This window comes from Meleagris gallopavo, chromosome 6 (genome assembly GCF_905368555.1).
Source record: "Meleagris gallopavo chromosome 6, MGAL_WU_HG_1.1, whole genome shotgun sequence".
NCBI lineage: Eukaryota > Metazoa > Chordata > Aves > Galliformes > Phasianidae > Meleagris > Meleagris gallopavo.
In genome coordinates, this window is record NC_139409.1 from 30,089,126 (window position 1) to 30,161,214 (window position 72,089).

General features: G+C 38.4%; 1 protein-coding gene and 1 long non-coding RNA gene across 3 annotated transcripts; both read left to right on the plus strand.

Annotated features, from left to right (window-relative positions):
* Positions 1–15,131: 15,131 nt before the first annotated feature.
* On the plus strand, positions 15,132–21,971 carry LOC104911481 (uncharacterized). Its single transcript, XR_793936.4, has 3 exons — positions 15,132–15,232; positions 16,366–16,502; positions 17,523–21,971. It is a non-coding gene; the product is annotated as an uncharacterized LOC104911481 (long non-coding RNA).
* Positions 21,972–25,903: 3,932 nt separating this feature from the next.
* On the plus strand, positions 25,904–50,752 carry SP4 (Sp4 transcription factor). Of its 2 annotated transcripts, XM_085226171.1 has the most exons (6): positions 25,904–26,047; positions 26,656–26,756; positions 27,227–28,784; positions 45,740–45,968; positions 46,170–46,369; positions 47,180–50,752. In XM_085226171.1, exons 1-6 carry the CDS (start codon positions 26,041–26,043, stop codon positions 47,425–47,427), a joined length of 2,343 nt encoding a protein of 780 aa, XP_085082297.1. In that variant the 5' UTR covers positions 25,904–26,040; the 3' UTR covers positions 47,428–50,752. The 2 variants fall into 2 exon arrangements, with proteins under 2 accessions (XP_085082297.1, XP_085082298.1); XM_085226172.1 differs by lacking the exons at positions 45,740–45,968; positions 46,170–46,369; positions 47,180–50,752 and adding an exon at positions 32,200–33,152.
* Positions 50,753–72,089: the final 21,337 nt, after the last annotated feature.

Genomic DNA, 72,089 nt, shown 5'->3' on the forward strand with positions numbered 1-72,089 from the left:
TTCTGGTGTAAGAGAATGTTTTGTGTGTAGAGGAAAACAGTAAGTATGCTATGTGGAAAGATCAAGTTTAATTCTTGTGGTTTTTGTCACATTTGAAAAAATCATATTTAGAAAATGCAGAATCAGCATTTCCTGATCAAACAGTGGCCATACTTCAAAATTTCCTCATTTTTCTCCAGAGTAGTTGTTCAGCTGTACTTTTGGAGAAGGCTCTGCATTACTCAGGGCTGTGGTCCTACAGCCAGATATTGTATTGCTGAAAAGAATTTTTTTCTAATCACCTTTCTAATGCAGGGCATGGAATATAATTTGTATATATAATATAATTGTGCCCGGTAATCTGTATGTTATTTTGAAAGGAGACCAAACAAGAGCCAAAAGCTGAAATTTTATGATATAAGACTTGAGAAGAGGAAGCTACTTGGCAATGAGCTCCATGGAAAGACAAAAAGCATTTATAAAAGTGTGTCATGTTCATGCGGAGTACTGAGTGCTTCTACCTCACCAGTTTATTATAGCATTTGACAGTAGTTCCCCAGTAATGGATCATAGCTGCTAATGATCATTTTAAGGTACAATTGGAATGAAAGCAAGACTTCTGTTTAATCTGGCATGTGTGACAGATTATGGTAGATGTGAACTACTAATCATGTTGTGAAACACCATGATTGGCTAGAGGTGTAGTACATGATGTGAAAGATGCACAGAAATGAATTATTTCATACCTTCCTTTCTAGCTTTCCAAGTGTGCTGACAAGTAACTTTAAATGTAATTAGTCTTTTTTCAAATACTGATTTCTTAATTTTTATTTCCTAAGCAATTAATGGCATCAAATAAATTAAATTCAAAAGTCAACATAAGATATGTTAGTACTTACAATTTATGACAGTTTAGGTCTTAAGAATTGTTACTGTGCATTCTCTTCTGGTTATGAAATCCTTCATATAGACAGAAATTGTAAATAAATCTTTCATAATGATTAGTAATTGTCATTTGAGCCATCTATCTGGTGAAGTTCATGATTTCTTGGGGATTTTGAGGCTCACATAATCAAGGGCCCCACTGGTTGTCAGTCAGTGAGTTTAAGTAATGTGTGATAATCTGCTGAAGGTCAGGGATCACACTTAGCAATGTGGAAATAAGGGTCAATTTGTGCTATAACTTCTAAACTTCCCTCTGCAAGGCTTGCGGAAACATTGAGGTGGGAATACCAAAGAACAGCTACTGGGAGAGAGGAGATTGTCTTTGAAAAATTGATTCAGAGTTCAGTGTTAATAGGAATAGCAGATTTTTGCATGTCCAAAGTTAGAAAGGGCTTTCAGGTATTTCATCTTGTCTTTGTATCTCTGCTTACACAAATGCTACCCTGGAATAAGCTGTAAAATATACTAAAAAAGTAGTAAATTCATATCAGAATTATATATGTAATTACTAATCCCAAATATCAGTCTAGCCTTGTACCTTTCATCATGAGCCTGTAGCAATCTTCCTTTCCAAATTTTCTATTTCCTTACCATGAGAAGAAAGGTCAACACAGGCAGCAAAAGATAATGGACATAGAATTTATGTTCAGAAAATGAACAGCTTGCCTTTAGAGAACTAACATGACTCAGCCAAGTTGCTTAAGGAAGAAATTATTTTGTCCGTTCACCTTTTCTCCTCGTATCATTTTGTTAGATATTTTCCAAAAAGGACCCATCTTCTTTAAAAATTTCAGCTCATTCTCAAAGCAGCAGCCAAGGATTACTCTACATGGTCAGCACTGATGCAACTCAATTTTGCATGCACAGCTGCCAGTCATGTGAGAAAGCATCTATTTTAGGATATGCCAAGTATCAGAACTTCTAGGTATCTTGTTCCATGATTTTAAAAATGAACATGGTAATCATCACCAATAAGGGATTGAGAAGGAGGGGGGAAAATTATTACTTCCAAATCTGTTCCTACATCAGCAGAAGAGAGTAACTGTTTTCTTTGTTAAATTTTCCAATTATACTTTAGGCTCTCACTTCATACGCTGGCAGAAAGATCCACATCTTCTGTTTTCATTTGCTACTGTCTCTGGTTAGTTTTCCTTACATGCAATTCATATCCTTTGAAGCATTTCCCAAGAGGTAGAAACTGTTAACAGCACAGCGTATGTACAATCTATAAAAAATGAGGCAAATGTTTCCCTAAATTAATAATTCTGCTTATTAATTAGAAAATTAGAAATCATTTTGAAGACTTTCTTCAGATGAAAGCAAATTCTTTTCTCCTTTAGTTTACTCGAAGTCAAAGAACTGGTCTTTTCCTGTAATCTCAGCTCTGTCATTACTGTGACAGTGGATTTCTTTCCAGGACCATGGAGAGTACTTCCATTAGCCCTGAGGGGCATCCCTCCAGTTCCTGTGTGTGGAGGAATGTATTTTAAGTAAATTAGTATTTACAAGGAATCAGATTGGATGTGCGGACGTATGTGTATGTTCACTCATCTTGTTAAGTTGAAGACAAGACAGGTGAGTGTGCTAGTGATTTATGAGTGAAATTTTCCTTGGGGAAATGTTTTATTTTTTCCTGCGTTCTGCATACACTTCATCCGTATTATTCAGCAATGAAGAAATGGTTTACTTAAGAACAGACACACCAGTTTTTATGGATTTTTTGAAATAATATCCAGAAATAGGAATTTAAAATCTTTTGATTACAGAAAAATGTATCCGAGCTATTCTTTCCTCACACTGATGACTGCATAGTGACACCTTGCTCGCTGCTTACCTTTGTTTGTATTGCTTACATCTCTCAAGTGTGGTTATGCAACTTTCTCATAGCAACAGTAGCAGTTGAACACATGGACAAAATTTTACAGGAAGTATTTTTTATTTTACTTCACTATACTGGACAGGCCTCTTTTAGGATCACTAAAAATGCTGTAGATCCCAGCATGAAAAATTTTGTTTAAAAACTTTGAGTAAAATAAAAATGGACTCTGGAATCTGTTACATTTTGGGGGATAGTTTTCCCAAATGATTTTCCTAATGGTGTTTAAGTAGTTTTAAATACTGTACTGCAATGTTATTATAGCCCTAAAAACAGGAAAATGTGTTAGCAAGTGTGTTCAGCAAAGTACAATGAGTTTTAAGTCAGGTATAATTCAGATCACTTTTCTTCTCACTGTTCCATTGTGATGATCAGCTTTGAAAACTGAAGTCTCCCCTGCTTTTCAATGTTTTACAAAAAAATAGTTAAAGCCAATCCACAATGAAACTCCTTTCAATACCTAATCAGAAGACAAATCCAGACAATATCTTATGAGAACTGTTAGTCCTCGCTGTCATACAGTGTTGAAATTTCTTTTGGCATTCTCATAAGTGTGATTATACTCAAAGAGAAATACGAGGTGAGCAGAGAAATGTTCAAATGCGTATTTCAATTTAACTGCCAAACTTCCTTAATTCTTAGATGTTGCTTTTATCTCATGTGTTCCAGATAATGTATATTTCAGCAGATATTATTCCTTAAGAATAAGCACTCTAAGCAGGATATAATTGATTTAGTAATTAGGTGTCAAATGGCTGATTATTGAGAAATGCACAAAAAAATAGTAATTCTGAAAAAAAAAAAAAAGTACCACTGTCAAAAGCAAAGCAGGAAAAAATACCAGGTCTGAAAAAATATTTATTGTGTGTAACATAGAAAAATGCAGTGCATTTGAAAACATATAAATTGATTGGTATGTGTATGAAGGTTGAATGAGAGAACCACTTTACAACTGTTCCAGTGTTCTTCCTCTGTATGTATGAGTGGATGCATCCATGTGTAAAATATTCTTTTCAAATAAAGATAGAACATGACAGATATTAATTGCAGGTTATTAGTGATTTGAAGGGGGAGGTGTAACACTGGACTCTAATGGCAGCTGCAGAAAACATTTTTGAGGGGAAAAAAAAAACAAACACTTTTTAGCACTAACAGACAGCAGATCTGAAAAAGCTCCAAAAGAATACTGGAAATTCCAGATCCTTTTCTAAAATCTTGAGCAAAAAAAAAAACACTTTAGTTGCTGGCATTAAAGAAATGCTATAGAGCTTGAGCAAACATAATACTTCTATTAAAGACTGTCTCAAAAGGATGAAACTTGCTAAAATATTAGATGTAATCTGTGTTTTAGAACAGAAATCCATTTGTAACAAGATTCCCTTTTATAGTATACACTATTTAATACTATTGATTTGGGCGTTACAGTGCCCAAAAGCATGTCACCTACTTGAAGAGCTCTGTAATTCCTTTAGTAAGATGACTGTGAAGAAGCCCTTTCCCTCTGTGATAACTGACCCAGAGGATGTTACCAACTTCAAAGAGAAGGCACAGATATAATTTTTCCCCTATAAAGGCAGTTTACATAGAGAGAACACAAAGAACCTCACTTTATCCCATCATATAGGGAATATATTGATTTAATATATATATTTGAATAAGATTTCTTCTTCTGAGCTCTTGATTTGAGTTTCCTTAAGGTGTTTGTTATTCCTGCATTTTTTTAATCAGTGAAAGGATACATAATTCTGGTTATCCTTGTAATTATTCTGCTATTTTGATGATTTCAAGAATTCTTATCTTCTAGAAGTAGTGTCTTGATAGTAATATCTTAACTCTTTTTTTAATCTGTCTTTTATTTTTTTAATAAAAATTCTCTTATTCATTCCTGTTAGGTTTTAGCCTGTTTTTCAGTCCTGGCATTTGCTAATTTGCCATTCTCATATATTTCCATCCTGAAAACAGTTACTTTTTTTTATTCTTTGCCACCAGTCATATCTCATGATCTTGCCCAAAAGTGATGCTCCCTGACTACCCTGCCACTGCCCATGCCTTCATTTCATCTTCAGATCCACTTGCTCAGTTCCCTGCTATCTCACATATCCACTTATTTTTAGTTCTTTCTTTGAGAAGTTTATCTTCAAAAATGCAGCAAAAAGAAACTCTTTGCATTTATAGATCTAAAAAATGTTTCTTCTGTTCAGTTCTGACTAACCAGTGACCCTTAAATACCTCATACAGGCAGCACCTGTGGCACTTAGACTCCTTAGGAGCAGATGATGACACAGGTGATGTTATCACAGGTCCCCCATCTAGCTATACTTTCTTATGTTTCTGTATTAGAAAAATTATAGGATATTTATAAAATCTATTTATCAAGTAGTATTTCTTCATGAGACCATGTGTTAACAGTGGCCTGCATTCTTCACCATTATAGGACACTGCTTGCCAGGACAGCACAGATCCAGATAAGGAAACAAGGACTCTGGTATCTCCCTCTAATTTGGGGGGAGTTTGAAGCTTTCATCTGTCAGCTTGCCACACATGAAGGTTGAATTACATGAAATAGCAATCAAAGGTACTCCTCTATTAATACTTAAAAAAGGAAACTTTGACAGGCTTTCTCAGTGAAGACCAATCTCTATCACACTGTAAAACAACTTCCCATCTACAGAAAATTAACTAAGGCCTATTTTCAGCTGGCCAAGTCAATTTCAAAGCTAATATCATTAGGAATGGCAAAATAAATATTACTAAAAATAGCAAAGTATAAACTAAATAGAAAACAACAACAACAAAAAAAAGCAATCAGCAGCAGAAAAAAGCAATGCAACAATACAGACACACACACAAAAAAATCAAGAACAAAAAAAAACCAAACCCAAAACTGAATGGCCCAAGTGCTATAAAAATACATCCAGGGGAAATTCAAATCAAGTAATCATACTCTAATTGTAGAGATAAAAAAAACTTATGTCCAATTCTGTGCCAGTTATAACAGAGTGACATATATAAAGTATTTGATTAGGTTTTCGGAGGTGAATTTTTTTTTTGTTTGACCAGTCAGAAGTCTGCACACTGCATACAATTCAAATTTATCTTTTGTCTGGGAGTAAGCATCGTGAGGCAGTAAAAGGTACTATCGCCACTTTTTTTGCCCATGCATGGTTGCAAGTCTCTTCTACTTAACGTTTTATTCCCATTTCATGTCTACTTAGGTGAGATTATGAACAATGTGCCAAAGGCATCCTGGCCATTTCACTTAACTCTTCACAATCAATATTGATATCTGCCAAAGCAGTTAGTTTCAGAGTAATATTGAGAGTGTATGGGCACCATATGAAGAAATTCGAGGGTTGTTTTATTTCAGAAGTTAAAATAGAGCATCAGAATGACCGCTTCTGGCTGACACAATAAATATAGCAGAAAGACGCTTCAGAAAGAATGCCAGACTGGAACAATGACTGAATGCATGAAACTCAGGAGTTTCTAAGTAGCCATCTACCCAACAACACTTTACTAAAAGAGGGAAGCATATTCTCTTCCCTCTTTGTGCTGTGAAGACAGGTTGAGTGTCACAAACTGATATCCTGCCTTGGATGACTAAATATCCTTTTATAGCCCTGTCTCTTGTTCTTTTTCTATTAATCAATACTACATATCTGTATAGATTTATTATAATGGCAATAATAGCACATGGAGCATAAATCACGTCTTCTTTCAGCACTGATGACAATTCGAGTTGTAACATTTTGAAGTACCAGTACAAGCATGTTTGTGCTTCCTCGTCATTGATAATTTTTTAGTCATCGAATGATAGTCAACTGGCACAAGAAATATTTCTCTTCTTGCTTCTTACAGCTGTCTTCACTATCCAATGCTTTTGTTATTCAGAAAGTGAATAATAAAATATAGCCAAGGATGTGAATCAATTAGTGGAAATTTAAAGTAGAGATTAAATTTTTAAAAACGATTACAGTGAAAGTGAAAAGTTTTAGGATGATTTCTTTTTAAAGAAAATTCTCAAATTTAGTCATTAGTTAGTATCCTTCTATGCCTGAGGTTGTTGCAACAAGATTAGCACTGTCTGTAAAGATCCGCAATATCAGTTATTCCATTACTTATTGATACTGTATTCCATCACAGTCATCTCTTGTGTATACTGAAATTGAATGAAATTAATTACAATTGAGAACACAAGATTTCTACTTCAGTTCAAGAGCACTACACGATTTCAGGTTATTAATCTTACATTCCAGATTTTTATGTTGAAATTTCTAGGGACTTCATTCCAGATTTATGCCAGAGAATAATTGCGAAAACACAGCATAAGTAATTTTCATCTACATACCAATACATCCTGGTTCTAAATCTCATCATAAATGCTATATTCAATATATGTTATTCACAAAACTACACAGCAAGTAAATTTTTCAATGGCAAAATGCATTAAAATGCTTTCTGTAAAACTTTCTTTTAAAGGCACATTAATAAGACATTTTGCTACTCTCAAATAATGCTTCTAGGACTATAGCCATCTCAGGAAAGAAGGCAATATTATTTCAAAAGGCCATATTTTTGGTTTTAATGAGTATTAAAGATTATGTTAATATTATGCTACAAACTTGTTTGTTGACTTTAAGGAACACAATCCTCAACTAAGTGTTGAAATATCACTACTACCATTGTTGTGATAGCAACTTTGATGGAATCTGGTGATTCTGGGATTGAAGTGAACAAAACTCCTCACTTCATCATAAGCTCTGTAACCTGGCTTGGTTTTTGATCCTCTCCTCAGTGAAGCAGAAAATCTTCTATTTCCTTTAGAAAAAGGACGCACAAGAAAAAGCCCTGTTTCACAGCAGCCTCAGTTGTTAAAATGAGTTGGTCTATGCTTCAGCACCTCCTGAAGTTTATCAGTATTTTTGTATTCAAGTTGAATTTTGTGGGTTACAAAATCCCCAGATAGAGTTGTCAAATTACTCTGTATGAGTCTATGGCTGTATTTTTTCCTAATACAAACACCAAACAACAGTACTGAAGACCAGACAGCTGTACAGGTAACATAAGTGCTTGCAGATATTCCTATCCATAGGACATAGATCTTCTAGGACCTGTATGAATTTCATGCTGCAGCTTGGCTTCAGAAAAGCTGAAGTAACATGTTGTTCTTTGCTCCATGGGAATGACAAATGAGGTAATACTGACTAACTTCTTTTTTCTTCACAGAATTCATCTCATAGTTTGTTTAAAAAAAGTTCCAGTGCTCAAACATCCTATTTCTCATCCACCCCACGAGTTTTCTGATCAGAATAAAATGACAGGTTTGTATCATATCCACTTCACATCTTCAATTTTGTAAGGACTTGTTAGAGTTTTCTCATCACACATTTTCCTTCCTCTTTTCTGTTGCCCTGTTTGGTCCCAGGCTCATCAGTCACATTGGAAATAGTTTATACTTATTCAGCAAGATGCTGACACACTGATATAACAATCTAAAGCTTCGATAACATTAAATTAGGTGTTAAAGTAAAATTTAAGATATACACCAAGGACCAAGAATAATTCAGATGGCTAAAGCTAATACACATGGGCTTGACAAAAGCTAACACATAGGCGTTAATCAATACTGTGAATTTTAAAACTATGAGGTTTGGTTATAGGAAAGAGTTTTCATTTCTTCCTGCTAAAAACTGGAAGAAACTGGCTCCTTCATCTGCCATCAGTACTTGATAATGAATGGTAAGTTGCAGAAAAAGGAAAGAGTGTGTGAATCCATTACAAAACCAATAGTTTCTTTTTACTCCCTACAATATGTAGCACTTGATTCAATACCATATATTAACATTCCAAGATTACCAGCTCTTTTTCACACACAGTTGAACTGCTTCATGACCTTGCTACATCAATCCTGATCCAGAATTGGCTAATTCCTAATTCAGTCTCTGTAAAAGCCAAACAACAATTTTTAAGAAAATAAAAGGTTAAAAGTATTCAAATTTTTCACTACAGGTATGTCATAATAACTGCACATACTTTTACTTTTGTGACTAGAATAGTAGCATGGGGAACCAGACAGTGAATGAAAGTAAATGCATTTAATAGACAAGTGGGGGATTCTGCCCCAAAGGCTATGGTGTTTTCTTCTTGGTATTTTGTTGACAAGGTGATGGGCTGTGTCTGTCTTCAGTAGGTGGCATGGCTGTAGGTGGGTATGTGTTAGAGTGAGTGTAATCTATTTCTAGAGCTACGATTCAGAGAAAAGTCCAGAAGCTGTAAGTGATGGTTACCACTTATTCTCTTCCACTGTGACACTGCCACAGATGCTCAAGAAAATGATTTTTGGACATAGCAACGTAATCTTTTTGCAGAACTGCCTTCCTTTTTCCCTGTCTAAATTTCCCTTTCCAGACTGACTCACTCTTTCTACTTGGCATCTGTACACAGAGGATATTTTCACTCTTGCTTTAGGCTGGTCTTCATTTTTGCGATTTTATTGCCAAGAGATATTTTTTGCTAGAAGTCACGTGTATATGGGATTTTGCTCCATTCTCAACCTATTTAAAACCACCAGTAACAATAATAAAGGATGATATAAAATGGGAAGGAGAACTGTGTGTATCAAAAAATGTTTTATTTTGATAATGTATTAACGTATCTATTTTAAAGTAGATTATCTTCCAAACGTAATTCAGTTTCTCATCAAAACTGAGTAGAGTATTTTTAAGCAAAAAAAAAAAAAATAAAAAAGGGATACACACGTGACTTCTGGTGACTGTCTGCCAAAATTTTACAGTGAAGTGTAGAATACTGAATCTAGAAAACAATATATCTTTGAAGATAACATAATAAATTTGTAAAGTATTTCACACGACAGATTACATTTATGCAACAACTTCATTTCTTTGCATTCCTACATAAATGAATCCAATTGCTACTAAAAGTTTTAAAAGTATGTTTGTAATTTAAATCTGTCTCAGCCGTATAGCCAACCTCTTTGTATATCAACTTCCCACACATTACTTAGGATCTCATACTAATTATTTATCACATATTAAATAATAGTAATAAAAGGTTTAAGTATCTAAATTTACTGGATTTATATATTTGTTGTGCTGTGTAAAGAATAGGTACGAGACCTGAGGCTGATAGAAAGCATTATCTTTATATCTTTTGTTAATTGTGTTATAGCTCTGCTCAGATAGAAACAGTGACAACTGCCCCACTCCTTAAAAAAAGAAAAACTATCTTTTTCTTACCTAAGTAAATGGGAAAAAAGATATAAGACACAGTGAAGGTTATGCAGAGGTAAATGTATGAGTTGTATGTGATAAACTGTCAAATGTAAAATAGCATACAAAGGGACATGTTTAAGGACACTGATTATCATTAAGTTTTGGAACAAACTCTTACAATGTTTACACTGCTGACAATCATGAAAAATACAGAAAAAGATAAGATGGCTTCTGGAAAAGAACAAATATTTGCAGTGAAATTATCCATCATCTTTCATATATACATCATCTGCTTGTGACATAGTTTTCCACAATGCACTCATGCTAAAATCATGTATTTATATAGACTAAATGATTCATGTTTTATCATCAGCTTATTACTCCTTCAGCAGTTGAGACAATGTTGTTACAAAATCTGGTTGGAAATAAGTTATTCTCATCTGTGATCACGTGGTTCCTGTAACCATGGAAATACCAAATAGTTTTGTATGTGTTTATGTGTTACAAACCTGGTTATAGGAGAATAATCGCTCCTTCATCTCATTGCCTTCAGTTTCTTTTTCTCATCTGCCTTGGGAGTTCCAGAACTGCAAGAGATAAACATTCTCACTTGGAAATAGGCAGAAATGTTAGAGCATGTCCTCTCAAGATGTCTGTTCTGCATCTGGGTACTTCAAGTGGCAGGTATAGGTTTCCTTTCCTTGCAGCTGTAACCAATACAGAACTGTGACTATGAAAACTGGAAAGATCACCTTGCTGAGGAAAAGACGGAGAGCAGAAGGGTAAATTGTGGTTATTAAAGAAACCTCTGCCAAGTTTGCACCAGAGGGAGTTTCCCAGGGCAAGATCACCACAGTTCTGTGCCTCTTTCCCCCCTGAGCACTTCCTCATCTTTCACCTCCCATCAGCCCCGAATTCCCAACTCAAGCCAATTACTGTAAATGGCTATGACTTTGGTTATTGCGTTTTGCCTAACCGGTATGGACTGGTTGCAATTGGAAGCCACAAGAAAGCTGTACGCTCCTTTTGACTCTGAACAAAATTTTTACTTCTGAGGCAAATCAGAACCTGTGTCAGTAACTGTGCTGGCATCACAGCTTGAGACAACAATGTCTATTACCTCTCATTAATCACACCTCTTCGTTATTCTAAGCCTGGGCTACTTTGGAGAGTATGTTTGAGCTTGAGTAAAGCAAAGAAGCACTTGACAAAAATGTAATGTTAAGAATTACTTTAAAATAATTGATAAGTCTTCACATATAACTTCTGCAAACAATGCAATGTGAAACTGAATGGAGCTCAAGGAATTATGGCAACTATATTTCTAGGAAACATTGTTGAGTTGGCTTTGCTATCTCTTATAAGAGAAATCATCTTTTGTATTGTTTGCAATATCGTATACTTTCAACTTTCCGCTTCTTCACAATTGTTCTCCACCTCACTAAGCTAACAGAAGCTCATCGTTCTCATTCAGTCTTCCTTTCAACCAGGCACACAGAAAAATAACTCCTCTTAAATGCAAAAGTACTTGATTCTCTTTTCATTGCTGAAAAGACGGGGTTTTTTTATTCAAAAAGCACTGTTTGTTATTCTTCCCCTTCAGCTCTTATTACACACACTTACGGCATCTGACAGCCAGAAGTGACATTACTTACAGTCTCTTGAAGCTTGCACTTCTTGATGTTTTTTTTATCCTTTTAACTAACTGTTCTTAAAAAAGAAAGCTGCCCATTTGTTAACAGGACTTCATTTCTACTAAATGAACATTTTTGGATCTGCAAGTGTTGTCTCTCTATAAACCTAGCTCCTCCTTGCAACCCTTTTGGAGTCTGGAGACAGAGGAGCCAGTTGGGTTGATCTCAACTACTTGTGCAAGGGTGTTGCCAGGGATGACTAACCACTCCAAACCAATGCTTTATCTCTGCTTTGTTTTCATGCCTTTGCTGGCCTATGCCCAATCTTCAGCCCTGCCTATAGTCATAAGAGGCCTTCAGACCAAGAGAAGATGACTGGCTGTCTCAGGAGGATCAGTAGGAACCACAGCTCCTAGAAGCAAGAGAAACTGAAAAATAGCTCTGCTTCGTGGCGTTCTTGTGATTTCTCTTCCCTGGTTGCTCTGAGCAGCAGTACTAGAGCAAGAGGGAGGACAGAGCTATGTGGTCACAGAAGTGCTTGCAGAAAAGATACTTGCAAGGAGGTTCTTGGAGCACAGGAAAAGCAAGAGCCGGACTCCTTGGGTGGCAGTGAGCTGCTAGAAAAGCCCAGGGGCTTATGGAAACACACTCTGAAAAAATTCATCCTCTTTTTTTTTTTTTTTTTTTTTTTTATTGTGTCAATGTTTATTTGTGTGAATCTTGCCAGGAGTAATACTAATGAAAAGGAAGAAAAAATACAGTGAAAGTAGATATGTAACGTTGCTAGAACATTATTAAACTAGACATATTGAAGAACAAAATAAACACTGTATATGTTCAGCATGAATTTTCCTTTTTTTTTTTTAAAGTGTATGGCTTCTTTCATGCCTCATGTGTTCAGATTTCTTTTGTTGCTGTTTCAAGGCTACCTAATAGCATCTGTCTTACATTCTTGCATTTAAATCCAATTTTCACTTATTAAATCAAATACTGTTGATGTCCTGAAGAGAAGGACATCAAGAATAGAAAATACATTGTCCATATTATAACTAAAATGACATTTATATACTAATTTTCAATACAGTCTGCATTTCATAAAAATGGTTTTATTAATAATAGAAGAAAACAAAAATCTGATGAAAATAGAAAGCTAATAATTATGTTATGACAACATAAGCAGGTGTATTGAGCTAAAACTTATTCTGTAGACTGCGTGTGCTGTCTAATTTGTCTGATTAATACTTTCACAGTGAGATAAAAATAGCAACAAATAATTACACAATTATGAAGAGCCACAGGGCAAACACCTACCTAGAAGTTTGAAAATGGCTTCCAGCAGCCATGAATTTGGCATCCTTCACCTTCTGCTACCTTTTCATGGATGGAGCTGGTACAGATGAAACTTGATAACATCCATCAGCAGCTCTGAGCACCCTGAGTAGACAAACCTTAGGTAACCTAGGAACAACTTTTAAGGGGCAAAATAGATGTATCTATGCATATATCTACACATCACATCTATGCTGGAGAAGGTCATAAGCTGCTCCAAAGTCCTGTTCTGTTCTCAGTGATAATTTAAACTCACATAATGAGGCATGTCAGAATAATGTATATTCCAGTTTTTAAAGGTCACTAGTTAGAATTTCAACTTTTTTGTTCCTGGTGTCCTACAGCCAACACAGCAAATGAGAGGTGCCACCAAGAATTCCTTTCATATCAGAGAAAATTCCATTGGAAAATACTTGTTCAATGCTTCATGCACTTCCATTTTAAAATTCCTTCCTTGAATATAAGTAAAACCCCTCTAAATATCTCAACAAAATGAATTTATATAAAAGAAAGCTTCAAAATCTAGACTCATGATTATATTATATTTACGATGTAGACTTAATCTTAAAACTGTTTCTTTTTCTTTTACATGTTGTGTTTTCCAAGCAGGTGCACAGAATGTCACCAGACCAGCTTTCTTAGTAACACCAAAGTAATGCTAAGTCTTGGTTTTATTCTTCAGAGGTATTCCTTCACTTCTCTGACTTCAACTCCTCAGGGTATCAACAGGACCCAGTAATCCTTATTTTAAGCTTGTTTTTGATGTCATGGACATGAAAACTCTATGCATCAGCAGCAGTTTTATATCCTTCCCTCCAACCAGGATCAACATTCAAAACTCCTAGAGTAGACTAAATCCAGTTTTAAATGAACTATTTGTTGCAAGCACAATAAGACAACAAAGACAAGTTCAATAGTAAGGGAAGTACTCCTGGATTTGAGGGTTTAGGTACAGTGCCTGTTCCACAGAGGCTTTGCCAAATGCCTCAGGCAAGTCATCTAATGATATCTAGTGCAACTAAGTATGTTCTGTGAATATGGATGTTAGCATCTCTGCTCTTTGATATCCCAAATCTACTGGAGCTGGTAAAACTTCCTGATTTTACTAGAGTGCTGTTAGCATGCAAATGCTAAAAATTAGATGTGCAATAATGTTTCAGAGGTAAGATCCCCTTTCGGAGTCTCATGGTGTTCTGATAGTTGAGATCATTATAGTCTCAAGCAGAAGTTCAGAAAGTGTTTATGTACATATGCACACTTTTATGAACAACAGAAAGATCCTCACTAAATTCTGATCCAAAAAGGGAACTATCTCCCCTATGAAGAAGGCTAAGTGAACTGGGTCTGTTTAGCCTTGAGAAAAGACGACTGAGAGGGGACCTGATCCAGGTCTATAAATATCTAAGGTGTGGGGAGCAGAGTGGTGAGGCCACTCTTTTCAGCAGTGTGTGGAGACAGGACGAGGGGAAACGGCCAGAAACTGCAGCATTGGAAGTTCCACAAAAACGTGTGCAAGAACTTCTTTATGGTGAGGGTGACGGAGCACTGGAACAGGCTGCCCAGGGGGGTTGTGGAGTCTCCTTCTCTGGAGATATTCAAGACCCACCTGGACTCCTACTTGTGCGACCTGGTGTAGGGAACCTGCTTTGGCAGGGGGGTTGGACTCGATGATCTCTGGAGGTCCCTTCCAACCCCTATGATTCTGTGATTCTATGCAAAATGTGCTATATATTAATTGCATTAATATGAGTAATAATTTGAGTAAACTGGAAATTGTATACCACAAGCAGTGCACTTTTTACTCTTAAATTCATTATTCAGTGCTACAAATTACTTAAGGTATCTTCACTATTCCACTTATGCTTTGACTGTCATTATTCTATTATCAGTGCTGTATTTGCAGCTAATGAAAACCTGGGGCATGGATAACATTCCACTTCTAGCTTCTGCCCACATTAGCTGCTATAGCAATGTTTAACCACAGCTTACAGAACCTTCTTGGCAGGTATTCTCATCGCCTTTGCTTGCAAGACAAGCTGTTGAGCCCCAAGTGATGGTTTCACACCTCTGATGAGGTGAATTAACAGCCTATCACAGCTGAAACCCACACTGTTCCCCCCTTCCTGCCCCAGCACTAGCCATTCACTCCTGCCTACAGCACAGAGCTAACAAGATGTTTCTGTGAGCCAGTTTCTTCCATTAAGCAACAAAAAATGGATCTTTTTTTCTGTTGCTGGGTGAGTTATATAAATTAATAGAAAAGCCTGTTGATAATCAGAGCTGGAACAAAAAAGGAAGGGGACTTGAGATAACAGGAACATATAGATGAGGAAAAGCAGGAGAAAGAAGCTGGGAAGTAAGACTTTCTTCACTGTCATTCACTGTTACTCTTGCCTTCTGTGTGTTACTTCTTTAACATAAGTACAAGCTAAAAAGATCAGAGGGCAGTACAGGCATGTTCCATTTAGTGGCTTTTCTCTGAAATGTGCTTGGTATCTGTCGATGACTCACATCTCAGCCAGAGTCTTCGATTTCAGGGTCTTCTCTTAGTGCAGCCTATGACCAGATATTTGGGCTAACAGCAGTCTTGACAGGTTGTCCTCCAACTGCAAGCATAGCTGAAGGCACAAGTATTCTGCACCCAGGAGCCAACCACCAGCATCTAGCAGTGATTGTCCTTAACTGTGTGTGGCTGGGAAGTATTGGGATGGACAGGAATTGCTTTTCTTTGAAAAGAAGTAACAAAATGTCTGTAATAATAAAAAATAAGTAAGTAAATAAATAGAAGCTGTCAGATTTCATATTTAAAAATCATAAATAATAGGAAATGTTCAGTCAAGCAGGTTCTGTAAATAATAGCATACTTTGAGAACTGTAAAACCAACGGAATATCTGGTTCACTCTGCTTAGCTTCTGGCATAAAAAGAGGAGCTGGGAGCACGGTCAAGGAGCTACTGGACCAGCCGTGCTCACATGCTATGGTAGATCTCCAGAGAATGTTGCTGTTCTATTAGTTACAGCAGCACTGACCTCTCCTTGTAAACATCTGTATCAGTGATGGTAAACAGGTGAAAAACTTTCCAAAATGCTTTCAGAAGTAGCAGTAGTTTTTTCCTATTGCTTGTTTTCAGGCTAATCCTGTGGTATGAAATTATATATATCCTTTAAAACCCATGTGAAGCCATCTCATGACCTGACACTTCTGGTATTCCACATCTCGAATTCTGGGCTTAATTCCCCATTATGCATAACTTAGGCCAGCTCTGCCCCATGCGGCTTGTGAAGAAACAGCACAGTCAGATGTAAAAGCTGAAAAAGCTGAGAATAACACATTATTATTATTATTATTTTTGTGACTGTTTTTTTCCAGGTGTTACTTGAGGTTTTCTGAGTCACTGAGCAGCCATACAAGTCAGTGGCCACAAGCACTGAAGAGGGAGACCTACCCATCCTGAAGTACTTGGAGATGGCTGCAAAACTACACAGCTGCATGGCAGCCCATCACAGGTAGTTATGTGGCTGTAGGTGAATCAGCACAAAGTGAAGTGATTAACTCTCAAGATGCTAATTAGAGTGTCGTTAAGTAGTGCTGCAGCTGCTAATGACCTGCAGTGCAATGACTGATGAGACCAGCATACACAGCACTGTGATGAGCAAGATGAGGGTTTTTCTGACTGAGTGCTCTCAAGTACAAACTACCTGAGAGAAAGCATGATGTTACAAGTTTCTGGAATCTTTGTTACTCTATATAACAATTATAAACTCTGGCAGAACGTGAATAATTTTTAAATAATAACTGAAACTAAGAAATCGTAACATTTCCCTTCCCCACCTTTTTGAAGCAAGAGTAGTAGGGATGGGAATTCTAACTGTGGTATTATTCGCTGTCAAGCTGACAAAGTTGCTTAGCCACTTGGTGCCAGATCTTTCATCTGCACCCCTGTGTGATTGCAGCAGCTGCTGCCCAGCTGTTTGCTGGCCTTACCTCTGCCTACTGATTAAAAACGTGCATTCCCACAGAGAGAGATTTGGTGGTACCCAAAAGAGCTTGGATCTCCCTGAAAGCTTGTCAGTTATGTCAGCTATGCAGCAGAGCAGCGCTTCCCCAGAGCTGTGAGGTGCCCTTATTGAAGCCTTGGGCAGACCTCACCCCAGTGAGAACCTCTTCCATTTTTTAATATCTAAAATATATACGTTAAAATAGAGGGCTTATATCTCTTTCTCTTAATCATCTATAAATTATTATGCTCCAGATTATGCTATCAGGTAAAGAGAGAAATAATTTCCATGTTATATTCTCTTAGTCACTTTCTAGCAAGTTTAATGTTCCACCTTAGAAAAAAAATGTCAGAATATAAAGGATATCTTTAGCTGTCTGGTAAGTGAATTTTGCAGTGCTCATACATTTTTCACTGCAAATGCGTATTTCAGCAGGAAACCACATAAGACAAATTAGATTTCCTGTTCTGCTCATGAAGAAGCAGAAGGCTCCTGATGTGTCTAGCTAGTTCTTATCTACCCTTACAGGAGAAACAACTCCAACATTAAATTCTTCAACAGTTCTCCATCTGAAGACTGACATGAATGGGTTGAATGACGTCAAATGAGTGCTATCCACTTCTGGAAAATGCTTGTTGCAAAACATAGCTACCAAGACTAACAAAGTGCCATAAATTTGCAGCCTTGCAAGCTGAGTTTAATGTCAGGCAACTTTATCTGAACTCTAAAATAAAAATTTAAACATACAACTATAAATTAAGGTGCTTTTTTAAGTCAGACAGAGAGCTGCTCGTGGCCACATTCTTTTGCCAAGCAGAAGAGTTGAACTCTCTTACTTCTTAGCAACAGCATCTTATAGCATCATGTAATTCCAAGATGTATCTAAAAGCAGTTTACTTTTCTCTCTCATATAATAACTACAACTTAATGAAAAGAGAGGACTTTTGTTATGACTTAGAATGAAATTTGTAACATTTTGGAGGTTAATCACAGAAATGTGCATGAAGCTCTATAAAACAGAAAACACTTTTTATGTTCAAGTCAAAAAGATAAAAAATACCAAAACAAAATATCACCTGTGTAATGTGGCACAGTTCTTCACTGATTTGTAGATAATTTTTCTTTAAAAGAAAACAAAGAACAGATTCAAGCAGTAGTTGGACCCTTTGCAACACCTAAATCAGATGGGGACAGGTATGCTTACAAGAACAATGGTGTAGGATTGCTTTCCAGCAAGGTTTAAATTTCATTTTTAAAAATCAATTGCATTTGAAAGTTTCAAACTATATATATTTTTTTGTGTGCGTGCATCCAGATTCTTGTCTACATCAGAAGAACTGTTCTGTGTTAGACTATGTGACACAATTTTGGTGATGTAATGGAGAGTACTCTTAGAAAATTTCCATGTGATACTAAAGTAGATGGGACTGTGTGGGAGCTGAAGGATTAGAATTCAAAATAATTTTGATAAATGGGAGAAATGGTCAGTAATCAATAAGATGAGACCCAATGAAGACAAGTACAAAGTAATCTATTGAGGCAAGAGAAAATCAAATGCATAAATACAAAGTTGACAATAGCAACAGCACTGTAGAAAGAGACCTGGGTGTTACAGTAAACCACATATTGAATATGAGTCAACATTATGAAGCTGATGCAAAGATAGAAAAATTCATCCTGGAACATTTTAATAGATATGCCATATACAAGATAGGGGTACTAATTGTTTTTCTTAACTCACCTCTCTGAAGCCTTGGTTTGGTGTAATTTAATAGGCTAATACAAAAAGAGGTTTAAAAAAAAAAAAAAGAAGAAGAAGAAGATATTTAAAGATATTTAGGAGATAGAGAATAATTTTTAAAAAGGAAGAATATGCTTGTTCTAAAAATTAAAGCCTGATGGCAGCTGTGGCAGTGTATGATAACCTTCCAACATGTAGAAGGTTCCCATAAACAGGGATGCTGCTGACTGTTTTTCATGATGTTGAGAACAAAACAAAAACAAACTGGTTTTAATTGTAGAAGGAAAGGCTTAGGCTAAAATAGGGAAAACTTCTATAAACAGAAATAGATCATAAAGACATAGTGTAAGCTCCACCATTCAGGTTTTAAGAACAAGGTAGAAAAACAAGCATTAGAGGTTCTCCATTCCTTAGAAGTGGAGGAAGGCAGTATGAGCTCTGCAGTTTTTTCATTCTAGCTACTGTTGTTAATAGTGTCAAAGAAACAGAAATCTTGTAACTTAAATGACCTCTTTTATTTTGATACCATACGTTTTCATAACAATTTCTGACAATGACTTCACTTTCTTATCTACAAAAATAATCATAGAATCATAAAATGGTTTGGGTTGGAAGGGACCTTTAAGATCATCTAGTTCCAACCCCCTGCTTTAGGCAGGGACACTTCCCTCTAGACCAGGTTGCTCAAAGCCCCATCCACTTGGCCTTGAATGTTTCCAGGGAGGGGGCATCCACAACCTCTCTGGACAATCTGTTTCAGTGTCTCACCATTCTCACAGTGAAGAGTTTCTTCCTGATATCTAGTCAAAATCGACCCTCTTCCAGTTTAAAACCATTTCCCCTTGTCCTGTTGCTTCATGCATGCCCCAGTGGCCTGCTCCTTGTAAGTACTAACATCTGCAGAGGGGTTAGATCTGCTGACTTTGAGCTCTCACCATAGCTTAACATGTCTCCTGATGCCTGCATGTCTTTGATTCCACATATTTATCTTTATTTGGATTTATTTCTGGCCACTTGCAACTGAGGTTTCCCCACTCAGCCTCTCTATACACATCAGATCCAGAATTCAGTTCATATGACACTTCCTGCTGACACCACTGGCGCTGCTTTTATCTCCAGGTAGACTTAACTGTTACTTGAGTAAATTATCTAATGAAACATGTTTGAAGTTTTTGTCTTCTCCTGTGGCGTACTTAAATAGATACCATACCCGTTTTAAGGACCTTATTTTCTTAAATACTTCTAGTTTTGTGTAACAGGGCAGTTAAGATCGATATACTAATCTTCACTATCTTGCAGCTACTGTGACAGTGGGATTCAGCTGTAATTACTTCTTAAATCAGATCTTATTTGTTACTTAGAACTAAATCACACCAGCAAAGCTACCTACTGCCTAAAGCAGTCATTTGTGGTAACACAAATTTGGTACTTTTAGCTATATCCTTCTGTGACATATGAGCCACCAATCTTGGGTAGCTGAAATAATCTGTTACTAATAGCTTACTTCCATTTGCATCTTTGTTCACTTCTTCTTTTACAGAGGTTATTCTTCCCTCACCAAATGCACTGACACTCAAATCCAGACAGAAATGGAGTCTCTGGTTCATTCTCAATTTTATCACTTGAGAAATTTCATTAAAACAAAACTGTATCATAGTGAAGAATGAAGATTAGAAAACATATTTGAGAACTTGAAATTTGCTTGATTTGTTCACTTTCTTTTCTAGATCAAGGGCAGAAGTTCCACCTCACATTTCTCTCCTACACCTACTGTATTTGTGGACTTAAATTTACAGGTATATTAATTGATTTTGCCAAACAAGAAGCAGTGTATTTACAGTCGCATTCCTCATGCAGCATGTTCTGCATTTATTAGTACCAGATTTGTGCAGAACTCAGCCACTGGTAGCATGTATAACATTTGGTTTGCATGTGAGCATGAACTGCAAATTACACAGAGCATAGGATATCCTCTTTACTCTTACTGTGTATTACAGGCGTATAATTAGTCATCCCAGGTTAAACTGAATCCCAGTTTCTGATCTTCTGTTACTCTGTAAGCTGCTTGCCCTGTTCCACTGCAGGTAACATTGGATACGGAGCATCCCACTGTTATTGAAGCACTCAGCAGCTTTCAAAAGCTTGTATAAAGTATTACAGAACTATCACCACACCCATCACCACAGCCTCTGCATTCTTGCAAAGTCTTTGCAAGACAAACTGAGCAAGAAGCATGTGTCTGGGCACGACAGTTGTGCTTTCAGTGCAGATGCATGCAGACTTCCTGACCCAGAGGTGTCATTTCCTGCAAACAACGGGCTGCATAAAGTGAAACAGTGAAGCTGGAGTTACATCAGGTTCAGCTTTCAGTGTAGTCAGATAATGTCACTGACAAAGACAGGATTCCTTTGAGTGTCGTGTCTGGCTCTGTGAAAAGAGTTCTGCCAGCACAGATGAAGCAGTTGAACACTGGAATGAGATTTTTAGCAGTTAAAAGTATAATATTAATGGTTGATTTGTGATAAATTCAGCCCTTTTTTGGTAAGGTAATACTAGTACATCTTGATCAACGTACAGAGGAGGACAACTTCGTCATGTGTTGACCCAAAGCATACTTCCATGCTCTCACAGCATGTCAGGATTGGAAACACATCAGGAAGAAGAACATTTTTGAAAATGAAAGTAATCATTTTGGCAAGTGGTAGTAGATGTTTTTCAGATACTTTCTCAACAACAGCATCACTAAATGGAAAAACAAACAAACAAACAAAAAAAAACCTGCTCTGTACATTCAGCTCTTCAAGCTCTGTATCAAAAGGAAAGAGTAACTGTGTTGCAAGCTGCTGTAGACTGTGGAAGACAAAACCACTGTCAGGTGATCTGGCAAGATGCGGGATGTATAGCTCCTCAAGCTCAAAAAGACTTTGGGTAAGACTTTTTTTCAGTTTCCAAGCACACAAAAGATTGCACATAGAAAAGCACACAGTACAGAACAGTCATCTTAAGGTATGCATGTTAATTCTGTGCTGGATAATGTGAGTCCATGAAAATGGAATCTTTGACCAAACCAGGATAACTCCATTAAAGGCCGTCCTGGAACTGATAAGCATGTAGTGTCCTTAGATTTGCGGCAGAGTAGCTGGACAGCAGCTTGACCTGATGCCCTAAGTAATGTCAGATGGATGTCACGTCTGTATCCTTAGTTAAAGTTCACTTTTACATTGAGTGATGTGAAGTTCATTAATGGTAAGGGTTGATATGGCAAAGGAGTGGGGAGTGAGTGAGCCTTGTCTAGACTGAAATTACTGCATTAATTCTGTTTAGAAAAAAATAAAGGATTGATTCAGTGTCTCAGATTGAATTATTTTCTAACAATTACTGCTGCATCACTATGATATGAAAAAATGCTTGGGAAAACATCAGGCAAAAATCAGGTGCGATGGGTACAGATGTGGTAGGAGGAAAGAAGAACTTTGTGTTTCAGGCTTGTATAAGTTAGGGTCATGACAGTCAGAACTGAAATATTCATTTTTATCATTGGCTTTCCTGGCAGGAGCATTCTTGACCCAGTTCTGTGCTGTTTGGTGTCCCATAGGCTGATCATCTGCAAGGAAATGACACAACAGACAAATTCATTCCTTGAATTCCCATGGTGGTTTTGATAATGTTTTCCACAGACTCTCAGCAGGTCAAATACCTCCGAGTTGGTCCACTTGGGATCATGTGGAGCAAAGCCTAGGGAGTAAGCTTGCCAAACACATGATTTCCCCTGTGGCTGATCCAGGCTCTGTCTGATTGGTAATGCTATGCCGTCACTGAATTCTTCGAAGCTGCTGTTTTTGGAGCCAAGACAGCCTACAACAAAACAGGATTCCAGGAAGGGCCCAAATAAGAGGAAAAATATGCACTCAAACCTGCATATACACAAGGAAAGCAACTTCCTGGAAACATTCAGCTTCTATGACAAAACAGCACCAAGAGTATCAGGGGAGAACAAAAAGACTGGCAAAAGAAACTTTGGGCTAGCCAAAGAAGTTACTTCAGAAATGCAGATATCTGATACCTGATCTTGCATAATCCTGCCAGATTAAAATTATTCCCTCATTTATTTATATATTCTCACCACCAACACCTACCTTACATCAGAATGGTTTTACACCAATCCAACATTTTGTGTTTAAGGGCTGCAGCATTATTAATCCAACCAGCTGCCCTACAACCAGATTTACAGTTTTCTGAAGCCACCGTCTCATTCTTGTCTCTGCTGCTTATAGCTGCTGGCCTCCCAGACCTTTCTGTCCAAATGCAACCTATGTAAGTACTGGCAGATAGTGGAGAGGATAACCAATGAAACTGGAGCATGCAGCCAGCTGTCTCTCCCTCCCCCTTCACGCCCCCATTTTTTTTTTTTCTTTGTAAATATATTTAGGTGTTACTCTGTTAAGCGTGACGAGCCTTGCTGTGCTCAGCAGAGAAACTCCTAAAAGTGTTTAGAAATCTAAGACTGTGTGGTAGGCACAAAATCAATGCAGGCACTAAGGTATATTTTAAAGAATAAAACAAGAGTGACAAAAAGTAGGATATAATTTGAGACTAAAAAGAAGAAAAAGAAGAAAGAAATGCAAAAGGAAGGAGGAAGCAGAAAATAATGGGAAATACAAGATTCAGGGAAGTAAGTACAAAGAGGAGAAATCTGGGAAAAAGGAAGAAAAAATCAGGGTACTATGGAAACTCATCAAAAGAGAGAAAGGCAGAAAATTTAGGACGGATAAGAGAGAAAATTGTACATGTGGATACAGAGATGGGAGAACCAAAAAATTAAAAGCAAGGAGCTAAATCTGCACTGGTTAAACAGAACATTGAGAGAGGTGCCAAGCTGAAAGTCAATTTTATTAGTTTGGGCCCTAGTTCAAACTATGCACTCCCTTCTGATGTGATGCCTGAGCTACACCTTTCCAGGATCCTTATCTTTCGGTTGGCCTCTGCTAACTCAGGTTGTGCTCTGTTTGCAGATATCAACACAGTTTGAGCCTGAAAGGAAGTTGTGACGAAAACTTTTTGCTTAATTTTTCCCTGTTTCTGACACTTTTCCTTCATCTGTCCCAACAGCAGATGGGAACTCCTGTGTCAATGAACACACATCATGAGTTGTAATCTCTTTAAATCAACAGGTAACTTCTGCTGATTTATGTGAGAATCCGCAGGGAGCAACTGGTATGAAGGGTGCACAGGGTGAGCACTGGTTCATGTAGGAATAATGCCAAAAGAGGCGTGCTCAGAAAGCTTAGGTTGGCAGGAAGAATTTGAGCAAGAGTGACATTTGAAATTTGGGAAAGAGTAGGTGGTATAGGAGTGTAACTGTGGATAATAAAGATATAAAAATCACGATGCCCCTACTGAAGCCACCTACACCACCACCACCATCTTTTATCCGCCACTTCAGTCTCACACTGAGCTGAAACAGTGCTTTTACACCCTAGGGCCACATTTCCAAAAGGACTACAGATTCTGAGACACCTGTCTCTCACTGAGACAAAGATGAGTAGCCTGGCTAACTTATCTGCCCATTCCTCATGCAGCCTCTAATTTCAGGAGGTGCATGTGGCACTCTGTGAGGTATTGCTATTAGGTCATCTGGGTGCAAATCATTGTGCTTGTAAGGTTATTTCCTGATGCATCAGTGTGTGACATGCATGCCCACAGCATGCACCACCCAGTAATAGCTCGGGCACTTTTATTTCTGATTGTTTCCTTGGTTTGTGATGGAAAAGCTCAATATTTTGACATCTTTATTGCAGAGGATGCACTGGAGGGCCGAGATTGGAAGCTGTCATCTAAAGATTGGCACGGCTACCAAATTCCTTCCAAACTGAAATGGGGCCAGCAAGCCCAGCCCGGCTGTCAGTTCCTGGGCACCCATCATTTCTTCCACCATATCACATCACAGCCGGTTTCAACTTAACCAGATATCTTCCAGAAACTGCCATGGGAAAGTGGGGAATGCCACGGAGAACTGGAGGAAACCCCACCGAGCAAACCAGAGGCACAACCATAATTAACGTTTTTATTGTAATGCTGACCAACCCAGCCCGCCGCAGACACCGCCTCCCCCTCGCACACCGCCCGCCCTAGGCCCGCAAGGCAGCCGGCCACCCAGGGCCACCTGCCGCTCTGCGCATGCGTCCCCACCACGCGGCGGCCCCTCAGCCCCTCGCCCAGGACTACATATCCCGGCGTGCCGCGCATGTCCCCCGTCGCAGCTGAGCCAATGGAGAGGCAGCTTGTTCCCGCCCCCTCTCCACGGGCTGTGGGAATTTGCCCGGCAGGTGGGGAAGAGATCCCTGCGCGCCATTCCCCCGAGCGGTGCGGCTGGAGAGCGTCAGCTCGGCCAGCCGGTGCAAACTTGGGAAGGGAGAGCGGACCTCGGCTTCCCTACGGAAACCACGGAGGTTTCTCGGAGGAGAAGGGCCAGCGTGGAGGGCGGGGGCCCCGCCACAGCGAGAGCCGCGCCGGAGCTTCCCGCGCGCTGTCAGTTAGGGGCGAGCGAGGCGGGCGCGCACAACCCGGTTGGTCAGTGCGGCGCGCGGCCCCGCCCACCGCCTCGCTGGATTGGCCGCTGGCGCGCACTCGCGCGCTCCCCCTTCCCTCGGCGCCCGAGCAGCGGCGGGCAGCCCGGCAGCGAGGTCTCGGCCTCGCTCCGCCCCTCGGTGCCGCAGGCCCCGCCCTCTTCCCGCCTCCCTCCGCCCCCCACCCATCCGCGCTGTCAAGCGCCACACGAGCGCGCGCGCCGCGCAGCCCCGCCCCCCGCCGCGCGGCCCGGGGACGAGCGGGAGGAGGAGAAGAAGGCCGAGGCCGCCCTTGTGCTGCCCTGCCGCCCGCCGGGCCCGGCTCGCGTCCCGCCCCCGCCCCGCCTCCTCAGCCTCCGGCGTGGGGAGCCGCGCTGAGGCGGAGAGAGCGCGAGGGGCGGCCGGGGGCTGGCGGCGGGGCTCGGTTTCCTCCTCAGTGGGCGGCGGTTGGGCCCCGGCGGGCCCCGCCCCGCCGCCGCGCGCCCTCCCCCCGGCGGCGGCCGCCGGCCCGCGGCTGTCACTCAAAGCGGCGGGGCTGAGGCCGGCGGCGGCGGCGGGCGGAGAGAGAGGAGCTACGCCACAGCCCAGCGGCGGCCATTCGTGGAAAAATAGGCCGTCCCGCTCCTCCCCGCTCCGGCTGCGACCGGCCTTCTCCCCGCTACCCCCACCCCACCCTCCGCCTCCTCCTCCTCCTTCTCCTCCCCCCTAGAGCGGCGCCTCAGCGGGGCATTAATGCGGGATGAGCGGTATGTAACCCCCTCCCTCCTCCCTCCCGAGCACACCCCTCCCGCCCTCCCTCCGCTCCTCCCTCCACCCTCCGTCCCCTCCATCCCGCCCTCCCGCGTCCCCCCGTTTCTTCCCCGGGTCCCCCCGCTCACCCCGCCCTTCCTCCCGCGCCCCCTTTCTTCTCCTCCCGCCGTGCCGCCCTCCTCCGTTCCCCCTTTCTTCGCAGCCCTCCCTCCCGTGCACATCCCTCCCTCCTTCATTTCTCTTTGCCTCCCTCCTTCCCTCCCATGCACAACCCTCCTCCTGCCCCCTGAAGCATCGACGGCCACTCAGTGGCCGATGCTTCGGGGGGCAGGAGGAGGAGGAGGGTTGTGGGTGGTTTTCTCCTGCTGTCTCTGGGAGAGGAAACCAAACCTCCCCTTTCTGGGTGTTAACTCTCCAGCCCCCATGGGTTGGGTTTCAAACCACGTTTCTCAGGATTCGGTTCTTTTGTAATAATGGTTTGCGCTGTTGTTTTTACGGAGAGATACGGGCGAGAAGCTGGGAACCAAAAAGGATACGCTTGTAGGTTTTGTTATTGTATAAATGAAGGTGAATAATTAACCTGTTACACTTGATATTTTTGCAGATCAAAAGAAGGAGGAAACTATGCCCACAGAGGGAGAGAAATCTCCCGAGGCAGAGAATAACAACAATAATAATAAAAAAGGGAAAACTGGAGGCTCACAGGTAAAGCACGCGCTCCCAAATTGGGAAGTGCACAAACTATTAGCGTTTAAAATTAAGTGTTCAGCTAGCAGCATTCCTTGCTGAGGGCATCTTTCTTTGGATTGGGTGAAACCTAGTTGTTGGAGTGCAGTATTTTTACTGACTGGACGTGCTTTTTGATTGCAGTATACAGCGATGAGCTGCTTTCCACATAATAGAGGCCCTTATAAAATTTGCCCTTATTTTAGGAAAAAACACTGGATTGAGCAAGCCGTGGAGGTCCTGGTTGTCACATACTCATTGATAACCGTTGGCTTGTATTTAAAGATTATTTACAGAAACGTGTATTTCCTTATTCAGAGCTGTATCATTGGTCTCTATGCAAAAGCATGTTTTTGTCTGCTTCCTGTGTAAATCTTCATGCTTACTTTTGATGGTTAATGCCCGTGCTCTTCTCCTGAATCTTTTCTGTTTTCTCTCTTTCTGGGTAGGATTCTCAGCCTTCACCTCTTGCTTTGCTAGCAGCCACTTGCAGCAAAATAGGAACTCCTGGTGAGAATCAAGCAACTGGACAGCAGCAGATTATTATAGATCCAAATCAAGGTTTGGTGCAGCTTCAAAATCAGCCACAACAGTTAGAATTAGTAACAACTCAGCTCGCTGGAAACTCTTGGCAGCTTGTTGCTGCATCTCCTTCTGCTTCAAAGGACAATAATGTTGCTCAACAGGGATCTTCCGTTGCCTCAAGCGCACCAAGTCCCTCCAGCAGTAACAATGGAAGTGCATCTCCTACAAAAACCAAATCGGGCAATTCTTCTGCAACAACCCCTGGACAATTTCAAGTCATTCAAGTACAAAATCCAAGTGGTAGTGTCCAATATCAAGTGATACCACAGATTCAGACAACAGAAGGTCAACAAATTCAAATTAATCCTGCAAATGCTACTGGTCTACAAGATATACAGGGTCAAATTCAGCTTATTCCTGCGGGAAATAATCAAGCTATCCTCACAGCTTCAAATAGGACAGCTTCGGGGAATATTATTGCTCAGAACCTAGCAAATCAGACGGTCCCAGTCCAAATCAGGCCTGGTGTTTCCATACCACTGCAATTGCAAACCATTCCTGGTACTCAGGCACAGGTGGTGACAACTTTACCTATAAACATTGGTGGAGTAACCCTAGCGTTGCCTGTGATAAACAACATGGCAGCTGGAGGAGGTTCAGGTCAAGTTGGCCAGTCCACAGAGGGTGGAGTTTCCAATGGAAGTCAGCTGGCATCTACACCGGTCACTTCTGCCTCTGTTAGCTCAATGCCAGACTCTCCTTCTTCATCGTCCACTTCTACGACCACTGCTTCAACATCTCTAACTAGCAGTGACACCTTAGTAAGCTCTGCAGAAACAGGCCAGTACACAAGCACAGCAGGCGGCAGTTCAGAGCAGCCAACAGAAGAATCTCAAACAACTGCAACAGACTCTGAAGCCCAAAGCTCCAGTCAGCTTCAGTCAAATGGATTACAGAATGTTCAGGATCAGTCAGGTTCCCTTCAGCAGGTACAGATTGTAGGTCAACCTATTCTACAGCAGATACAGATCCAGCAGCCTCAGCAGCAAATTATACAGGCCATTCCTCCACAGTCATTTCAGCTCCAGTCAGGGCAAACTATACAGACCATCCAGCAGCAGTCTTTGCAGAATGTGCAGCTACAGGCAGTAAGTCCAACTCAGGTGCTCATCCGGGCTCCAACTTTGACACCATCAGGACAGATCAGTTGGCAGACTGTACAGGTTCAGAATCTGCAAAGCCTTTCAAATCTTCAAGTTCAGAATGCTGGGTTACCCCAGCAACTCACCATTACCCCTGTGTCTTCGAGTGGTGGCACAACCATTGCCCAAATTGCTCCAGTGGCTGTTGCCGGTACTCCAATCACCCTGAATGCTGCCCAGCTTGCTTCAGTACCTAATCTTCAAACAGTAAGTGTTGCCAACCTGGGTGCTGCAGGTGTTCAAGTTCAAGGAGTTCCAGTTACCATTACCAGTGTTGCAGGTGAGTGGTCTGACAAAGTGTTGGGTTGGTTGTTTTGTTTGTTTTTGAAATGGTGGGGTTTTGGTTGGTTCTTTTACTATGGTGAGAATTCCAGGCAGTTTTTAATACTTTTGAAGACTTTTTTTCTTTTTGTGTAGTAGACTTGAAATTTCTGAGTCTTTATCACTGAGATTCGGATTTTAAAATAGCTAGCACTTCTAAATATTGAGCTAATATTCCACTTATATCAGCTGAAGTAGAACTACTTGTATTTGCTAAGACAGAGAAAAGGATCATTTAAGGATAGTTTATAAAAAAACCTGTTGTCTTTGGAAGAGAATGTGAGACTTGAGAGATTATATGTTTAAAAAAATTATTGACAACTGGCAATGCAGAATCTTTTTCAAGCAATATTACTTTTCTGTGCATGGGGAATTATAGGATGAGGAAAATGACAGTAATGGAAATCCTGTGTCAGGGCATGCAAATATTGGACTTCATTATATTCTCTACTAATTCCTAAAGTTGTTCCTCAAAAGTTTGAGTTTTATAAAGAGATTGAATGGAATGAGGTATATTTACACACAGCATGGTTTCAATGACTTAATCTTTGTTTTAAGAAAGGAAACAAAAACCTTGTAACTGTATACTGATACTTGATGATGAACTTCTGATATGCTTTCTGAAATACTTATTTGGTTATGCTGGCTTGATCCTGGGGGGGAAGCTCTTAAGTTCTGGGCTGGAATAGAGAATTTAGTTATAAAGTTCTGCACAAGAGCACTGTAATGACCCACAAGGGCAACTTCATATGTAAAATTTGCAAGCTTTCAATTTAGGGGCTCTCTTTGCCAGTTTGTAAACTCCTTACAAGAACTTGATTTTACTTCTGATAAGCAGAAGTCTTCTATTTTATTAGTTTTAATAAACAACTTTTTTTGTCAGCAACCCAACTACAATCTGTGATATTATGAAACTGTAAGGAAAAGCTTTTAGTGTCCAGTCTGCATGAGTAATGTTGCATCATATTGACTTTTAATCTTTTTTTTTCATAGTCATATGCTATGATATAAGCAAAGGAAAGGATTGTACCCTTTGGTTTAAGTACTTCTGAGGAGACTAAACATACGCTGATAACAAGAAATTTGCTGTTGGAAGAATTTTGTCAGTTGTAGTGCTCTTCAGCACTTAATGACACGTTGAAATACTGAGAGTTGGGTTGGATGCATTGAGCTTGGTTGACTTAAGAAATGTTTTAGAAATGTTAATCTGGGGTGTGAGAATTAAAAGCTTGACCTTGTGTTTGGCTGTAATGCTTCAAAAAGAAATTTCAGCTCCCGGGAACTGACCAACTTCTGCAAAATTTTGCGGAAAAATTTGCCTTGGAAAATTGTTCTTGATGGGAAGGTGCTGATTGGCTGATCTTACTCTAAAAAAAGAAGAGTTTAGAGGAATGGAAGTCCTGCTTTGGAAGCAGATTTTTGGGTGGAACAGAGGAAATCTTCCTATATGCTCTTAGTAGTTTTTTTTTTTTCTTCTCTGCTTACTAATGGGTTACAACTGTAGCTATTCAAACAATGTATTCTGGATATCATCTTACTCATCTTACCTTGTCTGCACCTCTGATTGTGTGTGATGTCTTCTGGAGAGTGGATTTGAAGAGAAACTTTTTACACCTGTTGCTCTGACAGTAATGCCTCCTATTTATTTCAATGGAAACTAACAGATACATAAGAGTACAATAATAGTATTTGATAGAGCAAATTCTGAGCTACAAAACATTGTTTTTCAAAATTATCACCACCATTAGCTCTGCATTTCTGCCAGTGATGAACAGGAGCCTGCGTACCATTCTTGTAGAAACAATATGTGCCAATGGAAGTGACCCGCTGTTTCTGTCACCACCTCTGAAAACTGCTACCTATTACCTCACTGTGCTCACTTTCACTGTTTGGTGGCCATCAATGTTCAGCAAGCATCAGTCAAGTGTCAGTGGGTACCATTCTTTTTCCATGGAAGAATTCAATTCTGTACTTTTGCTTCATGTGCACTTGCATGAGACACTATTCTGTTGGATTGCCCTGCTGCTGCCGTCTGTTTCACGGCAACAAAATGTAAGGGAATACTGATAGGAAGTTTCAGTCTCAACTGTCATACTACCAGTATCACCTCTGATGTCATGGGCCAACATAATAAATAGGAGGCACTATTTTTGGGGCAGCCCTTGTACGTGGTCTGAGATTGACAAGGGGGAACAGCATTAAACTTAAAGGCATGTTTAGGTTGGATGTTAGGAGGAAATTCTTTACACAGAGGGTAATGAAGCACTGTAACAGGCTGCCTAGAGAAACGATGGATGCCCCATCTCTGGAGGTGTTCGAGGCCAGGTTGGATGTGCCCTGGACTGCCTGATTCTAGATGGTGGCAACCCTGCCCACAGCTGGGGGATTGGAGCTAGATGATCTTCAGAGTCCCTTCCAACCCAAGTCATTTTATGATTCGTTTTATTCTGTGATGATTTAGATTTGTTACTGAGGATGAAGGAAGGAGAATTAATCAGAAGCGTGATCCTAGAGAAGTGAAGACTTAGTCATACAGTGTTTGCGTGTTAACTAAGCTTAAACTGTATTACCATTGAATTCCATACCAACCCAGGTAAGCTACTTCTGTAGCACTTTTATGCCAGCAGCTGTGAATCTGCCAGTCTTTCCTCCTTATCTGAGGTTCAATTTCTCCTTCCTAAGAACTGAGGTTCTAATTAAGAGCTTTGAGAGTGTGAGAATTAAGTCATAATTTTCTTCTCTATTTATGTCTACTGTGAAACTTCCTGATTACCATTTCTGGAGCAAAATGGCATGGAGAGGAGAGCATGATGTGCAGCACTGTTTTACTGCTATATCAAGTATTCAACTAAGGGATGGTTATGAAATAGAAAATTAAGTATTGCGCCTGTGTTTGTCAAGTAAACATAAAACAAACCTTTAGCAGAGAGAAATCCACTCAGATCAATTAACTCCAGTTAACATCATCTTAATATCAAGCTTGGTACTAGGGCTTTGCAGTTAGAACTAAGGACAAAAAGGTTTCTTTGCTTTTTGAGGAAAAGGAAGGTTATTGGCTGTCTCTGAGGAAGGAAGGAAGATAGAATTGGAGCTAGAAAGTGTCCAAACCAATGAACTAAGGCATTCAAAACCTTAGTCTTTCTCTGTAAGTAGGCCTGTATCTGGGCAAAAGGAAGAGAAGAGGCTGTGATTATCCAAAAGGATCTCCAGCCACTACCAAGTACTCTTCAGCAGAGAAAGAAAAAGTACTCTAGAAATTTATTTTGGCTGGCTCCTCATTTTAATAGCCAGATTCTCAACTCTTTAAAACGCTAGTGGCACTACCTGCTTGAGAGGGAAGCCATCTGAATTGTCTCTGGCTGCTTTGATTGCAGGAGATCCTATGCAAGCCAATGAATATAGGACCTTATGTTCTGCACTGGTGAGACCTCACCTGGAGTGCTGTATCCAGATGTGGAGAGACATGGACCTGTTGGAGTGCCTCCGCAGGAGGTCCACAAAAATGATGCAAGGGATAGAACACCTCCTCTATGAGAACAGGCTGAGGGAGCTGGGGCTGCTCAGCCTGGAGAAGACTCTGGGAAGACCTGACTGCAGCCTGTCAGTATCTAAAGGGGGGTCTTTGGAAAGAAAGGGGCAGGGTCTTTAGCAGGGTCTGTTGTGATATGACAAGTGGAAATGGTTTCAAACTAAAAGAGGAAAGATTTAGATTGGTTGTAAGAAAAAAGCTTTTTACGATAAGGGTAGTAAAGCACTGGAACAGGTTGCCCAGAGAGGTGGTGGGTGCTCCATCCTTGGAGACATTCAAGATTAGGCTGGACAAGGCACTGAGCAATATGATCTAGCTGTAGGTGTTCCTGTTCATTGTACTAGATGACCTTTAAAGGTCCCTTCCAACTCAAATGATTGTGATTCTTTAAACGTGCTAAAGTCTAAACTGCTTGCCAATTATAAAGAATAAGGTGTCTTGTTAGGGGCTATTAGCTTCTTTAGATTCATTTTTGTTGTTGTTCTTTTGTATTTTTAGTTTGAAGTTTTTGCTATTGTCATGACAGAAAGTCTTCTAAAAAAAATAAATGGCTCAGTTAACATCTGTGGACTGATATTTCCATTCTTTTTTTCTGCAGTACCTGAGCTTGTCAATGTCAACTCTTTTGTATGTTAATTGAACTTTCCAGAAGTGGATCACTTGCTACAAATGAGCAGTGAAAGTAGGTTTTAGAAGTGAGCAGCATGGAGGATGTCCAGAAAGTGTCAGGGAAGAGATTGTGAAGAATCCAACCCATCCATTGATTCAGGTGCTCTAGCTTTGTTAGGAGAAAAGAAAGAAGTTTCTCTATCCTTTGAGCAAACCAAACTGAGTTTCTCTATCCTTTGAGCAAACCAAACTGATCCAACCAGTGAGTTTCAGGGGATAGTAATAATAAAACAACAATAAATATATCTCTGAAATAACTGTTCTTTTATTTGTGCCATGTTTCTGTTCTATGAACAATGTTTTTCCAAATTATTTTTACAAAAGGGTAACTTAGTACCTTTTCTTATTTTTTCAATAATAAATGAAACAATAAAGCAATACAACTCTAAGTATTCATTGCAAATAAGAAGCTTAGCTTAAAAATAATATGGAAATATTAAGCTATAGAACTATGTTGGGAAAACTTGTTTAGACGTTTTGAGGTGTTTCTGGTTAGGTTTTTGGTTTTTTTAACATGCTAAATTCTAATAGAGACAAATCTCACAATGAGAAGTAAAAAATTTCAAGTAAAAGCTGTATTTGGTTAATTTCTCTAAATTTGTTACTGTTTCCTGTCTCAAGATGTTTACAATAGAGCCTATACCAAAGAAGATGAATAAATGTTTGGTGTTTTTTGCTTGTTTTTAAGTTAAAAGCTCAAGCACATTGCTTTTGATAGCTTTAGAACTGTATGTCAAAAAGTGAGGCAAAAGCAAAGGAGTTCTCATCTTTTCACTTTCACGCCCCAACTGAACATTCATTCAGTATCAGTGAAGAGGAAAGTTACTTCTACTGTGGGAGTGACTGAGTGCTCGTGCCCAGAGAAGTTGTGGTGTCTCCATGCATGGAGATCTTCAAAACCCATGGTCCTTGGCAGCCAGCTGTAGAGTGGCCTTGCTTGAGTAAGCATTGTACCAAGTGACTTTCAGATGTAACTTCCTGTCTGCACCACCCTATGGTTCTGTGAAGTTTTACAGAAAAAAAAAATGTAGAAAGTGTCAGTCAGAAGAAGAATTAAAAGTAGAAGGGGGCAGGGGGAGGAACCTGGGTGAGAAAGATGTAGAAACTAAGTATTTGAGCTTTAAAACAAGATCTGTGAATAGTGATTTATTTAAGAGTTAATCAAATCTAAATGCAACTGTGATCACTTTGAATGTGCAGGGATCTGTATACACCTGCCTTGCTATGAGATTAGTACCAGTCATAGCCTTTAAGCAGGTTAGTTCTGTACGAAGTAAACTGCATTTTTCTGTTCTCTGGGTTCATGGTTTGTACGTGATTCCCTGTGGAATGGGAAGTCTGTGGTGTTAATCAGAAGTAAAATAGATGGTGACTTCCTGAATTTGTCCCAAATAAGCTTGGGTTCATGCAGGTAATAGACAATTCTCTTGCCTTTTTTCAAAGCTTCTGCTGTAATAGGTGTGGATGCAAGATCAAAAGATTCTCCCTGTCTCTTAAAATAAGGCAGCCTTTGCCTTTTTAAAGCTTCTGTTCTATTCCTTTTATTTGCCCAAATGTGTTAATTGACAAAAGTGATTTGTTTTAGTACTAGATGGTTCTAGGAAGAATACTTTATCAAGCCATTTTCTTTGGTGAGCTAATTTACTTTCTCCCTCAATGTGTTGATCTTGGAGTATATTTGTAATGATAGCATGGAATGTGAATATTTGTGCGTGTGGAATATGGGGTGAAATAATACATCCAGTTTTATTAAGATCAGTTACAATTCATGTTTTGTCTGTAAGGGTTTTCTGTTCTGCCTGTTCTTATACTGGGGTTGTCAGTAGAGGTCTCAAGCTTCTTTTGAACTTGTTCATTGTTTTTGCTGGCAGCAGGAATATAGTGATCCTCTCCTACTGGTGAAGCTTTACAGAGTAACTTAACTACTTAGATGCAATTTCAACCTATTATTTCTTTTTCCTATGTTAATTACATTTCTTGAAATAATTTTGTTATATGATGTTTAGCTTTTCTTACTAAGTTGTTTTTAAAACAAAAACATGAAGATAAGTTACAGCTTTGTTAGTTGCTTTAAGCAAGAGTTCCCAGATCCCACCGCCTTGCAACTTAAGCACAAGTCATTTTAAGATGAGTGGTGATGTGGCCTGAATGATGGGGAATTGATAGTTCATCCATCAGAACAAAATGGAGGAATGACTTGTGTTCAGTGGAAAGGTTTGCTGCCTGGCAGTACTGCAACTGGCGAGTTTTAAGAGGCTTCTATGGGGATGTGCTGTGGATTCTAAAGCAGTTGTTAATGACAATGTAAGTTCAATAGCAAGTGTTCTCATTAGGATGCTTGAAAAAATGTCATGAGCCTCATCCTTTGCTTTCATAATTTCTAGTAAGGTGAGTTTCTAAGGCTTTTTTCCTTTCTTCTTGACAACTACTTTCATTCTGCTACTGTTAGTAGTTACACAATTTGCCAGCATCTCTGTTCTCATCTTGTCTTGTACTTCTCAGATTTGTCTACATCCATCTTGTGCTTTGTTTTTCCTTTGCTTCTTTATTGACTCGTCTTGTGTGAGTCACTAATTCTGACTTGCTGTTCAGAAACCACAGAGATTGTTTACATGTTATTATCATTCTGGTTCAAACTTTACAAGAGAGTTTAAAGAATTTAGTAAAATGTTTCAAATAGGAAAAAGTATACAAGATTAAATGCATGTAACTTAATTAGAAACACTTTTGACTCACAGTCTTTAAGTATTGAGTTTCTCATCACATCTGATGTTGGTTACATACAAAAGTAATCGCTTTTCCCCATATACTCTTCTCACTCTAAGTGATTTGCTGCTCACATCTTCATGAGCCAGAAGTGCTACTTATGATACTTGATCTTTGATCGATTATTTTTCTTCCATGAACTTATCCTTTTTTTAATCCATTTAAATTTTTTTTACATGTTCACTGCTTGTCTGAAATAAATACACTGTCTTAATTGTTGTGTTACCTTTTTATTTAGTGTTCTCAAACTCTTCTATTATGAGAAATTAAATGATCCTTTGGACAACTCACAATCTTCTGTTATCTCATTCATTTGTTAGTTACCAAGGAAGGGAAGGGGTTTAGCCTAAAGCCCTAGAATATTAAATCTATTTTATTAAATGAAAGTACATTTTCATCACAATGTAATCAGTGGATCTCCTTGCTCATATTAGTGTGACAGTGAGTATGTATAGAGTCATAAGATAGTGAGCTGGGTAGCTAAGCAAGGAGGGGTAGCCATAGGCAGTGACAATACGAAAAGGGTTTAAAATAGCCCTATTTTATGCCAGTTTGCTGCTATATGTAATTAGCCAGTGTGAGAACCAAAGGAACTAATGTATGGTGATTACTAAAGGTTTTTACAACAACATCCAGTGTTTCCCTGAATGCTCACTGGGAAGGCAAACACCTTCAAAGAAACACAGGCAAACCTATGGGATCTGTAGTAAGAAAGATAAGTACAAAGAACTGAGCTGTTTTCTACAAAGGCAGAAGAAATGCAAAAGCTAAGCAGAAATCCTGCAATTTTTTAATGTTACTTGGCTCTGCGGATGTAGTTGGGAGAGTATCAAAACTTACTGTACTTCTTCCAAAGTCATGAAAGGTCACTTGCATCTGTTCTCAGGTTGCCTTAGCTGAGAACTGTTGTGGAACCTCAGTGTTCTAAATGTTCTAGTACTGGTGTTCTTTTCAAATGCTTCAGGGTAATTAGAAGCATTTAGTCTTCTAATGGCAAAATTGCTTTGTTGGAATTTCTTAAACTGAAACTGAAATTGAAAATAGTGGTAGAAGGAATTTAACAACAAACTTTGCTGGAGACAGCAAATGTTTGAGTAGGCAATGGTAGTTTAAAAATGAAGTATTGATATGCTGTTCTGAACTTTATGTGTGAGTGTACAATCTTCCTATTCAACTAAATGGAGAATAATCTAGTAAAAATGCCTCAGTAAAAGAACATTCTTGCATTATCTATGAGTAGCAAGGTGTAACTTCATTGCTGCTTCCATGGAAAGCAGGAAGGGGAGGTATTTAAAATACTTGCCTGGCTCATAACTGCAGGGTGAAACAAGTTTCTAATGAGCTATTTGTATGCTATCATCTTCTAGAATTAGATGCTAGTTCTTAAGCTTTTCAAAGAAAAGCATCATTAAAACTATCTCCCTATTTTATATTCTTACAATGTTTCGACAATAGAGGTTATCTCTAAGAATATCAGTTTTTGCCCTTACCTCTCTTGTACTCTGTTGTTAGAAACCAGGACAGGATATATACAGCAAGAAAAGAATTAGTTCAATTTTCTTATTCAGAAACTATCAAGCAAGCACACAATTATGTGAGTACTGCACAAGTTCATCAGATTGTTAGTATTTTAAAACAAAATGAATTAAATACACTTAAACCCATACTAAGCCAACCTACTTGTTCGTCTGTTACAGCTGTGTAAAGGAGAGAGAAAAAAGAGACGAGAGAGAAATTATATTCACAATCTGATTTTAATAGCTTCCTTGGTGTAATGTGCATTGTCACAAAGTTCTCATCATGGTGGATGTGAGAAATTGGCTCTTATTATTTTAGTATATTAAAAATGTTGGATGTTAATGATGATTACTTAAAATCTAGCTATATTATGTAATGAGACAGCATGTTTGAAGGCAGAACGTTAGTTTCAAGTGTAAAAATATGCTATAGCACAGTATTCAGAGCTACATATGAAATGTAATTGTTATGGTTGTTTTGCTCTTCTCGTGGAACTTTCACCAGAAAAAAAGCTCTGGACGTCCATAATCTTTTGCTGAAACAGCTTTGCAGTATTTTATGATTGCTTGGGGTATGATTTAATAGTTTTTCTTAAGAATGGAGTTAGGTGTGATGTTTGCTACTGCTGATGCTGGCTGACAGCACCATATCTTGATCAGCCAGTCATTGGTAAGCCATTCTTATCCCAGCACATATTGTTAGTCTTGATAAATTGGGAGACTAAGTATCATTCTCTTATAAAAAAAAGGAAATGACTGCTTAGTATCCTCTAGTGGAAAACAGCTTGGCATATGGGTTAGGTACTAGTCTGATTTTCTTAATTTACTGAATGTTTTCAAGTGCTGATGTGTCCAATTCTCCCTTGAACAAAATACTGAACACTGAAAGATACGGGCTTTGGTTGACTTGTTTTCTTGGCTGTTGGCAAGAAATGTGTAGAACACCAAGCTCTTCAATTTGTTCTGTATCAGAAAGAAAGAGCAAGTAAGAGTCACTTTTACAGGGTAACAGTGTTGCAGAAATATTGGCAGAGCTTTCAAAGGCTTCTGTTGTAGAGATTTACATGGCTCTTAAGATGTAGCTCTCTTGCTCCCTGCCTGGTAAAGGCAAAAGGTGACATTCTAAATAAACAAATTGGTCTTCATTGCCAACATTTTATTTTTTTTTAATTCTCAACAAATTATCAAATGCTGTCTGAGTTAGCCTGAAGTCAGCTAACTTCATTTCTGTTGAAAGGATTTTCCAGTTTCCATGTACATACCTGTTTACTAATGCCTCTTGTGCACAGAGGCACGCTTACTGTTATCTTGATCAATATAAAGATAGCATTACATGTCACCAAAATGTTTACTTCAAGGACATCTATGAATCTCCTAGTCTAGCATGGACATGAAAACATCAAATGTTAACTAGCTAAACTATAGTTAAAGGCAAAAACAAACAACAACAAAAACAAAACAAACAAACAACAACAACAACAAAAACCAGAAAGGACAGGCTACTGAAACCTTAGCTTGTTTTTTATTTTGCTTTTGTTTTTTTCTTGTCAGCCTTCTTCTGTCCTTTTAAGATTAAACTATTGCTATTTGCATCATAATATTCAGAAGAGGAATCAAGATGCTAAAAACAGACTTCTGAGAAATTCCAGAAAACAGTATTTTCATTTCCATATGGCAGAATTGTGTAGGATCTATATGTAACTTCTTTATTATTACAGTTAGTCAGGTTTTGAGCTCTTCTAGTCAGATTGTAGAGACTGTCAGCAAACTTTTTTGCTCTCTTGCCATTCATTTTAAAGTAAAGGGAAAGAGATGCAAGGAAGGACTGAGACAAGTTCTTTTGTGGCTATGAGCTATAGAATAATCTAGGAGATGGGATGTAGTAGCAGAATACAGAGAGATGTTCACTTAAACTTGTAAGGGCTGCGTTTCTTGCATCTACTATTAGTTTCCATGCAGCTCACCTGACATTGTGCAGCACTGTTGGTATTGGATTTTCAGTTATCTGTCTGCTCTAGGTTTAATATATAGGGAACTACTAGTTTCCATCTGCAGAGAAATGTTCTTGAGCACTTATTCTAAATAAGCTTTTTTTGATTGTTGGCGTTTGTTGGTTTTTTGTTTTTTTTCAATAAAAAGGAAAATAAGTTTTTCTAGAACTTTAGCAGTAGCATAACAAGATATTTTTTTCTGATTGCTGCTCTCCTTCATAATAAATTGAGCATGTTTTCTTCCCTGTTGAAGCCTATTAAAATCACAGCAGCAATCCAGAATAACCAAAGTTCTTATCTTGCTTTGTCTGAAACCTCTACTTGGTTGCACAGTACCAAGTTTTGTGCAAATGCAGCTCCATGTTTGTTTTCTTACAGTGTTCCTGTATAGTTCTTTCTGTGTCGTGTTTGACATAGCTCTTTGTTGTTTAATAGTAATAAAGATGAAATAGGCTTTCTGTTAAATGAAAAGTAATACTAGCTTGAACCTTTTTCTTCTGTTTTGAAAATACTGAGGTGACTTCAGGCTGTGCTAATGCACTTGTGAGAAGCCTAACAGTTTTTAAGTTATTAAAGTATCTTCATGAAACTTCTTAAGCACTGTATTGTCTTTGTGTTGCCAGTATTGTGAGGAAACATCAGTGGTAGGTGGATGGTTAGACTAGATGATCTTGGAGGTCTTTTTCAACCTGAGTGATTCTATGATTCTATGAATGATTCTTGTACAAAAGGGAGAACACTTAATATTCTTTAAGGTATTGAAAACTCACAAACTTTTTTCTTCTGTCTTAATTCTTATATTTTTAAGTGGTATTTTTCGTAGAAGCTGCTTAATTTGATGCTTATCATTAATTTTTGAGTACACTATTCCATTTGACATGGCGAGAAAGGTTTCTGTAGAGAAGATGCCAAGTTTGTATAAATACTGCCAGCTTGGACAACAGGCAAAAGTAGAAACTTGTTGCATTGTCAGTATAGGAAGCAGAAAAGAAAGATATCAGTGCAATGCTGCAGTTTGTATTGGAATTTGTTTCTGCTTCTGTAATGTCTGACCACATTGTGCTGTGATGGCCCACATTTCTTGAAGTAGTCGGTTGAATCCAATTCCTTTTTCTCCAAATTGTTCTTCTCTGAAGATCACGTGGGTCCCTTGCATCAACCATTGTGCAGTTTCTCTTCTGGAAAATATTTCCCATCATGTATCATTTCTTTATCAAAACTTTATAAGTCACTTCTTCAAGGCAGCAGATGAGGCAGCATACTGTTTTAGTAATACCAAATAACATTGTCTTCTGTGTCAATACTGAAAGTCAGTGTTGTCTCTTTGTCACTGTTTAATTTATTAGTTTAATGACTCACCATCTCTCCTGTTTAATTTAGAGACATGATTTTCATTTCATTCTTCAGTTTAAAACCTTCCTAGTGGGCAGTGTTGGAAAAAGAAAGATTAACTGTGAAATATTGCACAGACTGCAGTTGGGATGTGCAGGGGAGAGGAGGAAATGAGACCTCTTTCTCCCACTGCATTGTCTTGGCAGATTTTTTAATAGATGAGTTGATGTGTCACCTCCAAAGCAGCCTGTCATTAACTTTATTTTAGTTGTCCTGTAGTAATACGCATTGAGTTATAAATATCGCTTGCAATCTTCTTCATTTCTAGACTATGCAGTTAAACAATGTCTCGGATTTGTTGTTGGCTTTTTTTTTTTTTTTGGTAACAATCAGTCTGACTAGCTATGTTTTGCTGTGGTTTCTCAGATTTTGCAGTAAGGTTCACGCTGCTGTCATTAATGCTGCCATCTCTTTAACTGCGGAATAATAGCTGGCTGCACAGCAGCAACAGGAACTCTATGCAAATTGTTCTGGGGAACTGAGTACCAGAAACTAGAAGTCTCCTTAGTCTTAAATTTCTCTTCCTTCCAAGATCTGTTTTCTAAAGCTTCTGCGGATCATCAAAGTTACAGCCTTTTCCCTTTCTATCCTACTTGTCTCAAAGAATAGTTTTTCGCGCTTACTACTCCAGGTGAACAAGAACAGCAATAGGAATGCGTGTGCAATGTCTCATAAAAGGAAATCTGTTTTCACTTGTGATGGATAACCAAGTCTAATGACAGTGATCTTTAGTTGTAAATCACCCTGTAGAAATCATTTCTTAGATAGAATGCATCCAAGTTGTGTTATGTGAGCTCTTATTTTGTAAGTTAGCTTTGAAAGCTGACGAAGTGATGCTGAAGAATGTGATCCTGTGTTTTGTGATACTGAGTATTAACTGCTTAAATGTTTAAGCCTAGTGACTAAAGTCACGTAGGTTTTTCCATTTGTGAAGTCTTAAAAATGTCTGTAATGTTCTCAACTATTTTCAGTCATAATCATATATACAATATTCTAATGAGTGAGAGACTTACTGCACTTGACTTTTCAAAATAAATACTATATCAGGTTGCCTTGTTGTTTTATTTGACCACAGGACGGCATACAGTGGTTGCTATCCAAAAGAAATAGGATAAAATGAAGTCATTGATGTCAGTGTTGTAATATATGGTAGCATATTGTAGTAACCTCAAGTTGTGACCTGACAGCATGTACAGTAAATTTCAATCTTACACAAATTAAGTGATTTTGTTGATCAAGAGCGTTTCACAGTTTCAGAAAAATCACTGTTAAAAAAAGTCACAGGAATTTTATGAAAAGCTGACTTCTACAAGCAAGTATAAATGTGCAGTGACTACTTTGACAACTCATTTGTAATAACACAGATGAAGTGAAGTGTGACTTTGTTTGTTCCTTTATTTAACGATTTGTTTAGACTTCTGTCTGAAATCTGTGTTGAAACATGAGAGCTTTATAACTGCAAGGCTTGATTGGGAATGGTGAAGTACAGTGATACTGAGCTTTGTGGTTTGGAGTACATCAGAAGGAAATAATGTTAAGAAATTTCATAATTTTAGCAGAACTTTTAAAAGGTTTTAAATGATATTTTTATGCCCTCGTAGCAACTCATGTAAAGTGACACTAGGTTATTCTGGGTTATTCTTGTGTGTATAATAATTATCTCAACTACCTGTTTTTAAAATCAGCACGTTTCTTTTTAATTTAAAAAAAAAAACAAAAAACTAATGTATAACCAAGTCAGCTATCCAAAACTCCTTATTTTTTTCCTAGAAAGTACCTCAATTTTGTTTTTGTAGGCTTTTAACCAAGTTGTATCAACAGTGTGTTGTGTGTTTTTCAATAAACTTGATTTAAAAAAAAAAATAAAAAATTAAAAAAAAACAATTTCTCATCTATGTTTACCATTATTTTCCAACTTGTGAAGACTCTTTTCATTAGGATAAGAAGAAAAAGTGTGACAGTACATTCATAACGTTTTAGTTCATTTCATCTGGCTACCTGTACTGATAAGCTCTCGTACCATTCCGTAGATTGTACTGTGGTGTGTCTAAGTTTTTATCTCAAGGGACAGTAGAAGCTTTGCTTATACGGGATCACAGAATCATAGGGTTGAAAGGGACCTCTGGAGAGCATACAGTCCAACCCCCCCTGCTAAAGCAGATTCCCTAGAGTAGGTTGCAGTGCTGGGGCCTAGTAAGCTTACTCCATCCCTTGTGATTGCTGCAGCTTTTACTGTAGCTCGTTACTGCAAAGACTAATATTCTTCTCTAGCAAAGTAGTGTTAATATTTGCCTTCTGTTCTTCTGGTTTAAGTTCTTGAAAATTTCTTGTTTCCAGAATGACGCTCATTGTTTTTGTCAATCTCATGGTCTCAAGTGACTTTCATTTTCAGTAATTTTTTAAATGCTGCGTATCCTTTTTTCTTCCCTTAATAAGTATAATTGTTATAAAAGTTAAAGCCTTTAGTGTTCCATTAGTGGATCCTGGAATGTAGTTTAAAAAAATCAAAACCCTCTGCCACTCAAGACTGCAGTGATTTCACTTTAAGAACTAGACAAGAGCATGTTCTAATTGCTTTTGGTGGGCTTTTTTAGTGTTTTTTTTTTTTTCTTGGAGGAAGGAAGATCTCTAATTTTTCTTCAAAAGAAAAAACAGTTTCAGTTCACCTATGGTATACTTATTTTTACTATCTTGGAACAAGAATAATTCAAATTTTTTTAAATACAAAAGAAAAGCAAATGCATTTCTTTCTTTCCTGTGTGCTACTATTGTGCTAGCTTGTTTGGCTGCTTTTTCAGCAGTTCCAAAAAAAATAAAAAAATAAAAAAAAATCCAGTAACTACAATATTAAACTTCTCAGTGTTTTCTTTGCAGGGATATATATAATTATCATGTAACTGTGCTTTGTCCAGTTACTTTTTGCTTCGTAAAGTAGAGATTTGTTCACTGAGTACTGTGATTTTCAAATAAGACTGTTCGTGTGGTATTTTGAGTGTTTCAGAAATTTCTACACTGATCTTAGTAAGTGGAGTACAAGTGAGAGAAGTTTAAGATATCTCCATGAGCTTAATCTAAAGAAGAGAATCAAAATTTGCATTAGAAAATGTGAAAACTTTGTTAAGACCATCTAAAGAGAAGTCATTTAATTATTGTTTAACTGAAACTATATGGAGAATGTAATTGTTTGCCTGAGCAAACTTATTTTCGGCATTTTCTCTTTTCTATTTCTACTGTTGCCTTTACAGTTACTATGAACAGCTTCTCTTGAGATGTATTGCTATATCATGCTTAATAAATAGATTAAGGCTGTATGGTGTATCGTGTTTTTCAAGGTGGTCTCACATGGTGGAGAGCAAACGGCAAAGATGAGGGAACGTACAAGATCAGTAAAGTATGCCAGCTGTGGGGCTGAATATTATGAAGAGATGTCATAAGACCCTTGTGTGGTTGTTGTCTTTTGATTTAGGCTGAAAGTTGGTTCATATCAAATCGGCAGAACGTATAAGATTTTTAGAAATGCCAAACAGACTTTCTCACAAATGCAGATTGCCAGATCCAGAAAGAATTGTGTGTTAGACTCTCTTCACTTGAGAACTAGTTGTGAAGCTAAAAAGTTTTTAAAAAGAAACCCTGTGCATGGTTCAAGTTATACTGAAAAAGCCTGGCAGCCTGGGAAAAGTTGCACTGAAACTTCAATATCAATTTAAAAAAAATCAGAGAGAAAAATAAAATTGAGAAAGTAGTTAGGTTCCAGGCCTCCTTTGGTCGAGTAGGACTGTTTGATATGGATGGAGTCAACCCTTTATGAGAATCTGATGGCAAAGTATAACTTAGTGTGCTTGAAGGCACACCTGCTAGTGAGAACAGTAACAGAGGCCACAATACCTATCTTCAGCTTTTGTGGTGACTATCACTAGACTGCCATCATTTGTAGTGCTGGCCCTGTGGATTAAAGTTTGCATCTTGGGTCTCTTCAGCACACTGAGAGCAGTTCATGTTCTGCAAAAGACTGCAAGTGAATCTGCCAGTTCTCTCAATTTCTTTACCTTTGGCTAACTGAGAACTACAGCTGGTTTCTAACACAACAGTTAGTTGTGTTTCCTTTTACTTCCCATTTGTATGAAGGCAATGAAGTTTTGAAAATAGCAGTATATTAATGGGTTTTTGTCCCGTTTCTATTATTGGCAGGACTGACATTCGGTGTTGTCCTACTGCAGCTGGAAGTCATCTCTGTGTCAGATTATTTGTCACATTATTTTCCCAGATACTATCATACTAACTTATTAAGAAAATACATCAGTACTCTGCTGCTTAAGAAACTTCACTTCTTGCCTATATTAGAGTACTCCTTATTTTGCTTGTAGATCATAACAGTCAACCTGCATGTCTTTGACTGAGAAAGTCAATGAGATCAATAAGCTTCTGCAATGAAACTAAATTGTTAATTCATCAAGTCAGTCTTTATTCCATTTAATTCATTCAAGCTCATTCAGTAGGCTTCTTAAAAATGTATTTCCTTCTGCAAAACAAAACAAGTTCTGCTATGCTAGCTTGTTCAAGTCTAGTCCTATAACATTTCTTTTTCTCTGAATGAAATAGGAACTTTCACAATGGTGATTCAGTGCAGTTTGTAGGGGAGGAGACAGTTCTATATATGTCATAAAGCAACTGTCAAATTGAGCTACTTTTAGTTTTCTGAATGTTGATGTGTTTTTCAAGGCAAGTAGATTTAATACTTCTGTCTAAGATTTTGTTATCTCAGCTTTTGAGGGGAGAGAAAGAGAAGTTGTTAAACTTGTTCACATTTCTTAGTATTGTTCAGCATTTTGTAGCATCATATTGTTCTGATGAGAAATTATGTTAAATAGGACCGTCTAAGATAGCAGGTACACCTTCTGGCACTACTTAAGAAAAGTGGCTGGATTTAATATTTTTTTTGTGGCTTCCCTTAACTACAAGTGGATTTTCTTTTCTGTAAGATATATGAAATTAATTTGCACACTTACCGAAATGGCCGAGAAAATGTAGAATCTTTTTCCTTATTTTACAGGTCAACAGCAAGGGCAGGATGGAGTAAAAGTGCAGCAGGCTACCATAGCTCCTGTTACTGTAGCAGTAGGTGGCATTGCTAATGCAGGAATTGGTGCTGTTAGTCCTGATCAGATAACACAAGTGCAGCTGCAACAAGCTCAGCAAGCTTCTGACCAGGAAGTGCAACCTGGCAAGAGAACAAGAAGAGTTGCCTGCTCATGTCCAAATTGCAGAGAGGGAGAAGGAAGGTGTGTATAAATATTATTAATGCATCTTGTCACACTTTGTCATTTGGGCTTCTAATTTTCTTATATCATATACTTTCTTTGTGTGTTTATATATTCCTTTTTGGACGAGGGATTATAACTATCATCATGAATTAATTTTCTACAACAGTTAGTAGTGTTTTGGAATAAAATTATTTACCTGTTTATATTTGATCTTTTTAGAAGCAGCAACGAGCCAGGAAAAAAGAAGCAACATATCTGCCATATTGAAGGATGCGGTAAAGTTTATGGCAAGACATCTCATCTTCGGGCGCATCTGCGCTGGCATACTGGTGAAAGACCATTTATATGCAACTGGGTTTTTTGTGGCAAGCGATTTACAAGAAGCGATGAGTTGCAAAGACATAGAAGAACCCACACAGGTTGGTCACCCCTCTCTATGTACATAATAGCTTGTGTCTGGATCATAGTGGCCACGGTTAAACAGTGATATTGAAGGTCTCATTAGGGTCTCTGAAAAATACTTTTAAATATAAATAAAGTAGCTCAAAATGGAGGAAGTGGTTGGCTTCGGTTTCCTCTTTGCAAAGTTTCCTTGATATTTCAGATGATGATAAAGGAAGCTCTCCTAACAGTTCAGATTAAAAAGGCAGACCTTTTAGAAATTAAGAATGTTATTAGCCTGCATATTTTTAGCCCTCAATAAAGGTTCTTTTTGTGTTTTTTTTAATCCACTCAAACTTACAGCTGCAAAAGATCGCACTCAAAGAAAACCTAATGATATTCAAACACAGTCAGAACTTGTTAGTATGGTGAATTTTTCTCTCAAGTTTGATTTTATACATTTTTTATGAGACAGATTCATGGAACTCTGGGATTCACATCATTGTAATCTAAATAAAAGTATGTATTTTTTTAATGCTATCAAGTCGCATTACTTAGTCTGTTAGAGTTATGGAAAGTGAGACAAATTCTCTTGTGATCTGAATTTCAAACTACTCACTAGATAGTCAGAGCATAGCAAATGTTTGTTAAGAATGTTTTAATAGTGAAGAATGGCTTGCCAAAATCTGAAAAGACCTGAGAATCAAACAAGTAGAGAAGAAAACATTGTATGCTTTGAAAGATATTTCAAATATTTAATAGAGAAGGGTCAGATTGGAATGGTTAAACAAAAGTTGTTCTGTGCTCTCTTTTGCTGATATTTCGGTTTTGTTTTTCTTTTAAAAAAGGTGAAAAGAGATTTGAGTGCCCAGAATGCTCTAAAAGGTTTATGCGAAGTGACCATCTATCGAAACATGTCAAAACTCATCAGAACAAGAAGGGTGGTGGAACAGCCCTTGCTATTGTTACCTCAGGAGAACTGGACTCTTCAGTTACTGAGGTTCTTGGTTCTCCAAGAATTGTCACTGTTGCTGCCATTTCTCAAGATTCAAACCCAGCAACCCCTAATGTTTCAACAAACATGGAAGAATTCTGAAAGGATAATTTATATGGACGCCTAGTGCTGCACTTAAGTTTACATGCCTTTCAGGATATGGAAGTGGGCTTGTAAAGTGGATTACAGAGAAGGAAATTGTGTTATCAGTCTTGACTTCTGTAAGTGTTCCAGCTTGGAGGGTCAGCATGGAAAGTGTACACTGGTGCAACAAGGCAAAATTTCAAAAATACAAACAGCGCAAATTGATGTACTGGATAAACAGATGGGGAAAAATTATTTCCATACTGTACTTTTTTTAGTTATATGTCTGTATATCATGTCATGATTTTAAATGAACTTTTCCCTTCTATTTTGGCACTGTATGTTGATGTGTTTGTAAAATCAGATAATATCAATGTCAAACAGGGTGGACCGTGACTAGGGTTAATATCATTTTATGAAGGTACTTTGTTTTTAATATGAATTTGTAATATTTTCATGATAACATCCTTTTCCCATAAAGCACAGCAAAACTGAATACAGACTGAACAAAAGGGGAAATAGTTTAAGTTTTTGCTCAGTCCACAGAACGTGTTAGTTTATTTTGGCCGTCTTTTCTCGAGTTTTGGAATTATTCAATTAGCAGCTGGATGATACATGCTGTGAGGTGGATCTGAGGTGGATCTCAGATTTATTTTGACCACTACATTATAGTAGTGCGTATAAATGACAATCAGTGAGTTCTAATTCCTCTCTTTCTTTGGAGAGCTAAGATTATGTAGAATTAGTGTATACAGTAGGAAAAAGCGAAACCGTAGAAAGATATTAACATAAGATTTTACAAAACTAATTGTGTCTTTATGTAGGAGGAAGAATGAATATGGCAACTTTGGGGTCAATTTTGAATATTTCATATTTTTAAGTATCAGTGGTCTGTTTCTAACTCATAGGTAACAAATAATAAAATCTCAATATTTAAATGTTTTAATTTTGTTAGAATTCATGGAAACAATCAGAGAATTGTCTCCATGAGTGTTGTAAATCACTCTCCAGTATCTTCTTTCTGCAATACTAGCTATTTTCTTGTGGTTAATGTGCTGAGTTCTTTATGCTTTGACTTAATAGCCAAAGAGAAGAATTAATTACCACATTTTAACCAAAAAAAGGCACAAGTAAACATTTTCTCTCCTTTCCCCTAAATGTTACTGTATTTATTTTCTCTACTTTCTTGGACTGGTAATAAATAATCTGTTACCTATTGAATCTTACATTGAGACTCCAACCATAAAACAAAAAGGAGAAAGGGGAATACAGTTATCACTTTACATGGCTTTTGATTTGAAAGGTTTCTTCAGATTTTCGGATGAATCAGATCAGTAGGAATACAGAGGATATAGAAAGCAACAGCAACGGAAATCTGCAATTCGTATGTGAAAACTCCCACATTTAAAGGGAGGAAAGATGGCCAAATATTTCATACTCAGGATTTTGAATTATTTCCCACAGTCATAAATGTAACTTTTTTACACATATAGTCATTTGGTGATAATTCTCATGACCAGTATTTAAAAAACAAAAATTATGTCAAAATATTTTTAATGTAACAAAAGGAAGTACAGTGTAAGAAAGATAAGATTTTTTTATTTGTTTTTCCTGCAAATTAGAGAAGGAAGAATGTGTTCGGTAACTGTTGGTTTGAGACACATAACAGATACCCTTTGCATTCTCCCACAAAACTTATACTTCTCATCTGAATACTTTATCAATCTTGTGGTGTTTTGTGTATTTTTGAAGCAAGAGGAGTACCAATCATTGTTTACACTGTGTACACTTTAGGCCAGCCCTTTGTAGCAAAATAACAAACTGAAGGTATTTATACTTTCAGTTTACATTTAAAAAAAAAAAAAAAAAAAAGCTTTGAGATTAAAGAAAAACAATTTTACACTGTGGTTATAAATTTCAAGTTTCTTAAAGCTTTTGTAGACTTGTAACAGTCTTTAAATTTTAGTTGGGTTTTGTACATTTTTTTGTATATTTTATTTAAAGTACTCTTAACTGATGTATCTGGACTTAAAACATCAGGCTCGATTAGATGTTACATTTAATACAGATGAACATTAGGTAGTATTAACTGTTAATTTTATTATATAGGAAATGAAATGTCAAATATATATTTTATCATTATGCTTCACAATCAGTGCTATACGTTTCTTTATGCAAAGAAGAGCTTTCCTAATGTTATTACCATGTTTCCTAGAGGTTAACGATTTTTGTAAACTGAAGTTACGACCATTCTGTGCAACCATTTCATATATAATTTTTTCGTGCATACTTGTGTATGCTGATAGGAAACTGAAATCCTTTTAAATTGACAATGAATCCCTAATTTAGAAGTATCAAAATCTAAATCTAGTTGGCTTCTGAGCATCTAAAGTACCTTAACTTGTGTTAGCAGGTGCACATTTTACCACTGGAATTAGAAACATTTTGACGGTCTGTTCTGCAAAGTATCCTGAATCCACTTTTCTGTCTTAAAAGGATCGTAAATTTCAATGTCCTTTATTTGACTCAGTGGGATATAGCTGTTGTAAGTAATAGGGCACAGATGTGCAGTTGTATCTTGTTTAATGGCATTTCACTGTTCATTCCCTTTGCCACCGTTAAAAGTTTTGCTTTATTGTAATTATCAGTGCAAAGTGTATTTACCATGGTAGAACTCCGGTGTTAGAATAGTTTTTTTCTTACAATATGATTTCTTTGGTTAGATTTGTGTATGTGTTGCCGATTACATTAGAAAATGGTGTTAAGTCATTATTTATCACATTCTTTCATGAGAGCAGTAATAAAAGTGTGTAATCTAGGAGAAAAAGTTAATTTGTCAAAGTTAGGTAAGCATGATGTTTAGGTCCTATTTTTCAATTTTATAACTGTTTTACTGCAACTATATTTGTATTTAAGTCTTCATTTTAATGCCTTGTGATGTTTTTTTTATGCATGTCACTGAATTGTCATCCCGCAAGAATTGATGTGCAGCATAGGGTGTTAAATCTACATAATGATTTTGAAACAGAAAAATAGTTGATGGTTAAAAAAAAATGTAAATGTTTTGCAAAAATTCCTTATAAAAAGTTTTGTAGTAATATTTCACTTGTAAATTTTTCTAAGAAAAAACATGGAAAAGGAAAAAAATGAAAAGAGTAACATTTCCCCACATCTAGGATTTAGAACTTAATTCTGCCAGCAAAGCCTGTAAGGCATTAATTTGACACTTTTACAATGCTGATTTGTATGATTTTTTGGTGGGTTTGGAACTAAAATCATGTACAAGTTGTTGCCTGCAATAACATTTTGCAAGTAACCTATTAAAATTCCCTTGAGTTTAAAAGGTTTCTTCATTTAATTACTTATATAGCAGCAGTGAATTATGTCTGAATGATAATCTGTTCATCAAGAACACCAGAAAGCAAATGCTTCTCAATGGGGAAAGGTTGGCAGCAGCTTCTGGATTTGTGTAATTAAGACCTATGCTTGATGGTCAGCATTTCCCAACTGGCAGGCTCCTAGCAGGGAAATAAAACAGCTGATTCCAGTTGGTGTGGATTCAGTTCGGTTTGTTCAACTCTTGGGAATGGAAGTTATTCCTGCCCATACTGAAGGAGTGACAGAAGGAAAAGCTTCTCTAAGGTAAGGAACAGGAACACTCATCTGGTGCGCGCGCACACAAAAATGAATTTATAGAGAAGTAGATGATAAACATGTCACGATTGTGTTGTGGAAAGGAAATGAACAGAATGAAGCAATGGAAAGCTGAATGAACTGACTTCAGCTTGTAGAACCTATACTGAGCTTTATTCTTAGTGAATTGTAAATGGGTTTCTGCATTGTCTTGGACTAAAAGAACTTTGATGGTATACTAAACTGCTAATCATCAAAGTAGAATACCTGCTAGGTTTGGGTTTTTAAGTGAAATAACTTCTTTTGAAGGTAAGCCTTCAAAAAGTGCAGTAGCCTTGCAGAGAATGTGTAATAATATTTTTAGAGAGGAAGAAATAAGTAACTGGAAGACTACTTCCTTAGAGAAAATGGTATTTAAAATTTGTGATGTTTGGTGCTGCAGGACAGAATCCTCTTCTAATTCAGACCTACGGTCAGATTAGTGTATGTTTGAAATACAGCTTTTAAGTCACATTAACTTTCTAATGTTAAACAAAACTAACTGAAGTCAAAATATGTCATAATTTAAAGTAAATTCATCTGACAAACTAAAATATCTATTGCCCAGTTCTTTGATGTTTTGGTACTGTTTGTTTGTTTAGGTTATTTATAGATTATTTATATGAAAGAAGTCCTACACTTACACAGCTACTGCTATGTGTTTCTTTTTCTAGATATGATTATTTAATTCATATTTAATTTATACTAAACTTCTTACTGTCACGTTCACTGCCTTATGCTTTCTATGTCCTTGCTTCCGTTCCTTTTCTCTTCCACAAAGCTATTTGCAATGTTTCCCAGTGGTCTGAGCCTTGCCAGTGTCCGTGGTAGTGCCGTGGGGACTGACAGCTAGAATATGATCTCCAAGCTAGAGTAATTGTCAAGATACTTTTTCTAGCCTGCTCCACTGTAGAAATTGCCAGCAGCCAGATAGGTGATGTAACCCAGCAATGGGAATATGGCTAAGGCACTTCCTCTAAGCTAGACAGGTATCCTCTAGCACCAGAGCCTTTGGCTCCATCTGCCTTTCCCAAATTGAAAGTGATTTCCCATTAATGAAAATGTGATGGTGGTGAGACACTGAAACAGGTTGCCCAGTGAGGTGGTGGATGCCTCCTCCACGGAGATGTTCAAGGCCTGGCTGGATGGGGCTTTGAGCAACGTGACCTAGAGGTGCCTATAGCAGGGATGTTGAAACTAGATCTTATAGGCCCCTTCCAAGCCAAACCGTTCTATGATTCTACGATTCAATGAAATGGTGAGAGATTCCTCATATTGCCATGAAATGATCTGTCCTCTGGAAATACTTGGGATAGAGGTGTATCTCACGAAGGATTTTAATAGGCTTGGATATTTTGGAACTGTTCAAGTGAAATGTTTCTTCAAATGATTCTACTATCATGGCTGAGGTAGTTTTTTGTCTGGTTTTCATTTGGTTGGTTTGTTAGACTGTGTGGGTTTTCTAATGCTTATAAGTACTTTTTTTTTTAATTAGTATAAAAATTTAATTCTAAGTTGCCAGGTCAATAAATATTAAGCACTTATTTGACTAAGCACAGCACTAAACAGCAGTGTTAAATGTAAGCTTCATAATTTTAAATTCAAATCTTTGCCTATCGCTTGTGTTTTCATTAATGATGCCAAAAGAAGAACAACAAAGCACTATAGAAATCATGTCAACCTTTAGATACTGGAAGGGCACTCCCAGGTTTCCTGGAGCCTTCTCTTCCCCAGGCTGAACAGCCCCAGATATCTCAGCCTGTCTTCATAGTAAAGGTGTTCCATCCCTTGGATCATTTCTGTGGCCCTTCTCTGATCATACTCTATCAAGTCTATGTCTGTCCTGTCCTGAGGACTCCACATCTGGATGCAATACTCCAGGTGAGGTCTCACCAGCACAGAGCAGAGGGACAGGATCATCTCTTGCCCTGCTGGTCACACTGCTTTGGATGCAGCCCAAGATATGGATGGCTTTCTGGGCACACTGCTGGCTCATGCCAAGCTGCCATCCGTTAGTGTCCCCAGGTTCTTTTGGCAGGGCTAGGCCCTGTGGTAATTACTGGGCCCATTGCTCAAAGCTGCCTAGGTCTCTGTATGGCATCCTGTCCCTCAGGCATGTCAGTTACACCACACAGTCTGGTGTCATCCACAAATTTGCTGAGGGTGTGCTCAATCCCACTGTCAATGTCACTGAAGATATTTAAAGAGCACCAGTCACTGTGCTGATTCCTGAGGGACATCATTCACCACTGATCTCCATCTGGACAGTGACCCATTGACCGCTACTCTCGGGCAACCAGTTTTTCATCCATGGAACAGCCCACCTGTCAAATCCATATCTTTCCAGTTTGGGGAGAAGGATGTTGAGGGAGATTGCGTAAAAGGCCTTACTGAAGTTCAGATAGATGGCATTGGTGGCTCTTCCCTTGTCCATTGGCACAGTTACACCATCAATAGAAGGCCTTTAGGTCAGGCAGGCAGGATTTGGTGAAGCCCTGTTAGTTGTCCCATATCACCTCCCTCTCTTCTATGTGCTGTAGCATAGCTTCCAGAAGAATCTGCTCTATGGTTTTCCTCAGCACAGAGGTGAGGCAGACAGGTTGGTAGTTCCCTGGCTTGTCCTTTCTAACCTTAAAAATGGGTATGACATTACCTTTTTCCAGTCACCAGGAGCTTCACCTGATTGCCATGACTTTTCAAACATCATTGAGAGTGGCTTGGCAACGTATCAGCCAATGCCCTCAGGACTCTGGGATGCATTACAGTTTTTACAACTGTGCAAATTTTTATGAGAACTAATACACAAAACTGTGTAGGTTAGTGGAGCAAAGCCAAGGAAGTGAAAAGCAAAATAAGCAAATTAACTTTTTCCTAAACGCATATTTTACTTTTATCATGTTTACTCTGAGCAAGAGTCAGCCAGATTTTCATGACTTTCTTTTGCCAGTTCCCAACAGGAAACATCCATAATCAGAAATAGAAGTGTCTTTTGAAAGGTAGAAACAGGTTTCTGGTTTGTGTGCCTTTTTCCCTAAAGCCTTAGTTTTTTTTATAGACAGCTGTCATTAAAGCTTGCAGCTGCTTTCTGTTATTCCTAAAGGTGTTTAATACAAGCTGGCAAAGGGAGAAGAAGTTAAAGGAGGAACTGAAAGAGATAAAGACTTACTTGAGAGTGGGATGAGAGGGATGATAAAATACATAATTAGCAGAAATGGATACTAAAAGTGTACATTATAAAATATGAGACTAAGAAGAATAGGAACGGGATCTAAAATGATCGAAGAGGAAAGGGAAAAGCTGCAGTTCCTAAAAGGAGATGGAGAATAGGTAGGATTCACCTTTAGCAGATACACAGTATTTATGGTTTTGCATTTTGAAATAACACTGGCCACACACATCATGCAGGCAGCTTCTTTCTATCAGAAATCTGAGATTTGTTACTAAAAGTTCTGTAAAAGTGGGAAGTGCATCCCTAAAACTGCTGGAGTTGCAGACACAGAGGAAGACATGGAAAAGCAGAGTCCTCTGGGAGCTGTGCACAGACATAGGAGATGTCAGTCATCCTGGACCCATTACCATCTGTTTACACTAAGGCAGGCAATCAATTTTTACAGGCTGTCATAAAACAAAGATTTTTCTCCTTGCTTAGAAAAAAAAAGTATTAATTTCCCTCAGCTTTTTTCCCTCTCCTCTTTTACAGCAGCATGAATCTTCTCAGAAATCAAGTCAGTAACATTGATGGAGTGAAAATACTCCATTAAATTGGCAAGAGCTTAAGACATGAAATAGAAATCCCTTTAAGCTGCTTGTTCTAAATATGGGCAGAACTGCCTCACTGTCTATCAACTTACTGAAGAAGTTCAATTGATGTAATTCAGATGTCTTATGGTCAATAAGGCTTTCATATCAAACACAGTCCACACTTTTGTACTAATATGGATAAATCTCACTTCTGTTGAATGAGAGAGATGACTCCTCTTCTGAAATGGATAGAGAAACCTTGGGGTAGCCCTTTCTTATCATACTTTAAGCTTTCAAAGCTGGCATGCTGTTGTGGGTCACCTAGAAACCACTCTCACTGCTATCTAGCCAGTAATAATGGATGGTTGTAACTTTGCTTTTTCTTTAGTTATGACAGTGTAATAGCTTCTATCTTCTGTTTATGTAATGTAGTAGTCTGTTATCATGCTGTTAAAATAGAAGACTTTTTAAGAACTTAACTGTTCATTAAAGAACTCCAGTACCAGATTTTTACCTAATTGGTGATAGCCAACTGATTTTCTAAAGAACAGTAGAGTATGTAACAAGTAAATGTATATAGAGGCATTGCCTACAAAATTCTAAATTGAGTCCTCTATTTAATCTCTTTGATTTTGTCAAAATCTGCCTTTGGCCTGCATTAAAATAATAATAATAATAATAATAATAATTTGTTACACTTAATCTTGAAAAGATGTGTAGCTAATATACAGGAATGTCCACACTGAAAACTAAACTGGCTGAGACTAATGTTTACTGCAACCAACCCATCTCAGGTGGACAGCAGTGACTTGTTGAGGAAAATTAGAAGTGAAATTTTTGGGGAAAGATGATAACAGGTTTGGAATGTATCACAGCACCTGAGAAGGAATTTTGGAGGATTATCTTTTGTCATACTGGCCCAGTTGCCCAGAGAAGCTGTGGATCCCCCATCACTGGAGGCACTCAAGGCCAGCTCGGTTGGGTTCCTGGGCAGTCTGATCTAGTGGCAGGCAACCCTGCACATGGCTGGGGGGAGGGAGCTGGAAGTAGATGGTGTTAGAGGTCCCTTCCAACCCAGGCCATTCTGTTATTGCGAAGTTACTCAAGGACCACCTGCTACCTGTGCCCAGCTTTCAAGGAGCCTCACTTGTGGTGTTGCAGTGCTTTGGGCACCTGATCCCTGTTCACCTGCCCACAGGTGCTGATTTCTGGGGTTTGCTGGGAGTAGAGCTCAAATCACATTTATTTTTGCCTCAGTGTTACCTGCTTCTTGAAAGCCATTCGTGATCATGGATGGCTATTGCTGTGTTCATTACATAGGGGGGGGAAAAAAAATCTTTTTTTTTTTTTTTTTTGAGATCTCCATGGAGCTGCCGGGCTCACTGTTGGGCTGGCCATTAATTGGCAGCACACCATAAAGGGTGATAGAAATGAGCAGCTACGTGCTGTGAAACCCTCAGAGAAATCATTCTCACACACCGAATAAATGTAATTTTTTTCTGCAGCTGGTGTTTTTCTGAAACAGACTTTTGCTTTTACTGGGTTGAAAACATATATTCTTCCAAGGTCTGTGTGTTGTTTGTGCTTAATCAGATACAGTCATGCCACTCGCGCAGCTGTGAAGTTGTGAAGGCAAACACCAGCGAGCCATTCCTTCTTCCTGCAGAAAAGCATCTCGAGGAGCAGCAGGAAGAAACCCAGCTCCATCCTGCAGCGAGCGGGGCTGCGCAGGAGGTAGGCGTCCTCTCACGATCCGAAGGCAGCTCCGAGCTGCCTGGCGGGGTGTGCATACCTACTGAGCGAGCTATACGTGCTCAGCTATCCGTGTCACCACGGATGCTTTGAAGTCCCTCCCTCAGTCTCGGCTGTAGGGGGCTGTAGGTGGGCACAGGGCGGGAGGAGCATCGCAGCCCCGCGTGGACTGGAAGGGTCTTAGGGGCTGCGGTAAGCACGGGGCTGCGGGCGGTGCGTTCCTCGTGCTTCAGAGCAGAGACAACGGGCGTGCAGGGGCAGAGAGCGGGGCTGAGCACTGCCCGCGGCAGCCTTCCGCCGGCCCCGGGACAGCCAGACGGTGGGGTACCGGGTTCGTGTCGGTGTGCTCTTCTCTATGGCCTTCATTGTGTGAAGACTGATGAAAGAGAGGAGTTTTTCTTTTGCTTCTGAGTTTCACGTTATTTTGGAAGTCTGGAATTCTTTTCCTCCTTCCCTTTCTTTTCTTCCCTTTTCTTTTTGAGGGGATAAGGAGTAGAAAGCAAAACTTCAAGCTAATTCTAAAGTCTTCTTTTGACCTATGTGTTCAGAAATTAACTGTTCAGGCAACTCTTCCTTGCAGCATCTCTGCACTGACAAGCTGAATGCGTTTTAAGAATAATTTAACTTGCTGGTACCAACAAAGCGGTAGAAATGTTCATGCTCTTGGTGGCAGTCCTCCTATCTTCTCTGTCCTTCTTCTCTCATGTCTGTGTTCGTCTTCTATTTACTTTGACAAAGATCATTGGTTATTTCTTCATTGCGCTGACTCAGTTGCACGTGTGCTACAAATTAGCAATGCAGTAACTGAATGAAGTGTGTCCTGGTTAAAAGCCTTTCTGAGCAAGCAGTTGCCGTGAGCATCGAGTTTGGTGGGAAAATCGTGGGAACTGTGAAATTGTGCACAACTCCCACTACCCTCTCACCAATGCAGTGCTGCTTGTGCTATGCCAGGACATTTGCTGTTTCTTATCACTGGTTGCTGAGCTGTGCCAGCAGCACACTGACTTTCTGTGAAGGGAATATGTTAAGGAGCTGTCTCAGCCCATCCTAACCCTCTGCCTGATAGCAAACAGTGGGCTATGGCTTAACCATAAATGTCACTTAACGTGCACCTGTTTGATGGAGTGAATAACCTCGTGTCAGCATGGTCCCAAGCCACGCTCTGCTCAACTGGCTCTCAGTTATTTCTTCTAACTTCTTCTGATACATTTAAAATGTTGTGCTTCAATGAAAATTCAGATTCAGTGTTTCTGAGCAAGCATTGGCATTCACGGTAACTTACAGAGCTGCCAAGTCATGAAATACAGAGCCCTGGCAGACAAGATTTTGTAGAGTTTGTTTTCGGACATGTGTCCATGTTTTTTGGTACAACTTCCAGTGAGATTATGCTGTTGGAAACATTTTTTTTTTTTTTTATCTCACTAACTTCAGAAGGAGCTGTATATGTGTATATACAGGATTCACTCTGTGGCAGTCTTATCTCATGTCCTGTATAAAACACAACATCACTGCTATCTGGAGGTATAACCTTTGCTCTGTACCTGCTGACTACAGCATAGGCTCTGCTTGCTTCCAGCTGGGAGGATGAGAACAATACTGCACCTTGGCGGAGCAGGGAGAGTATAGATGACTGAATGCAACTGGATATGTACAAATATGATGCTGGTGAAAGGTGGCATGGAGTATCCAGGGACAGTTTGCAAAATGTCATTTGCATGTTTAAATTCCCAAGCCCAGAGACTTAGGGAAGGTCAGGACACCCCTATAAAGAAGCTGGAAAAGCAGGTTGAAGAGATTGACTGAAGCCTAGATGAGGATATGTACTCATATATAGGTGTTACAGAAAATATTATTTGAGTTTGCAACTTGTCTATCTGTCTTTCTCCACTCATTCCAAGCAAAGCTTGCTGAGACTTTGACTTTTATGATGGATAAATTGTTAGGGAGCTCTGATTGTTGGCTGAGGCTCTCCTCTCCTCATGTATTCATCTCTGTGCTGAGGAACACCACAGAATGCCTTAGGATGGAGAGCAATGGGAAGGAGTGGGGTTTGGGAGCTGCCTTAAAAACCCTTGGGCAGCTCCCAGCACCCTTCATAGAGAGGTATTTATAGCCATATGCTTGTAATGAAGCAGCAAAGGGGAGCACTGAGTAGCAAGTCAGCTCCCTGGTGGTTTATAGGAGTTACTAGGATTAATCTATGAAAACAAGTACTTGCATGAGATTCTTCTTAAAGAATAAAGCATAATAAATACAATTCACATTTACTCCTTCTTTTGGTGTACATTAATCTGATAATTGCACTGAAAGCTCATGTTTATAACAATGCTGTCCTGTAGATATTCAGAATTAGTGCTGCATAGAAAGGAGATTTTTCTCATGTAAAATTTCTGAAAATGACATAAAATATTTCATTTTGAGTGTAGCTGACTCTACATTTGAAGAAAATATATATATATATAATTGAAGAGAGGCTGTAATTCAAATCAGCCCCAGGTTTAAGACCAGGTCAGCCAAACAAGTATCACACATCTAGTTTAGTTGTCCCTCCTACATTTCTGTGTAAAACTGATCTTTCCAAAGCAGAATAAATGCTGTACTATTACAAATGCTGTCTATATAAATACTGATGGCAATGACAAAAAAAGTATTTGTCATCTTTCTGTCCTTTAGCACTCTTGTTGGTAGAATTCACAGTTTAGACTGGTCATTATCTCAGCAGTTTGAGAGGAAGTGATAGTCCCCTCCTGATCTTGAGAGACACTGGTTATGAATAGGAGCAGTGATGGAATTGCAACTCTCCTGCTGAGAGTGAAATCTCTTCCTGATTGAAGTCCGTGACAAAACTCCCATCAGCTTCAAAGGAGAAAGATCTCAACACAGCAACTTGAATGCCTCTGAAATCCACCCTTGGGCTGTTTAGAAAGGTCAAGGTTTTCTGAAGGAAAAGAAGAATAAGATTAAAGTTGTGAATGGCATAAAGAGGAAGTTGTTAAATAAGTTCGCAGTTCATCGCTAAATCTGCATTTATTAAGGAAGATGATTTTTGTGAAAGCTTACATAGGCATTCAACTGGCTTAGATATCTCTGGTCAGAATGAGAATGAGATTATTTCTCCTTAGGTTTGATGTTGTGGAAACAAATATTTAAGATGTAATTGACACGTTATTTGCAGTGCAATTTTGGCTGTTAATGTAATGAATATACTCTGCAGAAAGAAACCAAAATTTTCCAGCGCTGCCTCCTGCCAAGCTTTTAAATATCTCATAAGTGCTGTTCTTCGTGTGTTGTTCATCAGTGTTGCAAAGAAAGTTCTCAGGAAAAAGTGCATGCAAATATTTAAAATCTTTTGAAAATGAGAAATGAAAGCTTGGGGAATTTGATGTGAACTTAGTACTTGCTTGGTGTATGCACAAGAAGTTTAGCCTCCGTATCTAAATCTTATCTCTAAATTGCAGTAACATCTCATATTTTGACTTTAATACTCAGCAACAAGGAAAAAAATAGTAGATTTAGTTTCTCTTTTCCTTACCAGAGCAAAGCAGGGCCCTGTCAGATTTATGGAGCTAGGGAAGTTTAAGACTTTTATTGCTTGAAGGGAGTGTAGTTTCAGATTTATAGGTTAAGGGAAGTTTAAGGGGTTTGTTGGTTTAAGGCATTGTAGCTTCCTAAATAAAGACAGAAATGAACTCACTAAATCAGTGTATCTCTTCAATGTGTAAACAGCATGCCCTCCGTGAGCAAGACGCTGGGAGAGAGCTCAACAGAGCAAACTGAAAAGGGCTGAAATATCTCTACGGCCACAGGAGCTCCTGTGTTGTATGAGACCTTCCATTGTACCACTTCTCTGCTCAAGACAGATTATTCTCTGGGAGGGTTCCTCTCTGAAGAGTTTGCAGGATGGTGGCTGATGACACCACTGGTTGAGTGGCTGAGGAGGAAGGCCATGCCCAGGAACAGGCTCTAATGACAGACCTCAGGGTTTTCAAGAGAGGGACAAAAGCTGTACTGAAGGCTGGACACCCTGCTCTGAAACATCTGGCTGGGCTCAGATGGGCCTGGAAGGAGTGCCAACTTCCAAGTGTTGTAGAAACCATTACACTAAGAGAGCCTAATAAGTTAGATTTCAGAAAGGAGATGTTGGTTAAAACAGATCATGATCAGCACCATGCTTTTCAGTCCAGCTGATGAAACATGAGTTAAAGCAGCTAGCTTACACATCACAGTCAAGCAGCAGCTGCAAAGCAACAGGTATGTCAAGGGGAGCTCCTCATGTTCTCACTATCAAAGCAAGCAAAACTAAATGCTACGATGAAGCTTAGGTTTGTAACTACTAGAGCAGGTTTCCATTGCTGTTTCCTTTATTGCTTTTCTTCTAGTTTATTTTATTTATTTAACACTTTTTTTTTTTTTAATTGTACAGAAGAGTAAATGAAAACCAAAATGGATGTAACCGAATTATCTGCAGGTCTAGCAAGTTGTAAAACTGAGTTCATGGGAAGGGAGTCACATCCTTGAATTCTACAATACAAAGGTTACTTGTCAGCCTTAATATTTGGCAATGAAATGCTCTGAGCCTTGTGACGACCTACTGTGAGCAAAGCCTATGCGTGAATTAAGACCTTCCTCCAAGAAGCCCACTTGGGACAGTGACACAAAGTTGTGGTTAGTCTGTCTGCCTCTTGGTCAGTGAAGTATTTTGATTTGAGAGTGTCCTTGATGTTAAACATGGAAAATAGGATTATACTTTAATTTTCTATACGCTAACCTGAGCAGAGCTCTGTGTTTCCATGTTCTAAGAAACAATGTGGCAAGAAATTGGGGAACGTTTTTCTAGTGAAAGGAGGTAAAAGATTTTAAATATATGTCTGAGCTCGTACAAATTTCACAATCAGTGCTATGCATTTGCACCACAGCAAAAATGTATTTTATAAAAGGCTTATCACAGGAACCCATTTCTGGAATATCATTTTAAACATGACCTTGTAGTGGATAATTAACCATTGAAAGGCAGATTTGGGCTACTTTCAAAAGTTATTTCTCCTGTTAGGAGAAAATACTGGGTTAATGGATATAGTGTTCTGGTTCCCATCTTCACTTCGCTCTTTGTTTTACCAGAGGAGAAAGCAACGTAGGAGAGAGGCAAGAAAAATGGTAGGTCATCTGGGTTTCTGAAGCTGTTCAGTATTCATTTTCAACAGACTGATTAAAAAATGCTTTCCCAAAACATGATTTCCATCCACAGTACGGTTTGTCTGAGATTCAAATATGTGTTTATATTGACAGAAAAAAGATAACATAGAGTTGATTGTAATTTAAGTAGTCGTGATTTCAAGAAAGGTGCCTTGGGTTAGCTTGATTCTGATTTAAAGAAACAGTTTGTGATCCTTCACCAATACCCAAGTTACTGTTATTACTCACTTGTCATGTTACTTTTCCTGCTTTGCCTCCAGATATTAGTTCCCAGACTAAGTAATGAGAAAAACCACAGATCCTGGCCAAGCTGTTTTTCCCAAGATATGGAGCGGAATGTAGAAGTTATGAGAAACAAAACACAAATTATGAGAGGATTGATGTCAGGACAAACTCATCTTCCCATCCCTACAGATGAAATAAAGACTGAGTTACATCAAAGAAAAATAAGGAAACACTTCTATGTGATGCATGCAGAATACTCAAACAAACAAAAATCCTTTTGTTGGTCTGTAGTCTCAGTTCTAAACTGGTAGCAAATTGCATTAACAAGAAAATAAATGTCCAGTGTTCCAAATGTAATATTTTTACCACTCCATATTTCTAGCTACCAAACGTTGTGTATTTTGTTTAATTTATATATTTTAAAGGCTGTAACTTTTATGTCATATGAAAACATGAATTTCAAGACTTAAGCTGTCATAGTCATCAGTATTTCTCATTTCTCATTTTTGAAGTTATTTGAGTATATCCTCTACAAGTTTGTTGATGACATAAAACAGAGTGGTTTGATATATTAGAAGGAAGGAATGCCATCCAGAGGGACCTAGATAGGCTCGAAAAGCAGACCCATGAACCTAATGAGATGCAACAAAACAACGTGCAAGATGTTGTGCTTGGGTCAAGGCAATCCCATACATGTTTGCAGTCTAGGAGAAGAACTCATTGAGAGCAGCCCTGTGGAGAAGGAATTGGGAGTTCTGATGGATGAAAAGCTGAGCATGAACCAACAGTGTGTTCTTGCAGCCTTGAAGGCCAACAGTATCCTGGGCTGCACCAAAAAAACAGTGGCCAGCAGAGAGAGGGAGATGACTGTCTCCTCTCCTCTGTCCTCATCATGCCCCATCTGGAGTACTGTGTCCAAGTCTGGGGACCCCAGCACAGGACAGATGTTGAGCTTTTGGAGAGGGTCCAGAGGAGGCCATGAGACATCTCTCCTCTGAAGAAAGGCAGAGGGAGCTGAGGTTGTTAACTTAGAGAGCAGAAAGCTATGGGGAGACCTAATTGTGACCTTCCAGTACTTGAAGGGAATTTATAAGCAGGAGGGAGGCTGCCTTTTTACATGATCTGATATTGATAGGATAAGGGAGAATGGTTTTAATCTAAAAGAGGGGAGATGTATATTAGATATTAGGAGGAAATTTATCCAGAGAGTGGTGATGCCTAGGCACAGGCTGCCCAGAGAAGCTGTGGATGCCCCTTCCCTGGAGCATTTCAAGGCCATGTTGGATGGGAGCTCTGGGCAGCTTGATATGATGGATAGCAGCCCTACCTACAGCACAGGATTGAAACTGGAGGATCCTTCAGGTCTCTTCCAACACAAGCCATTCTGTGGTTCCATGCTTTCAGAGTACAGAACAAGGATATTTTGTTGAATTCTCTTTTTGGTATATTTTTGTCTCTGTTGCCTTGATTCTTGCCTTTAACTCTCACTGGCATCTTATTAATTTCAATGAGATTAGTGCTATCTCAAAGGGTGACATCAAAAGGAGTGAGATGTTAATGATCGTCATGTACATCTGTTATTTATAGGAACAGCAGTAATAAGAACCCAGGGAACTTGAAGTTTAAATAAAACAAAGGCTTGATAAAAGTTTATGACTGTATGTGTACAGAGATTATTGATTATCAGTTGTTGGATGAGCTGAAGTTTACAGTCCTGTCAATATTTTTTTCAGGGCCCTGGTCAGGGTTAGCTGCTTATTGTATGCCATGGCAAAGAAACAGGTGTTCCAGACAGGATAGTACTAGTATGGAATTAAAACTGAGGCAGAAGAGATGAATTAGCTTAAATGTAAGGACTGAAATATAGAGTAGAAAATGTAGAATTTAAATATGAATGGAACATTAGACTTTATTAAAATTTTATAAAAATTTGCCATGTACTGCCAGTTTCTCTAAACACTGGAAAAGTGCAACAAAATATATATAAAAGAAAACATATTCAATATCTACGTTAACTCACAGTTCATTCAGGCACCAAATTAGCATGTAATTTACTTATTAGAAAAGTGATCAGTAAAATCCAGATGCAAGGAACTGTTCAAAGAGTCTGTTGCCAAAAATATGAGGATATTTGGCTATAGTTTTAGTAAATACTTGGAAAACTGTGATACTCATCTTCAAAAACATTTTTAGTTCATTACTTTTGTTATGTCTATCCTCTGATCAGATCTAAATTCCAAACTTTACTGTTGTTCATCTTTGAATGTAAAGGGGATGCAGGAACATCTCTTTATTATCAAAATACTGTACTTGCTCTAACATTTGGGAGCTTTCTTCCTGTTTTGTAGGCAAAATGCTAATTCAGGGCTAGTACTACATGCCATCAAGGACAGTTGTTATTAGATGGTTGTATCAGACCTATGACAGTCAACTGAAAATCTCATTTTCTTCTGTGTGGACTTCATCCAGACCCCCAAACTGAGATGAACTTCTGAATAGCAAGAAAAAACAGTCTTTTATATAGAAGAAAGCAGGTAAATTATTTCAGATGTTACTTTTCACATCAGTAGATTTTTTGCATTTGCCCTTGTATTCTGAAAAGTTAGACACCACACTGTCTTTTTATATTTACTAATGCTTGCTGCTTTAGTGGTTTTCTAAACCACTTAAGTTACCAGCAAAAATGGGGCTAAAATGGACAGTGGAATTTAGCAGTGCAGAACCATGTAGCCATAAGCAATTCTGGGAGACTGTTGTTCTTGTCCATCTCTTCTAACTTTCTACAAGCTGGGGCAGTATGTTGCTTTCAAAGTTAAAGGAAAGGAACATTAACAATAATGTTGAAGTTTGCTGCTTTCAAATCGAATACGGCAGGTTGTTAAATTTGCCCTGTTTTGATAGTGACATGTTAAAATGGTTTTTGAATGTTCACACAGGAAAGAAGAAATGCTCTGATGCTTATGAATTTTTGTCTTTTGCTCTATCTCCTGTACTTTTTTGGCATTCGTCCCTTACCATAGCTCTCTTCTACCTGGATCTTTGAATGTCTCGCTTTGAATAGAGTGCAGACGTGGGGGACAAAATGATGGAAAAAATGAGTCAGGATTTGGATTGGTTTATTATCTGATTTTCTGTTTCATTTCAAATCCTTATTCCTCCGTACTAGAGTATTTATCTCACTTTTTTTTTTTTTTTTTTTTTGCTTTAAAAAGCTTTTCCTTTTCTATCTGCCTTTTTATCTGATAACCTCACTTTCCTCCTTTTTCTGATGCCCTTTATGAACTCTCTGTCTCTGACTTCCCAATAACTCTACTGAAAAGCAGCAGAAGGCTCAGGCACTTTTTTCACTAATATAGAAAAAACAAATTTGACATTCATAAACCAAGCCATTTTAGATCTGTATGAAAGACAGGAAATAATTCAGTGCAGTTTAGAATCCTGTATTTCAACCTGGTTTTGATTGAGGTTCTTTGTTGGATTTTCTCTGTTTTTTTTTTTGTTTGTGTGTTGGTGTTTGTTTTTTTGTTTGTTTTTTTGTTGTTTTTTTTAGCATATAATAGCATTAAAATAGAGTTAATACATAGGAAATATGAGTTTGGTTGAGAAAATCTTACTGTAGTGATTCAGAGGGTTGTTATTTTGATTCATTCTTTTTCTCCAGAAAACTCCAGAGAAAATGAGGTTTAAAATTAAATGTCTAATGGGGAAATTGGTGCCAAAACAAGGCTTTGAAATTAATACTGTTGTTAACAAGCCATGATTTTTATCATTTGCAAGTGAAATTGCTCTTTTTAATTTAAAAAGATAGAGAAGAGCATTTACTTACCAAACATGAAATATTGTTGGGAGCTGTTCTTAAGTCTCTGGATCTTCTGTGCTTTTATCAATGCTGCTGTAATGTCAGGTAAGCAAACGCTGCCAAGAGCCCAATTCATTGGGGATACTGAAAGCTTCTGGGACCATTCCAGGGGCTTTGGTTGGCATGGATCAGCCTTTATTTGCTAGAAGACAAGGGACATTTATTCATTAATTCTGTGAGGGAAAACGTAAGTTGCCCTAATTCTCCTTTCACCTCTTTCTACTCTTCTGACAGGTGACTATGATCTTTAATTGTTTTCTTTTCTTCCTTCTTTGTTAAAATCTAGCTACAAAGTGCTGTTGTTCAAAATCTGATTAAGATCTTAGAAGCTAAAGAAAGCAGCTATTGTGGTGCCTCTTGGAACATTTTCAAGAACGTAGATGATGGAAGGTGTAGAGCTAGTGAGATGTACACTTTGTATTTATATGTGTGTGTTTCAGAACAATCTGTAATTTTGTCTTAACAAAAGTCATGATGGTGCGATGTACCAGGGTTTGAGGAGTGTACTCATAACAGATCAAGATCCTTTGTGTGCTAAATTGGCACTTGTGAGGTTTTATTTTGTGGGGTTTTTTTTAAGTTTATGTGGATACTTTTCCTGTCATAAAAATAGAGAAGAGACAACAGGAAAATCTAAAGTATGTGCACATTTTTAATCACTTTTCATTCTTTAGCTGCATTGAATTAGTTGATAAATAGTATTGCTAAAATCCATTAAAGAATGCAGTTAGCAATAAAGAAAAATTTGGCCAATATAGTACTGTGTATAAAAACAAACTTTAATGGATTATAATGAAATGCTACCTTGTTTTGTAATGTTATTCATTTAAGGAGATACTAGTTCCGCAAAAAATGCCCCAAGTTTTGTATTGCTTGTTTTACTTATGCTTGAAGATCACCTGTACTATTTGATAGAGAAAATTCTCAGCTTCAAATCATTTTTTTTCAGTGTTGTCATTGCCATTAGCCAATGTCTATGGACAAGCTGATGGATACACTCTTCATTTCATGATGTGACAGCTGTATGTGGCTGTCTGGAACATGGATTACATTTCACATCGCTGTCACCACTGCTGAAATGCACCACCTACCACCACACTGTGCTCACATCCATTGTTTGGTCTCCATAAATGTTCAGCAAATATCAATGAATGTCAGTGGGTGCAATTTTTTGTGGAATTCAATTCCACACTTTTGCTTCATCTGCATTTTCTTTTGACTGCCCCTCTCCCCTGATGCATGGCAACAAAATGTAATGGAGTGCTGCCATACCACCAGCATTCACCTATGACATCATGGGCCAACATAATAAATAAGGAGGCATTACTTTTGGAACATCCCTTGTACATTCTCTTTTTTGAATGAAAAAAAGATGAATTTGCATTTCTCATTGTGAAGCTAGGTTAGTTCAGACATTGTCATTTTGTAAACAATAGCATTTGTTACTCTTTTACATTTTATGGCACTTGTAGGAGCCCAAGATGCTGAATTGTGTCTGAAATCACTGTAAAATACATCCAGCTTTTCCAGGAGATGGAATTCACAAAGAAACACAATTTAGTCCCACTTTTATTTCACATCATCAGCCAGATGTGAAGTCACTCCAGATTCTACAGCATGCCTGTGCAAATAGTTCTGTTGCAGGGATTCTTCGATCTACTCATTGAGCAGGTAGCTTCAAGTGAGGGCAATAAACTGCAAAAGTAGCTAATAAATAAATGTTAGTTGTTACGCAGTATACCAATAACAAACACAAGTTTGTTATTTGTTAGTTTTCTAATAATAAACATAATTATATTTACAGTATGCTCAACTAGTATTAGATAATTAAATTGTGAGATGAGTAATTACTGTTCAGCTGTACCATTCACATACCGTGTGTTTAAGAATGAAATGTGTGTCATCGATTGAGAGAAAATAATTGTTTGAAAACCATATGACCTCTTCAGGTTGAGTTGTTTCTCCTTATCAGCCTTCTTTCCGTGTAAGTTTGCTGCCTCTTTTCTTTCCAGGTATTTGCCTTTATGGACTGCAAAATGTTGATAAGAGCAACACAGACAAGAAAATGAGGGGTCTGCAAACAAATTGTGAATGAGCCATCTTGATGCATTTTCATTCTTGCCATCAAATTTTTCTTATACTTCTCCTGAAATTCATGATTTTGCTGGAAGTGTTAGAGCTTCCAAACGTTGGTAAGCAACAATCTCTATACACTTCAAGGCCACATTTTCCACTCCTTTGCACCATCTCCTTCTTTGCATGTTTTAGCTGAAATCTAAAGGGGTAATTTATAATGTTGTCATTGAAATTAGTCTGAATGCTGGACAAATTATTTTTCTCCCTTAGAAGGCAAGTGCCGATGAAGTGCAGAATGTCTTCTCATTCTGATCTCAGCCCAAAATAGCAGATTTTGAAGTGGTATTAAAAGACTTGGATTCTTACATAATCCTTACTTCCTCTTGGAGAAAGAGGGGCAAGAAGTATGTAGGAGGGTTGTCAATATGAAGTAGAAGAGATGCGGGAACAATTTAAATGAGAACTATGACCACAAAAAAGGTTTTACTACCTCCAATTTCTGCCATGTAGACCATACTTGCATTGCATTAATTCATGGATTCACATCAGTGTAATCCATGGTTCCTGGTTCTCCCTTTCAGGTTATTCATGAAACTTTCCTGAATTATATGTTATGCAAACATGTGTCCCAAGTTTGATATCCTGAATGTGCATTGCACAAAAGAGAGTAGATATGGGTCAATCTAGTAGTTGGAATCTGCAACAATTTAAACATGCTTAGGAAACATCTTGAATGTTTGAGTTGCATTACGAGATAATTGAAAACTAGTAAAATTAGAGATGACAGTTTTGAAGGCTTATTCATTATTTCTGTGTTCTTATATGAAGTGGAAAAATAACTTTGAGTGTTGTAATGACTGTATTCTAAAAAAATTATATTATCAATTTATTTATATTCTAGTTTAGGTTGTATCTTTCACCATGAAACATTTTCAAAGGAGAAGCTGAAGAAGCATTGGAACAGGTGAAAATAACAAAAAGGCACCTTAAAAGGTTTTAAGGATTCATTCTTCTATCTCAGGACTGGATTGAAAATGTAATGCTGTGGTAAGGAATTTAAACCATGGGATTTCAGAACTGAGATGTTGTTTGATATGATTTGATATGTTTTTCAATTGCTTACAGAAGATTGAAGTATTACTAATAATCTATCCTGATGGTTAAAAGCATAGTATTTGAGAAACATGGTCTATTTGCAGATACAGTTATGTTTGGGGTAAGTGCGTGGACTCAGCTGTCTGTTGGCAGCAGATAGGTCCAGGGGCTCAGACTCACTAGGTGCTGATGCTTAGGAACAAAACTTTTCAACAATTCTGTGAGAGTGGCTGCTCCCAGCTGTCAGAGGTATCCTATACAGTCTCTACCTGTATGTGTTCATCACCTAGCAGGAGTCTGCTTGGAGAACTTGTGGATGTTTGGCTGCTGAAGAGAGATTGCATATTTCTAAATGCACTGGGAACCAGCTGTTTTCATCCCTTTGGGGCAGAAAACAATTACTACATTCAAGTGAAATCGGAGACCATAGAAATGCATTTGGCAGGTTATAAAGTGGGTTATAGTGGGTTCACTTCCACCTGTCTTAATTTTAATAGCAACATTTTGTGTAAGGCTATGTTAATAAATCATATGTTTATGCATGAAAGTATGTTTAGTAGTGCATGTTCATTTCAGATCAGACTTCTAAAACTTAATCTGGTAAAATTAAAATGGAATTAGATACGTATGTTCAATGGAACGATTCGTTTCCACTTGTGTTTTAATCCTGTGAATTACTCAACCTGGGTAAACCATTTCTGAAACTACCTTGCTCCTCCACATTTTTCATATTAATTTCTTAAGATACTTACGTGTTTTAACTTCTCATTCTGCTAAACCAGAAGACAGAAAGTCAAATTAGCCCAAATAATCTTGAATGTCAGAATTACTATTGCCTTTTTATTTCATAGTTGATATTTAATTTTTGTTAAATTGATTAATGTGCTGACGTTTCAAAATCTGGAAAAACTGGAATGTGGTTGTTTTAACAGGAAAATTTTAAGTGAGCAGGTCTTCAGAATGAAGAGTTTTTTGGAAAGCTATGAAGAGTTTAGAAAGAGAATGTACAGATTACAACAATATGGCAATATTTCACCCTGCAGATGGGCACTTGTGCCATTGTCTACTCATTTAGTTTAAAGTATCGGTGAACTTGGAGATTATGGCACTGGGAAATTGACAAGGCTGAACAGAAGTAGGCATGCCTACAACTTCATGTTGAACCAGAAATTCATTTTCTTAAGAAAAGTCTTTCTGGATATTTACTCCTCATCATATGATTGAATAATTTAGAAGTGGCACTTAAAGAGAAACATAAAATGGTTGTCATTGTCTGTATAGAAATTTGAGTGAATAAAATATGGACAACATGAAAAAAAAATCTCCTACTAACATTTCCCAAAATTAACTGATTAAGAAATATTTAATTGCTTGTTTGTGTGCCACAGTCTGTTTTGTAAGTTTTTTTTTCCTGAGGGTTAGTCTGCAATATCTGTACGGCTCTAGTGTAAATAATTAATCAATTGATTCTCCTTAAAGAATGCCAAAGCTTTTTAAAATGTTCAGTGTTCAGTGATATCTTGCAAAAATGATAGTTAAAATAATTCCCTAAAATTATATCCAATAACAGCCACTGAATGAATGTTTGATAAAACAGAGTATTTATTACTGTTCATTCCACATAAGTCTTCCCATTGTTTTAATGATTCCAGTGTTAATTCATTGATATAAACAACTGCAAGCTTGGAAATGGACTTTCGTTCTGCAAAGTTTAATTTTCTTTTGATATCCATTCAAATAAAGCATTACCTATCTCATTATTTCCTATTTGGCACAGCTGCATCCTGGCTCAAGCACCTGGTTGCCTTCAGCACAGGCCCTGGTCCAGCACTTGGGATGTTCTATGCAGCTGCATGAAATGGTGTCTGCAGAAACGTGAGGAGTATAGAGCTGCTCGCTCCCAGGTGAGTGCCCCAGCCACTGGCCCAGGGCTTGTTTTTGTTCCACCTGGGGTTTCTGGCAGGAAAGCAGCCAGATGGGCAGAGGGCACTGTCCTGGTGCCACGGGGTGTGATTAAACCCCTTTGAGGTGGTGGTGTTGCTGGATGCAGGTGTGCCCCTGTGCAGGTGTGTGCCTCAGGGCACAGCAGCAGCTGCAGGTGCCATGGTGCCCCTTCCCTGCCATCAGTCCAAAAATATGTATGCATCATAAGCAGGATGTAATCACACCAAATAATCTACCTTAACAACATACTTAAGTCTGTTTGCTGACCAAACTCCATTCAAACAACATTATTATCCTCTACTTCATGACCAACTGTTATTTCTACATTTACACCTTCCCTCAACCACGACAAAAAATCCTCAGACAAGTCAATTGTCCCTATCAGTTCTCTGCACTTCTGATGCTCATGCGTGCCCACAAGCCTTGCAGAGTTTTCACAGGTGGGCTCAGCCCCTCAGTGAGTATGAACTTTGCTGGTGGGTGGGAGCTCAGCCTGCTCTTTTGGAGAGTGAGTGCAGTGTATGCAACGAGCATGTATTTTGGATAAGATGTTATTTTTACAAGCAAATTTTCTGAAACAGATCCAAATCTTAATGCTGTTATTAAAGTAATAATAATTATTTAAGAAATAGGGGAAATTGCTGTTCTATTTGACATGGTAGGAAACAAAGCCTCTGTGTATGCATGCTGATTTTTTCTTTTTATTTTTTGCAAATGTGATTTAATCTAGGTAATTAAAATTGGAAGAATGAATGCAAATCAGAAGTGTATGAACAGTGGAAGTTTAATTCATGCAGAAGCCTTTCAAAGTTATTTGTGTATTTAGGGTAAAAATCCTGGCACTGCAACACCCAAATCAAACTATCCCATGTTCTTGCATGGTCACTATAAGGTACTTCTAAATGTCATCACTCCTTGTAAACTCACTTATGATTCGTGCTAAATTCCTGCCTGTCCTTGCACAAAGATACCAAGCCAGTCAGAAAGAGGTAAGTGGAAGTGGGAATATTCTGCTGATTTATTTTTTTTTTTTTTTACTTGTCTTCCAAGAGCAGCAGGATGCTCTGAGGTGTCCTTGGCTGTGGGAACTGTGGTCTCCTCTTCTGAGGGCTGTATGAATTTT

Coding starts and splice junctions, on each gene's coding strand:
- SP4 (XM_085226171.1), top strand. Junction 26,757..27,226: donor GGAAAACTGGAGGCTCACAG/GTAAAGCACGCG, acceptor CTTTCTGGGTAG/GATTCTCAGCCTTCACCTCT. Junction 46,370..47,179: donor ACATAGAAGAACCCACACAG/GTTGGTCACCCC, acceptor CTTTTAAAAAAG/GTGAAAAGAGATTTGAGTGC.